The sequence below is a fragment of the Malania oleifera genome, chromosome 3 (assembly GCF_029873635.1).
Source record: "Malania oleifera isolate guangnan ecotype guangnan chromosome 3, ASM2987363v1, whole genome shotgun sequence".
NCBI classification, from domain to species: Eukaryota; Viridiplantae; Streptophyta; class Magnoliopsida; order Santalales; family Ximeniaceae; genus Malania; species Malania oleifera.
In genome coordinates this window covers 108,803,571-108,875,659 of record NC_080419.1, presented here as the reverse complement: position 1 = coordinate 108,875,659, position 72,089 = coordinate 108,803,571, and the positions used below count along the sequence as shown (strand labels likewise).

At 37.0% G+C, this 72,089-nt stretch overlaps 2 protein-coding genes across 6 annotated transcripts; one reads left to right on the top strand and one right to left on the bottom strand.

Annotated features, from left to right (window-relative positions):
* Positions 1–26,234: 26,234 nt before the first annotated feature.
* LOC131151833 (tRNA (guanine-N(7)-)-methyltransferase) lies at positions 26,235–33,030 on the top strand. 5 transcript variants are annotated; one of them, XM_058103264.1, is made up of 4 exons: positions 26,314–26,414; positions 26,619–26,713; positions 31,437–31,525; positions 32,051–33,030. In XM_058103264.1, exon 4 carries the CDS (start codon positions 32,066–32,068, stop codon positions 32,822–32,824), a length of 759 nt encoding a protein of 252 aa, XP_057959247.1. In that variant the 5' UTR covers positions 26,314–26,414; positions 26,619–26,713; positions 31,437–31,525; positions 32,051–32,065; the 3' UTR covers positions 32,825–33,030. The 5 variants fall into 5 exon arrangements, with proteins under 5 accessions (XP_057959248.1, XP_057959245.1, XP_057959247.1 ...); XM_058103263.1 differs by having other exon boundaries at positions 26,335–26,414; positions 31,442–31,525; XM_058103265.1 differs by lacking the exon at positions 31,437–31,525 and having other exon boundaries at positions 26,235–26,414.
* Positions 33,031–35,179: 2,149 nt separating this feature from the next.
* LOC131151832 (RNA-binding KH domain-containing protein PEPPER-like) lies at positions 35,180–56,146 on the bottom strand. Its single transcript, XM_058103261.1, has 6 exons — positions 55,672–56,146; positions 46,095–46,344; positions 42,687–42,835; positions 42,355–42,606; positions 36,128–36,322; positions 35,180–35,596 (listed from the first exon to the last, which is right to left on the bottom strand). The coding sequence occupies exons 1-6, from the start codon at positions 55,966–55,968 to the stop codon at positions 35,420–35,422; spliced, it is 1,320 nt and encodes a 439-aa protein (XP_057959244.1). The 5' UTR covers positions 55,969–56,146; the 3' UTR covers positions 35,180–35,419.
* Between the last annotated feature and the right edge of the window lie 15,943 nt (positions 56,147–72,089).

Sequence of the window (72,089 nt, the reverse complement as noted above, 5' to 3'; positions counted from 1 at the left end):
CTATGGAATTAAAATGGTTAGCTTTATTAAAAAGATAGCAAAATAGATCTTAGGTGAATCTCCAAAGGGAGATTCTCATACAACAAAGAAAGCTAGTGGTGGGATCAAGATGTCCAAAAGGGAGTAAAAATATAGAAAATTTTGAAAAATATAAAGAGGCAAGAAAGAGACAAAAAAAGGCCATTAATGAAGCTCAACAAGGAGCTTATGATAATTTATATACTGGACTAGGTACATAATAAGGGGAAAGAGAAATGTATAAACTAGCTAGAGCTAGGGAAAGAAACTGCAAAGATTTAGGTAATGTAAAAGGTATAAAGCATGAGAATGAAAATGTTTTGGTAAAAAAGAAGACATAAAAGAGAGATGGTGATGATACTCCAATAAGTTATTTAATGAAAACCAAATTGAAAGCTTAAACCTAGTAGTGACAAATGAAGAAAAGATAAAAAAATTGAGAATTTATTTGCAAAATTAGAGTCTCTAAAGTTAAGATGGCTATAAAAAAGATGAAATGTGGGAAATCCATAGGACCATATAACATCTGAATTGTAGCTTGGAAAGGTTTAGGAGATAAAGAATGTATATGTTTAACTAATCTATTTAACATTATTATAAAAACCAAGAAAATTTGAAGGAATGGAGGAAGAGCACACTAATACTTATATACAAAAACAATGGTGATATTCAAAATTGTAATAACTATTGCAAAACTAAACATATGAGTCATACAATGAAACTATGGGAAATGGTAATTGAACAAAGAAAATAGAATCGAGGGCCACAAAGAATCAATTTGGTTTTATGCCAAAGAGATCAACTACTAAAGCTATTTATCTTCTAAGAATATTAATGGAAAAGTTCAAGGAAAAGAAAAGCGAGTTGCATGTGGTTTTTATTGACCTAGAACAAGCATATGATAGAATACCTAGGGAATTTCTCTAGTAGATTTTAGAAAAGAAGACAGTACGCAGTGGATATATTAATGTTGTTAAAGATATATGATAGAGTTGCAACCGGTGTTAGAATTGTAGAAGGAAAGTCAAGATGATTCTTAATCGCAATAGGTGTGCATCAAGGTTCAACTTTAAGCTTTTATTTGTTTGCTCTAGTGATTGATGAATTCATTAAGAATATCCAAAATGTGATCCCTTGGTATGCTATTTGCAGGCGATATTGTTTTGCTAGATGAAAGTAGGAGCAGAGTAGAATCTAAGCTAGAACAATGGAGAACAACTTTAGAGTCTAGAAGTTTTGGGATAAGTAGAAATAAGACAGATATATGAAAGGTAAGTTCAGTCATGTTAGAAGGAATATTGATGATAAGATCAAACTTGATAATCAAGAATCAACAACACTAATAGATTTTGATATCTTGGATCTATTAAGCAAGCGGAAGGAAAAATTGAAGAGGATGCAATATATAGAGTTTTTTTTTCCAATTTTTGAAATGGTATGTAATACATAAAGTTAAAGCATATTGAGAAAATGGAGGAGCTTCTTGTCTGCTATATGATCATAGAAACCATCAAAATTAAAAGGAAAGTTCTATATGATGGCTATAAGACTAGTCATGCTATATGGATCAAAAAATTGGGCAACTACGAAATAGCATATTCAAAAAGTTAAAGTTGCCAAAATGTGAATACTACGGTGGATGAGTCATACAACATTAAAGGATAAATTAAGGAATGAACATGTTTGCCATAAATTATGTAAAGCACCAATAGAAGATAAGAATGAGGGGCAAGATAGATGGTTTGAGCATTTAAAACATATGCCAAGTAGGGCACTAGTGAGGAACAAGTTGGTTATCGTTAATGGTACTAGAAGAGGTAGGGGTAGAACTAAATTAACTTGGAATGAGGTAGTGAAGAAGGATTTAACAGCTCTTAAGTTAGTTGAATAAAACTCCCTCGATCATGTGAATTGGTAGAAAATGATTCACATAGCCGACCCTACATAGTGGGTCTTAAGGCCAGTTGTTGTTATTGTTGTTGTTGTTGTTATTGTAGTTGTTGTTAATAGATAAGAAACACAGCCCAATGCATTGCTATTTTTTTTTCATTTTCAAATCAAATATGACTTCTAATGACCAAAAGGGATCACAAAAGCACTATGGGGAAAAATTGTTTCTCACGTCATGCAAATGTCAAGAGTAATCTTCCATATCAGCCAAAAGAGGGCTACTCAATTGTAGATATTTCTTAGCTCCAATTGCAACGACAATGCAAATTTTGTTGATAGCCTCTTTTTCCATCATTTTCTTGTTACTAGAGGTTTCTTTGTAATGTGCTTGCTCTATTTGAAAATATTTTAAACAAGTACAGATGTATTTAGATCAAAATAAAAAATCGTACTCATGCTCATATATGAAAGTAACAGGAAGGTTCACAAATTCATAAAGAGAACACTTCATAATTATTTTAATAGATATTTCACTACCAAAAGACAGTGAACTTCTTGATTTCGCAAATTTATATAATGGAATTAAAAGCAACATGAGGTGGAGACAGAGAAAAATAAAATGGCAATGAAAATATCTATATTAAGCAATGTCTCAAGCGACCGCATAAATTTTTCTATAATATGAGTACACCATATCCATAAATGAAAACAATAGTTGTCTTTCAGGAGATTACATATTAGGCATATGAATTACGAATAAGACATTTACATCAAGGAATAGCAGGCTTTCTATCATATGCCTCCTTCGCTTCCAATAATTCAGGGCAATATCGATTTAAGAACTTCTACTTTTTCAGCAAATGTCCTATGCATATCTATGTGATTGATCATTTGGCTCCAACACTTTCAAAACCTATTTTCAAGAAGGCTACCCAGTCCACATCCTCAATGGAACAAGCATCCAACATATCAAGTGCATTCAACACCCATATACCTTCAGCTACCATTGGTGGAGACGCTTGATAGAACCATTTGGTGCAGCAATTAGAATTGAATCGACTGGCCAACTTGTAACTAATTGCCCCCAACAGATATTATCTTGCAGCATGACATGTTTACATTTCTTTACCTTAGAAGTCTTCATCGGTAGATCCATACGCACATAATCAAATAATGACTGATACTCCTCTTGGGACCAGTGACCTTTTTTCTTATTGGGCAATTTTATTCTAAGCCATTGATCCTTCACATGGAACTGGTGTTCACCAAGCACATCAGCCAACATTTTCCAATTTGATCCATGTTATTCATGGTAATTTTTTATAATTTCAAATCCTTCATGAGTCCCTACACAACTATCATCCCTTTCAAACAAAATATGGGCTCAATATATGCTCAGACAAGGCCTCCAAGGTAAGGCAGCCACTATTCCTTCCAAAATGATTGATTTTAGGATGAGACTTACAGTGCATAACCATGTCTAGACCTCCTTCACCCAAGCAATGTTCCTCTATATACCTTAAAAAGCCTCTTTAACCATTTCATCCTCTTCTTTGGAGAACCCTACCTTGTGCCAAGCCCTCTTTCTGTTCATCTGATGAAAGGAAAACCGCCACCCTACCTGAAAATTTACTCTCTTTTCTCATCGATTTAGAATTTTCATGATTTTTTGTAGTTTCGCCACTTATTTCAGTACTTGGCACTCCTTCAATACCATTTTTAACATACTTTGCCTTCTTCACCTTGTTTTAGCAGCCATCTTCCATTTCAATAGGATACACCACTCTTTCTTCTTCCCTGGTTTTGTTTTTCCTAAATGAATGTACACTAACTTCATTACTAACACACTCTTCATCTTTAGTTTTAGTGCTTCCATTCCCTAATTTCCTTGCCTTGTCATTCTCTGTCTCATCCTTTGTAAGGTCTAACTCTCTCTTCATACGAGTTCTCATTATTATCATCCATCGTTTTTGGTTTGTGAAGATCTCACACCCACCCCATACAAATAGTGCCTCCAAATTTTCAACGCTTAAACCACCGCTACCAATTCTAAATCATGTGTCAGATAATTCTTCTCGTACTCCTTGAGCTGCCGAGAAGCTTAAGCTATAACTTTCCCCTATTGCATCAGCACGCATTCAAGCCCTTTTTGAGACACATCACTATAGATTACAAAACTCCCCTCTCCCAAAGGGATTGTTAGTACCGGCGCAGTGATAAGTCACTACTTTAACTAAAAGCCATGTTCACATTCATCTGTCCATTCATATATAACATTCTTTCTGGTCAACTTTGTCAGAGGGCCTGGTAACTTAGAAAAACCCTATAGTGACCCAAAGAATAATAGCATTTTAAGTATTAAAGAGGGAGAGAAAATAGAAACAGAAACATAAGGAGGCCGTAGACTTCATCGACGAACGTGGACATTGCAATTTGGAGAAATATTAAATAATCATAATTTCATAATTTTTCCAAGCTTCGTCGACGAACACAAGGCTTCGTCGACGAGAAAATACTGAGAGACGGTTTGGGGTGCTCTGAATTTCGTCGACGAACACAGGGTCTCGTCGACGAATTTTGTAAAGGGCTCGTCAACGAAGTGACGTGACTCGTCAACGAACCTGGCCCTATAAAAGGCGGGAAACCGAGATATTTCTCATTTTCTCTTGCCGCTCTCTCTCTCCTCTCTCTCTCTCCTATGACTCTCTCTCCCTTCTCTCTTCATTTTCGGCCCCACCAGTCGTCGAATCGACGATCCAAAGCTACCACGACGCTCCTGGCGGAGTTCTCTACGCATCTACTCGAGCGGATCGTCGAGGAATCGGAGTTGGAAATCATCCCAAATTTAGGCTAAGGTCTTTTAGTCTTCTTTTGGCCTTGTGGTAGTTATAGGAAATGATACAGGTGGAAAAATACTGATGTTTAATTCTGACAAATATTGGTTTCAGGGTGTTTTGTAGGAGGCCCTATGGGTATCGAGTTAAAGTACAATAGGGGATTTTCAGAGATAAGGTAAGGGATATATGCTATGCTAGGAAATTTCTAAATATTATGTAGTGTATTTATTTACGAAAATTATGTGTTACAATATGGTGTGGCTTGAGTATATGTATGTAATATGGGAGTATGTTTTATGAATTATAGTTTCATGATTTTATGTATTTCAGTGCTATGATTATGTGAATTACAGTATCATGATTTTACGGATTTTATTACCATGATTATACGAATTACGGATACAATATTATGATTATGTAATTCCAGTATTATGATTTACAGAGTTTAAAGCATGTCATGTTTTCTATTACCATAACATACAGAGTATATAGACAGGGCATTTATAGATATATAGACAGTTATACAGAGGTAGCATCGAGATGCTACAGTTACAGTATTTACAGTACAGAAAGAAAGCGTTATGGTAATTTCGAAAACATGATGAAATTAGTGAAAGAGTATATATGAATATGTATATAGTATCAGACCCTGTTGGACCATACAGTTTACAAAGCACGGTACCGTAGCTACATGCAGTATACAGTTTACAAAGTGCAACCGCCTATTCAGATAATAGGCTGTAGGTAGATCGTATAGTACCCTTGACGTGGACAGGCTCCCCATCAGATATGGGTAGAGGTGGGCTAATCGATCGAGGGAGTATAGTGATTTACTTGGTCAGCCAGCCAGTGTAGATCCCGCCTACGGGCCGCACAACCCTGTCATGAGGGGTTAAATCATGACATACAGATATCCACAGGGGAAAGTTTACAGTTATTATTATGTATATTTTGACTTATAGAGACAAGGGAATTACTTATGTATGTTAGAAGTATTTTGAATATTAACTTAAATACAGATGTGTTAAATGACATGAAATTGGTAATGAATATCATGATTTATACTGTATTTATAGATCCAAATGTACATGATTATATGGAAACAGATTTTTATGATATGATGACTCATTTGCCACACACTAGTAATAGCATATATCGCCTTACTGAGCGTTGGCTCATCCCAGTTGATTTAACATTTTTCAGGTGATCCAGGTAGGCGAGCAGATCAGGCTCGCAGGTAGAGGGGCGTCTGTAGTGCCCTAATAGCAAAGTGAGTACAGTGGAGGGTTTTTGTATTTGCCCTAGCTAGTTGTGGGCATTTTTGGGGATTTAGTAACACATGTATATATTCTTTTGGGAAATATGATAACACTCTGGTATTGTACAGTATGGTATATCATTATGTATGGAAATGTTTATTTGTATTATGCTTCTCGCTACTTAGGATAATATTATGGTATCAGAGTATGGTAATTATTATAGTGGAAAAAAAAATTTATGTTAATTAAGCAGGTCGTTACAAACCCTCTACGAATCGGTGGTAATATCCTACCAAACCCAAGAAACCCCTAACCTCGTGGACATTTTTCGGCCTTTTCCAGTCCACTACTGCCTCTATCTTGCTTGGGTCCACATAAATACCACCCCCTAGATATCATGTGCCCAAGGAATGTGACTTGTTTCAACCAAAACTCACACTTCTTGAATTTGGCGTACAACCTCCTTTCTCTCAACAATTGAAGAGCTATCCTCAAATGATCCTCGTGCTTCTCAGGACTCTTTGAATATACCAGAATTTCATCAATAAATACCACCATAAACTGATTTAGATACTGTTCGAAGACCCTATTCATCAGGTCCATAAATGCAGCATGAGCATTAGTCAGTCTGAATGGCATAATAAAAAATTCATAATGATCATACCTAGTTTGGAACACAATCTTTGGAACATCCTATACCTTGACCTTCACTTGATGGTACCAGATCGAAGATCAATCTTAAAGAAAACTTGTATTCCCTAGAGCTGGTCAAATAGATCATCAATATGAGGTAGCGAGTACTTATTCTTAATTGTCACTTTATTTATTTCCCTCTATTCGATACACATCCTCATTGACCCATCTTTATTTTTCACAAAAAGAACTAATGCTCCCCAAGGTGACACACAAGGCCTGATAAATCCCTTCTCTAGTAATTTCTATAACTGTTCTATTAATTCCTTCAACTCTGCGGGAGCCATTATGTATGGAACCTTAGAGATCGACACTGTAAGAATTCGAACGATGATAAGTGGGTTTAATTAATTAAGAGAGGGGCAAATTGGGAATTTAGTAGGCTTTGTCGATGGAGCCAGAGTTCGTTAAAGTCCATGCGCTGCTCGTCAATGAAATTCAGAGGCTTGTTGACAAGGAGAAGCCGAGGGGTTTCGAAAAACTGGTATATCAGGTTCGTTGATGAGGTCCTCGTCTCATCGACAAGGACACCATTCATCGACGAGGGCGGCCGAGTTAAAGGAGCTATAAATATCAGTTTCCTTACTTCCAAGCTAAGAAATCTCATTTTCTCTCTCTATCTCTCTAGAAACTCTTCCTACTCTCCATCTCTCTAGATTTCTTCTCCGTTCGTCGTGAGAATCATTAATTCGAAGTTACCACGAGGATCGTGGAAGGATTCTCTACAAGTTCTACGGATCAAATTTTCAATTCGGGCATTTTTTGGGTTTTGGCTTAAAATCGAGGTAAGGCTCAGTTTTCAATAATGATTCAATGGTTTTGTAAAGAACAGTGTTGTGATTATTTTCTGTACTGTGGGTTGTAGGTTTTGGAACTCGCTTCGCTGTTTAGGGGCCTTGGAGTTTGGGATTTTCCATTTGGGGAAAAGGTAAGGGGATTCAACTTATATCGGTTATTTTTGAAATCGAACTTGGTGGAACTGTGATCCATGGTCTCGTGTGCATTTTGGTTACTCATTTGGGGGGGATCTAACGGGTAAAACTATGGGTTTTCATGATTACAGTTTTGGATTAAAAAGGGGTATTGGGTTGCATCCTTGGTTTTGTTGGAAAAATTGTATGTATATGATGATTTATTCTATGTAATAGGAATGGTCGTGCCTTGACTTTATTTAAACTGTATATGTTTGGAAAACCATGATTTTAGATTACCAAATGGGTGTGGTATGTTTGGTTATATAAGCATGCATAGTTATGTTTCATGGAATGCAATTGGAACTGGGTTATGAGTTGTTCCAAGTACTGAGAGTGTCCGGCTCTGTATCCTTGGGCGTATGAAATTGCTAGGACATGTTTGGAAAGAGTGTTCGGCTCTATATCCGAGGCCATGAGCCTTACCGGCTGATCACCGAAGGGTGTGGATTCACCAGTTTGTGCCGATACGATGTCATGGAAGTCTAAGACTAGCCATGTGCCGGTGGTGCCGAGTACTATGGGTCGGCGGGGCCGACACTGGGTATCGTGGGCTAGCTACGGGCCGAAGGGTGTGACGACACCGGGTTGCTTGATCATGTGTGTGTGTGCTTGTATGCACTGTTGTGAAACTAGTATTGGAACTGCATTTAACTGTGTATGTGTTGTGTATCATGATAACACTCGAATGCCACACACCGATATAACCTATATTCTTCCTGACTGATAGGTGTCTTACCCCTACTGTACGTATATATTTTCAGGTGCTTCGGGTAACCGGAGCTAGCTTCTTGGTGTAGGAGTGTAGTGATCGGTGGACCGCAGATAATGCGTGGGTAAGTGCTAGGACTTTTATGCTCGGGTTGTCATTTTAGGGTATGATTGATAACCGGGTTTATGTTTTGTGCTATGGAGCTTGTACTCCTATTGTATAGACTCTGGTATGGTACTGTATGTATGTATATAGAATGACCTTTTTTTCCACTGCGTATATTCTGTTGTATATGGATGTGTATAGGGTGCCTAGGAACCCCATGGGGTCGGACCCTCATCCATTGTCTTGTATTTTGGTTATATTTGTTTGATACATGGACATCTTAGATTACATTTTCACCCATGGCTCCCATTTTCGGGTTCGGGGCATGACAACTTGGTATCAGAGTTAGCCAAGTTGTTAGGTCTTGTAGACTTGGTTACATTTAGCTTTGAGTACATACTAGAGTATAGGATGTTGGATTTGGGTAAAGTTAGTTAAGGGTTGTTCCATTGCTAAACCGGGACTTGTTGGCGGTATTCCGTGTTTTTCCTGGAATGACGAATTCATTAAAAACAGGGTAAACAATTGATGACTTTTGTGTCGGTGTGGTGGGACAGACCTGGACCTGGCAAGGAGTAGTTAACATGATTAGGGATAGATAATTGTGTTAGCTGTACGTCTGTACGTGTTATAGGAGTCTTGATAGAACTCTACTATGTTGTAGCATGGAGCCCAAGGATAACGACCTGGGAAGTGGTTCCGAGGAGACTACGAGTGTCAAGTCTCTTACTATGCCTTGAGGATTGACGAGGCAGGTTTTGCGGGAGATTGGGCGAAGTGTCAGGAGACGCGAACGCTCTCCTACTTCTGCGGGTGCACCATTGAGAGGTTCACACACATGCATCCTTTGACATTCTCTAGTGGACATAACCTAACAATAGCTGAGGACTGGGAGGAGAAGACTGACAGGATTTTAGAGGTTTTACACTACACAAATAGGCAGTGAGTCCTCTATGCTACCTTCCAACTATCTAGGGAGGCGGGTCGATGGTGGACTGCAGTGAATCTGCTGGAGAAGCAGAGGGGTAGTCCTGAGGAGATGTCGTGGAGCCGTTTCAAAGAGGTGTTCTTTGACAAATACTTCCTGGCTTCTATACGTGATGCGAAGGCAGATGAGTTTTATGCTCTGACTTAGGGGAGTATGACGGTGCAGGGGTATGCGGCTCTATATATAGAGCTATCCTGGTTCGCGCCGTATTTGATCTCAACCAAGTATGAGAAGACTCAGAGATTTGAGAAGGGCTTAAGGAAGGACATCCGCAGATTGGTGGGTATGCTTCAGATCCGAAAGTTCTCAATTTTGGTGGATAAAGCCACTGTGATCAAGACAGGTATTCGAGAGGATGAGGTGGATCAGGAGCCAAAGAAGAGGCCAGTACCTTCTGGTTCTTAGTTTAGATCTTGTCAGGGATCGTGGAGGAGGAGGAATAGGGGCTCGGGTTACCATCAGAATACCGAGCATCAAAGTTCTCAAGCGAGCCAGTCAGGTGATCGTTGTACCAAGTGTCGTAGGTGGCATAGAGGTGAATGCCAGTTGTTTGGAGGTAACTGCTACAACTGTGGCCAGTCAAGTCACATGGCTTGGAATTGTCATACACCAAAGAGGGGTACGCCTTCTTCGAGTCAGAATCGGGGGAGTAATCAAGTATCCTAGAGGACCTATCAGGCGAACACAGCTCCGGCATGAGTGTATTCCCTTACTCCAGCGGATGCTGAGCATGCAGGTGACAGGTACTATGATGTTGCTTTTAAATAGAGCTACGATTTTATTTGATTCAGGTGCAACCCACTCCTTGATCTCTGTTAATTTTGTGAAACTGTGTGGGGTGGAGACCCAAGTCATGGATGAAGTATTGTATGTAGCCACACCATCTGGGAGTGTATCATTCTGTAGGAGGATGTTAGAAGACTGCCCAGTGGTAATCCAGGGGAAGCTGTTACTGATGAACCTTATAGTGTATGACATGTCAGGGTTTGATGTCATTTTGGGGATGGATTGGTTGTTCTCCAGTTATGTTGTGATCGATTGTCGCAGGAAGGTGGTAGTGTTCAGGACTCGTGGAGAGCAAGAGTATGAGTTTATAGGATCGTGTGTGTGTTCAACGCCACAAATTCTATCAGCACTGTAGGCGAGAAGATTACTATTGGACAGATGTTAGGGGTACCTAGCTTGTGTGAAGGAACCACTGCGGGATGAGTTAAGAATCGAAGATATTCGGGTAATCAGCAAGTTCCCAGACGTGTTTCCAGATGATTTACTTAGTTTTCCTCCGGATCGTGAGGTGGAGTTCGCGATAGAGTTGCTGCCTGGCAAGGAACCGATCTCTAAAGCTCCATGCTGAATGGCTCCAGCAGAACTTCTTGAGTTAACGGAGCAGTTGCAGGAATTACTGGATACGGGTTTCATTCGACCTAGTGTTTCGCCCTAGGGAGCTCCAGTATTATTTGTGAAGAAGAAGGACGGGTCGATGCATATGTGCATTGATTACCGTGAGATTAATAAGGTGAATGTGAAGAATCGCTATCCTTTACCTTGTATAGATGATTTCTTTGATCAGTTGCAGGGGACGCGGGTCTTTTCAAAGATTGACTTGCGGTCAGGATATCATCAGGTTAGGGTCAGATCTGAGGATGTAGTGAAGACTACTTTCCAAACCAGATACGGCCACTACGAATTCTTGGTCATGCCTTTTGGGTTGACAAATGCTCCAGCGGTATTCATGGATCTGATGAACAGGGTTTTCTATGAGTACCTAGACCGGTTCGTGGTGGTATTTATTGACGATATTCTGGTATACTCGAGTAGTTCCGAAGAGCACGAGAATCATCTGAGGTTAGTGTTACAGGTTCTGCGGGCGAAGAAGTTGTATGCTAAACTGAAGAAGTGTGAATTTTGGTTGGATCAGGCTGTATTCTTAGGCCATGTGGTGACTGGTGACGTATATCAGTTGATCTTAGCAAGATTGAGGCTGTGGTTGACTGGGTAAGACTGAAGAATGTGCAGGAGGTTCAGAGTTTTCTAGGATTGTGGGGTTATTATCATCAGTTCGTGGAAGGTTTCTCTAAACTTTCTGGGCCTTTAACTCGATTGACCAAAAAGGGAATGAAGTTTGAGTGGACCAGTGATTGCGAGCAGTGTTTTCAGGAGTTGAAGCACTGGCTGGTTACGGCTCCGGTTTTGACCATTCCTTCGAGGAATGGCAGATTTGTGATTTATAACGATGTGTCTCTGAAAGGTTTGGGATGTGTGCTTATGCAACAGGGTAAGGTAGTAGAGTATGCTTCTCGGCAACAAAAGGAATATGAGAAGAATTACCCTACGCATGATTTGGAGTTAGCTGCTGTTGTATATACACTAAAGATCTGGCGACACTATTTTTATGGTATGCAATGCGAGATTTTCACTGATCATAAAAGTCTCAAGAACTTTTTCACGCAGAAGGAGTTGAATATGAGGTAGATACGGTGGCTTGATTTGATTAAGGACTACGATTGCACCATCAGTTATCACCCAGGAAAAGCTAATGTAGCAGCTGATGCGTTGAGTCGAAAATCAGATCACGTGGCAGTATCTGCGGTTGTAGCTCAGCATCACATCAGACATGATCTGGAAAGCTCAAGTATAGAGTTTGTGCATGGCGATCATTAGGCTTTCCTTGCTAGTTTAATGGTCCAGCCAACTTTGTTTGAGCGTATATAGGCCGCGGAGTTGGCAGAGATTATAGAAAAGGTACAGTAGGGATTGGCTATAGAGTTCAACATCTCTGAGAGAGGTGTGCTGAGGTTTGGGACCAAGCTATGTGTGCCAAACGATAATGAAATTAGAAGGACGATTCTGGAGGAAGCGCATCGTTCTTTGTATACGGTACATCCTCGTAGCACAAAGATGTATCGTGACTTGTGCGAGACCTTCTAGTGGTCTGGTGTGAAGAGGCAGATTTCTCAGTTCGTGAAGTAGTGTCTAATGTGTTAGCAAGTGAAAGCTGAACATCAGAGGCCGGTAGGGTCGTTGCAGCCTTTGCCTATTCCGGTGTGGAAATGAGAGCATATTTCCATGGACTTTTTGACCGGATTATCGCCAGCTCTTCATGGGCAGAATGCTATCTGAGTGATCACGGATAGATTGATGAAATTTGCTCATTTCATACCAATGAAGGTTAGTTACCCTTTGAGTAGGTCAGCAGACCTATACGTGCATGAGATGATTAGGATGCATGAGGTACCGGTGTCCATTGTATCAGATCGAGACTCGAGATTTACTTCTCGATTTTGGTCAAGTTTGTAAGAAGCATTGGGGACAAAGCTTACTTTCAATACATCGTTCCACCCTCAGACTGATGGACAGTCGGAGAGGACCATGCAGATCTTGGAAGATATGTTGCAGGCTTGAGTGTTAGACTTTGGTGGTAGATAGATACAATTTATGCCACTGGTGGAATTCTCCTACAATAATAGCTTCCATGCTAGTATCGAGATGGCACTGTTCGAGGCTTTGTATGGTCGGAGGTGTCGATCTCCTTTGTATTGGGATAAGGTTGGTAAATGTAGGTGTTAGGACCTGAACTTGTGCAATAGACGTCTAAGAAGGTGGGTTTGATCTGGGAGAGGATTAAATTAGCTCAGAGTCGGAAAAAGAGTTATGCATATGTTCGTCGCCGTGAGTTAGAGTTCGAGGTGGGGGGTAAGGTATTTTTAGGATTGCTCTGATGAAAGGGTGATGAGATTTGGGAAGAAGGGCAAGTTGAGCCCGAGGTACATCGGACCATTTGAGGTTCTTGAGCTAGTGGGTCTAGTAGCCTACAGGATTGCACTACCCTCAGCACTCTCGAAGGTCCACGATGTGTTTCATGTATCCATGTTAAAGAGGTACGTATTGGATCATTCACATGTTATTAGCTATGAGGATGTGGAGATTGAGGATACTTTAGCATATGAGGAGACACCTATTTAGATTCTGGACCATAAAGTTCAAAAGCTTCATACCAAAGATATACCATTAGTGAAGGTATTGTGGCGGAATCACGAGATTGAGGAAGCTTCTTGGGAACTAGAAACGGAAATACGCCGAAAGTATCCGCGGTTGTTCTGAGTATGTGTACATTACTCTACTTTGGGTTGGGGATAGGTGGTTAGTCGTTGGGAGAGTATGTTATTGTGAACTCTGAGATAGTTTCTGTATGTAACCACGGTATTTCTCCGCCATAAGTGAGGGTATGTATCTATTGTGATGGGGCTGCGTTGTAGTAATCGCCAGTTTCTTTCTAGAATTGCGTATATGTATTTGCTTGTATGTTGAGTTTGTGAATGAGAGATAACAAATTTCAAGGACGAAATTTTTGTAAGAAGGGGAGGTTGTAAGAACCCGAATCGTGATAGGTGGGTTTAATTAATTAAGAGAAGGACAAATTGGGAATTTAGTAGGCTTTGTCGACGAAGCCAGAGTTCGTCGACGAAGTCCATGCGCTGCTCGTCGACGAAATTCAAAGGCTTGTCGAAGAGGAGAAGCCGAGGGGTTTCGGGAAATTAGTAATATCAAGTTCATCGACGAGGTCCTCGTCTCGTTGACGAGCTGTCTATATGGCCTCGTCGACGAGGACGCCCTTTGTCGATGAGGGCGGCCGAGTCAAAGGAGCTATAAATATCAGTTTCCTTACTTCTAAGGTAAGAAATCTCATTTTCTCTTTCTATCTCTCTAGAAACTCTTCCTACTCTCCATCTCTTTAGATTTCTTCGCCGTTTGTCGCAAGAATCGTTAATCCGAAGTTACCATGAGGATCATGGAAGGATTCTCTACAAGTTCTATGAATCGGATTTTCGGTTAGGACATTTTTTGGGTTTTGGCTCAAAATGGAGGTAAGGCTCGGTTTTCAATTCTGATCTGGTAGTTTTGTACAGAACAGTGTTGTGAGTATTTTCTGTACTATGGGTTGTAGGTTTTGGAACTCGGTTCACTGTTTAGGGGCCTTGGAGTTCGGGATTTGCCATTTTGGGAAAAGGTAAGGGGATTCAATTTATGTCGGTTATTCTTGAAATCGAACTCGGTGGAACTGTGATCCACGGTCCTATGTGCGTTTTGGTAACTCATTTAGGGGGGATCTAACGGGTAAAACTATGAGTTTTCATGATTATAATTTTGGGAAAAAGGGGGTGTTGGGTTGCATCCCTGGTTTTGTTGGAAAAATTGTATGTATATGATGATTTATACTGTGTAATAGGGATGGTTGTGCTTTGACTTTATTTAAACTGTATATGTTTGGAAAACCATTATTTTAGATTACCAAATGGGTGTGGTATGTTTGGTTATATGAGCATGCATAGTTGTGTTTTGTGGAATGTAATTGGAACTGGGTTCTGAGTTGTTCCAAGTACTGAGAGTGTCCGGCTCCATATCCGTGGGCGTATGAAATCGCTAGGCCATGTTTGGCAAGAGTGTCCGGCTCTATATCTGAGGGCATGAGCCTTATTAGTTGATCACCGAAGGGTGTGGATCCACCAGTTTGCCCTGGTACGATGCCATAGGAGTCTAATACTAGCCATGTGCCGGTGGCGCCAAGTACTGTGTGTTGGTCAGGCCGAAGGGTGTGATGACACCGAGTTGCTTGAACATGTGTGTGTGTGTGTGTGTGCTTGTATGCACTATTGTGAAACTAGTATTGGAACTGCATTTAACTATGTATGTGTTGTGTATCATGATAACACTCGAATGCCACACACCGATATAACTTGTATTCTTCCTTACTAATAGGTGTCTCACCCATACTGTACGTACATATTTTCAGGTCATTCGGGTAACCAGAGCTAGCTTCTTGGTGCAGGAGCGTAGTGGTCGGTGGACCGCGGATAGCGCGTGGGTAAGTGTTAGGACTTTTTTTCTCAGGTTGTCATTTTGGGGTATAATTGATGACCAGGTTTATGTTTTGTACTATGGAGCTTGGACTCCTATTGTATAGACTCTGGTATGGTACTGTATGTATATGTATAGAAATACCTTTTTCCGCTGCATATATTCTATTTCATATGAATGTGTATAGGGTGCCTGGGAACCCCACGGGGTCGAACCCTCATTCATTGTATTGTATCGATGGTATTTTGTATAATACAGGGATAGGTTAGGTTACTAATTCATCCTTAGGTCCAACTATCGGGTTCAGGGCGTGACAGGTGCTGTTCTTAGAGATAGGTCAATAGCAAACTCGACTTCACAATCGAGAGGCAACCCCTACAAATCCTCTGGAAGCACATCAGAAAAATGCCTCACTATCGAGAGATATCTTCCAACTTTAATTCCCCCTCTGGCGCTTCCTTCACACAGGCCAGGTACCCCTGGCATCCCTCCAGAAGTAGCCTCCTCACCTGAATAGCTGATAATATCTATGGTGAGAAGTGCACGCACGTCCCAACAAATTTGTACTCCTGCTCCCCTAGAGGTTTGAACACTACCTCTTTCTTGTAGTAGTCAATGCTAGCATAACTAGAAGTTAGCCAGTCCATCCCTAAAATCACCTCAAATCCATGCATGTCGAGGACCACCATATTAGTAGGTAAAGTCCTTCCCTAAATACTGATTGGACAATCTTTAAGTAATCTCTTACACACCATTATAGTTCCTATCGGGGTAGCCACTGATAAATCAACATCCAATCGCGGAGCTTCTATTCCATATAACTTGACAAACTCCTGAGCTATGAATGAATGTGTCCTTCCTAAATCAAACAACACAACAACTTTATATGACAAAATTAAAATAGTACCTGTTGCCACGTCACCGGCGTCCTCCGCATCTCCCGACGTAAGTGCATACACCCTCGCCTGAGCGATATTCCTCTAATGATTGCCTCTGGGTGCCTGATTGTTTCCCCGAAATTGTCTGGGAGTGGGTGCATTAATTGGTGGTGCCTGACAATCTCTCACAATGTGGTCGGACCAACCGCATTGAAAGCAAATAATTACTCCAACCTGGCATTTCCCTGTACGTCTCATGTTACGCCTAGGACAAGGTGGGCATAATGGATTACTCTATTCAATTCAGTTTCCCATTCCCTATCGCTGGCCATACTATTTCTTCTCCATTGACCTTGACTAGTACTTGTTTGAAAATCAAAAGGCGTAGGCCTTTTTCTCTAGCTTTGCAGCCTTCTGCCTCTCAACAGACTTGTCTCTGCCATGGTGGCTTTATCCACTAGTTCTGAGAGATCTCGCACCTGTAAAACCGCCATCTGCTTATATATCTTCAGTCCCAAGCCCTCTCGAACCTTTGTGCCTTTCTGGACTCATTTGGAATCATGTATGGGGCAAAGCGAGATAGTTCCATGAACTTGGCTGCATACTACTGCACAGTTAAGTGCCCCTGAGTTAAGAGCGGAAACTTCTCCGCTTTACCATCCCTAGTGGAGGCGGGGAAGTACTGATCATAGAAGATCTCCTTAAAGCGGTTCCAAGTCAATGTTGCGGGTACTAGCCTCTGCTCCTTCAATAGCTTCATCGCTAACCACCAACGCTCGACATCACCCGTCAACTTGAATATGGCATAGATAACTTTTTGCTCGTTAGTGCATCGTAGTACAGCTAGTATTTTATCAATCTCTTGTACCCAATTCTCTGCAATAATTGGGTCGGCACCACCTGAGAAAGGTGGGGGATTCATCCGGGTGAATTGCTCTATGGTGCAGCCCTTCTTAGCTGGTAGGCAATCCAGTTCCTTGGAATTCCGTGCAATTTCCGCCATAACCTGCTGAGCTACACTCCGCAGTACCTAATCAGAATCACTACCACCCATACTGGAAGCCTCCACATGACTACTACGTCCAGCGTTTGCATTGTTAGTCCCAAGATCCATCTTGAAAATAGGATAAAAAACAATCTTAAAATTCCAATATCTTAACGTGATTAGTACAATTATCTAACTAAGAAGACAGTTTAACATCCATATTCTCAACATAAGCCTTAACACAACTCAGACACAAAACCGTCGACGGTTTTTTTTATACCTTTGAAACCGTTGATGGAAAACCTGAGATCTTGAGAGCCTATTTTGAGAAAATCATCGACGGTTTGTACCTGCCACATAAAACCGTCAATGGTTTGGCCCAAAAATCCTTACTTAATCCTTTTCTTGTGTACACTTATCCAGTTCAAGGATCATGTAATGCCCCGACCCCCTAAGTGGGCCCGGAGTGCTACTAATCCATTCATTTACCTAATAATCCACATTCTAATATCATTTATGTAGCGGAAAACATAACTAAAATTTTTCAACAAATATAATACCATAGTTTTCTACATCCATCTACATTCTAACATACATCATACATCCACATGTATTCACATAAATACGTATCTCCAAAACATAACCTACACTTTCAGCATTCACAAACACCAGTATGTTTCAGAACCATCTGTTTCTCAGAAGATTTAAAACATAAAACATAAAATATTTACATCCCAAATTATTATCAAAATTATACCATTTTCCTCAAAAGTGCTATAACAGCTCAAGCTCTCTAAGCTCGATCTCGTGGAGGTCTTGAAAAAAATTAGTTCATATTCGGGTGAGACACATCTCAGTAAGGGAAGAAACAATATATTAAAACAGTGTGTGGCAAACATGAGTTTATATATAACATATTATTCATCATTTGCAAATCATTAAGATAATTCCTGAAATCATTTTCTGATCCTATTCAAACACATGTAAGGTATTTTACCCATGAGATTACTTAAGGATAAAGGTGATTACCCATCCATACAAGTAGCACCCCTCTACTTTGATACTTAGGAAACCCAAAAGTCACAACTAAATCATTCCAAGGCACTCACCTTACTCAGTAAGCCCTCAAGTGATAACTTAATCTCGTACTCACACAGTTCATACAAAAGTTTACCGGTGAAGGCTCCCAAGAATAAGGAAATCTACCCGCTCATACAAGTAGTTTCCCTCTACCCTAACACATTATGCAACCTACTGCTACACTTGATACAACCAGGGCACTTGCCTTTCTCAGCAAGCCCTCGGGCGAAGAGTTTGCCTCGCCCAAACGTAACATATTCTACTAGCATAAATACCATAATACCTTATTTTGTTTGCCATTATTCTGCATCTCTCAACTGTTCATGTTTCTATATTTGACTTTTCATTTCATTTCACTTTACGTGAATTTTTCCTATTTTACATTATTCACATTTCATATTTCATTTCCATTTTATTCATTTCAATTTTCATTTCATTTTATTTCATATCCAGCATCTTTCAGTTGTTTTACTCAGCATTTTTCAGCAGTCATACATTTACCCAACATTTTTCAGCTGTTTTACCCAACATTTTTCAGCTGTCATACATTTACCCAACATCTTTCAGTTGTTTTACGTAACATTTTTCAGTTGTTTTACATGGTTGCATTAACACTCACATGCAACATATATCATATAACATTTTCATACTTAGTTCATTTCCTGAATATCATGCATCTCATACATATATCATATTTCCACACAGCATTCCTTTTTACTCATGTCACACGATTTAGCAGTAAAATTCATACATTGCCTGAAAATAAGTCAACCCACATTTAACATTCAAATACTAGAAAAATACCTTTAATTTCTTACATAATTATTCTAAAAAAATATTTCACTTTCTTTAGTTCAATTTCACATATACGTATCTAATAAACAGTCCTAAATTTGGAAAAACATAATTTAAATGGTTGGTATTTTAAACTCATATCGAAATATATACACGTATTTATAACACAATTCATTTTTCATTAAATTCATAAAAAAATTATGGTTTAATATATATTTTCCCCTTTACCTGATTTTTTGCACTATGCCAACAAGGACTCCGAAAAGATGCCTGTGGCGCTCACCCAGACCCTGAAATTAAAAATTTTAGTTCCATTAAATTAACCCTAAATAAAATATTATTTTAATATTTCCTAAGCCTATGAATTCCAAATCATTAATTATACCCTCAAATATAGTCTATTTACCAAATTTCTCAAATCCCACTCTCACTTTGGAGTGGAGTCTAGAAAACCTCAATTGAAAAATTACTCTAGGCAAAATGGCGACGATTGCGACTAGGACACCGTGGTGGTACCTGATCGTCGATTTAACGATAGATTTAAAGCAAAATTGAGAAATTAGGAAAAAAAATTGCCTTACCCCAAGAATAGTGCCTAAACCGCTTCCACAACAAATCCGCTCTAGTAGAAATGTCGACGGCTGAACTAGGAATCTAATGACATCCTCCATCTCTGTCGTCCATGTGCATGTCCTGCCCTTCTCACTCCCAAAAAGGATGGCACTTGGAGGATGTGCATTGATAGTAGAGCTATCAACAAGATCATCGTCAAGTAGCGATTTCCCATACCTAGACTTGATGACATGCTTGATCAGAAGGTGGGATCCAAAATATTTTCCAAGATAGATCTTAAAAGTGGATACCATCAGATTAGAATCTGACCAAGGGATGAGTGGGAAACTGCTTTCAAGACAAAGGATGGGTTATATGAGTGGTTAGTGATGCCCTTCAGCTTAACTAAAGCACCAAGCACTTTCATGAGAGTTATGACTCAATTTGTAAGACCTTTCATTGGGCACTTCCTAATAGTCTACTTTGATAATATCTTGATCTATAGTCAAACTAGGGAGGATAACCTTCTCCACTTAAGGAGTGTCTTTGAGGTCCTACAAGAACAGAAATTGTATGCAAACCTAAAGAAGTGTGTCTTTATGATGACACAAGTAATTTTCTTAGGGTTTTTAGTCTCTGACAAAGGAGTTTCTGTTGACCCCAAAAAGGTCAAAGTCATCAGGGATTGGCCCACTCCCAAAAACATTCATAAGATAAGGAGTTTTCATGGGTTAGCCACATTCTATAGAAGGTTCATTAGAAACTTCAGCAGTATCATGGCTCCCATTACAAACTCTCTCAAGAAAGGTGAATTTTCATGGTCAAAATCGGCAACCAAAGCTTTTTTGGATATTAAGGATATGGCGACTAGAGCACCAGTATTATGTCTCCCCGATTTTCAAAAACTATTTGAGGTTGCATTTGATGCATCGGGAGTTGGCATAGGAGGAGTGCTTAGTCAAGAAGGTCACCCAATTGCTTTCTTCAGTGAGAAGTTGAATGAGGCAAAATAGAGATATTCAACTTATGACAAAGAGTTTTATGTTGTAGTGCAGTCATTGTGACATTGGAGACATTACCTCCTTCCCTAGGAGTTTGTCTTATACTTTGACCACCAGGCCCTTTGGTATTTTCATACTTAAAGGAAGTTGGGGCATAAACACATAAAATGGGTCGAGTACATACAACAGTTCACCTTTGTGCTCAAATGTCGAGCTGGTGTTGAGAACAAAGCAACTGATGCTTTAAGTCGAGTCGTAGCCACATTGCAGACACTTCATATTAAGGTTATTGGCTTCGAAAGCATCAAGCATGAATACCCTCAGTGTCATGACTTTTCTAATATATTCTCTGATCTGCTTCAGGGTACTTCTATTACTCACCCCAATTTTGTCATTCATGATGGGGTCCTCTTCAAGGGAACGAGACTGTGCATCCCATCCACGTCTCTACGTGACCAGTTGATTGAAGAGTTACATGCGGGGGGCATTGCAGGTCATTTTGGTAGGGACAAGATAACTGTTATGGTAGAAGATAGGTTTTATTGGCCTAGTATCAAGAGGGATGTTGCCAGAATTGTTTCCCACTATCGCACATGTCAGCCAGCTAAGGGCAGGAAACAAAACACTGGGTTATACACTCCATTGCCAGTACCACACGTACCTCGGCAAGACATTAGCATGGACTTTGTGCTAGGACTCCCTAGGACTGTGAGGGGAAATGATTCAGTATTTGTTGTTGTGGATAGATTTTCCAAGATGTCACATTTTATTCCATGCAACAAAACACATGATAAATCTAAAATTGCCACCATATTTTTTCGAGAGGTAGTGAGACTTCATGGTCTTCCTAAGATTATTGTTTCTGATAGAGATGTTAAATTTGTAAACTACTTCTAGAAAATTTTGTGGGCAATGCTAGGTACCAAGCTCAAGTTCTCAAGTGCATACCATCCCCAGACCAATGGAAAAACTGAAGTGGTAAATCAGAGCCTTGGTGACCTATTGCGTTGCTTGGTTGGAGAGCATATCACCACTTGAGATTTATGTCTTCTTATGGTAAAGTTTGCATTCAATAGCTTAGTGAATAGGACCACAAGACTTAAGCCCTTTTTAGGTCGTCATTGGTTATAGTCCCAAGAAGGCTATATACCTCATTCCATTGCCACTAGAGTCTAGAGTTAGTGAGTCAGCTGATACTTTTGCAAAACACATACATGACTTACACTCTGAGATCATACTAAAAATTAATTTGATTAGTGAGCATTATAAATCTATGGATGACATACATCGTAGGTTGCAGGAATTTTCAAAAGGTGATATGGTCATGGTTCAAATTCATTTCGAACGAATTCCTTCAGGAGGGGTAAATAAGCTCTAATACGTACATGTTAGATATTCCTCTTGATAATGGCATAAGCAATGTATTTAATGTTGAGGATCTAATCCCTTTTCTTGAAGCCAATTTTTTTTTTCAGAGCCTAGCCATACTAACCCTGCAGGTAATCTTTCCCCATTTATAGACACATATGCTACTAAAAAGCCAAAATTGCCTTTGCCACCACCATTAATTCAACCCAAGAAACCTGAGCAAATTGAAAATATTTTGGATGATAAAACAACACACACACGGGTTGGATCATATAAAAAAAATTCTTGGTCAAATGGAAAGGCAAGCCCCTATCAGAACGAAGTTGGATCTTAAAGGAAAAAGTTCTACGCCTCAACCCAAAACTATACACTGAGTATTTTCAACAAAATTCTTCGGGGCAGAATTCTTCTCGGCCAAGGGGAGATGATGGGGATCAACAATCCCCAAACATAACATTCGTTGAGATGGTGTCACGTCGATACATTCGTTGGGATAAAGGCAACTTCGCACCTTTACAAAAAAATGCATAACTTCATCTACAAAGGCCCAAATAACCTGATTCCAATTGGGCTGGAAAGAATACTCCCATACATTTCTTTGGGTATAGGGAAACACATGAAATTCAAATTGTTCATGAGTTGGTAACCAAATAACAGTAGTCATTTGTCCAGAAAATTCTGCATCACATGGGCAGCTGTACACCTTCACCAAATATGCCATAACTTTCTCTAAAAAAAATCCAAATGGAGTGGTTCAAAGTGTGTTGCAAAGAATACTTCTATATCTTTAATGTAGGTAAGCAAATTCGAAGTATTAAACTTCTGGAAGGCCGAAGAATGAGACTATTTGTTTTGAAATTTCTACATTTTTGACTTTTTAGTTTCACTTTATCGTTTTCTATTCAAAGTTTTGTTATATTTTATTTACCTATGGTTGGAGGGTTGTTCCAACATCTCTATATATAGTTGGGCATGTAAGTTATTAGGGAGATCAAGTATTTTGAATTGAATCAAGAGTTATTGTCTTATGCTTAAGCTTTAAGCTTGTTCCCTCTTTATGAGTGAGTGGTAAGAGACCACATCCCTTCTCCTTTGGAGATTGAGTGGTGAGAGGCCATGAAATTATCATTCTCCATTCTCCATCTTACCATTCTAGTAGTTGTTGTGTGAGATTATTGCTTCAACAATCAAGCGGATCAATCACAACCCCAAGTAGCGCCGAGAATCATCATTCGGGATATCGAGTAAGGTTCGAGTGTGTTGTGTTTATCATTCCGAATAATTTCAGTAAGCTTACTTCAAACACTTCCAAAATACACCCTAGATAGTTAATATAATATTCATATTCCAATAGCTTTTTTCAAAAAAATCCATTGCATGTATTTGAACAATCTCTGCAGACAAAATCTTCAAAGCCAAGAAGATTTTCACACTTGAATGCTTGATTGTGTCTTATTCTAAGGATATATAATTGACATGTTTAGGCTTAATTTTAAGGCTTGAACCTATCATCTTTTAAGTGATTATCTTATCCTACTTGATTAGGTCCTTAAGGACAAGTCTATGTGAATCTTATAACTTTTTGAATTTTCCACAACTTGTAGTTTTCGCATATAATTTATATTATTCATTGCAATTAATTAAATTTTCATCTTAAAGTGTATCTGGTGTGTGCACATTTGTGAGAGAGTCTTTGGTAGGATTAGGGTTCCTAGAATTGTCCTACATCATAGTGAATAGTGAGATGGAATCTTTGATTTCCAATAAAACATGGAAATTGGTATATTTACCACCCAATTGTAAAATCATATGGTACATCCTTAAAAAGAAACTTAAAGCGGATGGGTCAATAGACAAGTATAAAAATCATCTTGTAGCCAAATACTTTAAACAAAAAGAAGACCTTGATGTTTTTGATACATTTCTTCAATTTTTAAGAGTACATACATTAGATTATTAATTGTAAATCTTGTAATTTATAATCTACAAATTCATCAAATGGATGTAAAAACTACTTTTTACATGAGACCTAGATGAAGAAATTTTGGACCAATCCGAAAGCTTTATAAAGTCTAGCTAATAAAATAAAGTGTGTAAGTTAAATAAGCCGCTTTATAACTTAAAATAAGCTCCAAAACAGTGTCATAAAAAGTTTTGTTCCGTTATGATTGAGAATGAATATAGAACAAATAAGTCTAACAAGTGTATCTATTCCAAATTTAGAAAAACTCACATGTTATTATAAGTCTCTATGTAGATGACTTGCTAATTTATCTTTCAAATTTGCATACCATAAATAAAACAAAAAAATAAATAAATATGCCTACAATAAATGTAAACATGTTTTTACTTCTTTTGATTTAAGTAATCATTTATTTCCAATTGAGAGTGAAAATGAAGTGATTGATCAAAAGAAATACAATAGCATTACCAGTAGCCTAAGATATGCAGTTGACTTAACTAGACCTAATATTATGTATGCAATAGGAGTACTTAGAAGATTTTCTATCAAGCGTGGTAGTGAACGTTAAAACGCTCTTAAGTGTATAATGAAATATTTAGTTAATACCAAAAGTTATAACTTTTTTTTTTTCACTTAGTATCCTACAGTATTTGAAAGTTTTTATGATGCTGACTAAAATACTTCTCAAGTGATTCCCTTTCTACCATTGGTTATATTTTTTACTTTAAGTGGTGGTTCTATTTGTTGGATATGTTATATGAAATTCTATTTTGGAAAAAAGTTAATATGACATATCTTAATTAATTATGATAGCATTGCTGCAATTGGTAGAATGAATAACTATCATTATAATAGTAAATTTAGATTCATAAGAAGGAAACATAATGCTAAGAGATTATATTTAAGTAGTAGCATCAATAGTGTGAACTATACAAGATTTATGAGAATTTTACAAAATCCATTAATTAAGGCCTTAGCAAGAGAAAAGGTCTAAAATACATAAAAAGGATGGGATTGAAGCTAATAAAATCAAGAACCACGTATAAAGATACCCAACCCAAAGACTAGAGATCATATACTTGGATTCAATGGGAAGAACGAAGCATATAGTGTCGTAGGAATGCACTATTATCTTAAACTCATCCTTATGGTGTAAATGCATTATCATATAGCAGGGTGAGGTTGAGTTTTTAAAACTCTTAATGATAATTTGTATCTTTTATAAGTGTTAAGAGTTACATAAGTATCCTTGACATATTTTACCTATGTGAGTATAAAAGTGAGATCATTCACTATGAGAATTAGGCTTATTCTCAAATATACTCATGAAACTAGGATTAACACAAGATTGAAACATGATGACGGTTAAAAAAACTCATGACAATATCTGGATCATTATTTGTGTGTAGTAATGCTTATTTTCCATAAGCAGTCATAGTTTAAGTTTAAAGCCATTACTGATTCTAGAGAAAAAATTATTGTTCCCCAAGTAAAATTTCAATTTAGAGCACATCTTTGTTACTCTCTGCACGCATGTTGCATCCATAATATTAAAATGAGGGGGGAATTATTAGTGTATTTTAATATATATATATATATATATATATATATATATATATATATAGTGAATGTATCTTGGGATAGGGCATGTTCTTTAAATTTAGAGATGTATATACATTTAGTTATGTCTTTAAATCATGTAGTTCACAAATCCATAAGTCATTTTTATGAATTCACCTTGATTTTGGATTTTGTGAATCAAATATTCTTATAATTAATCTCACAAATTAGTAATTTTCGGTGACCAATATACTCAATCTATTTATTGAAAAATTTAAAACAAAATAGTTCACATTTTTATTTACTATTAATCAAGAAAAATAATTTTAAAATAAAAATTATTATAACAAATTAATGAATAACATTTTTATTTTATATACCATTAATTGTGCCTTCAACTTCCATATTATTATTTTTAAACTAATAATAGAGAAAACTGTTATTTTTTGAGTTATTGGAGAGTTACTAATAAATTTTAGATATTTATAATTAAAATTATTTTATTAAACTATTTACTTATTTCATGATTTTAAATATTAAAATTAAAAAACAATTTGTAAAAAAAATTGTTTCCTAAATTTCGATAAAAAAGAATGAAAATTCAATTTTATTTGTTTGGTCTAAATTGATTTATTCTTTCAGATCATGAATTTTGTTACTATAAATGTTTCAAATATTTGATTTGAGTTTAATATAAATTTAAATAAAATTTTATATAATTTCATACTATATTTTTTAAATATTTAACGCAAATTCAAATCTAATATTACTCAAAAGTGTTTGTGGTTTGAAATATTAAAGCAAATGTCATATCATATAATCTATTTTAATAATTTTTATCTGAAATTTGCCGAGTCCAAAGACTCCAAACACACAAAGGTTTTAGTAAGGGACGTCGTTTTGGTAAGTCTGATGTATGCAACTTCCATTTTCCAAGGCAGAAATCTCCGATTCGCCTCTGTTGCATGCCCCAAAACCCATACTAAAGCTGAAAAACCCTACTGCAGTCCAGGATCCATATTTCATTTGATTTTGCGCTTTTCTGTAACAGCTTCCTCTTTGATTACACCATTAATTTGCATTTGGTGAACCTCTATTTTTCAACAGCTTGGTGGGTTTTTGATCTTTTCTGCTTTCATCGGAAAACGGTGTACTTCTAAATCACTCTAATTCGTCGCCGACGCCGTCGACGCCGCCGCTAGGTACAGAGTCTGAACCATTTATCCTCCTGCCATTTCATTGTATGCAAAGACCCTTTTTTCCTACTTCTGCAGTGGTCGATTTGTTATAGTTAAATAAGATGCTCATCAAGTGTTCGAATTAATTCCTCTTAAGTGGCTTTGGGATGCTGTGCTTTTTTTTAACTGCTGGGTTTGTTTCCACTTTGCGTTGCTTCCTGTGTATGCATATTAAGCCTCCCCTGTGCTTCCCATCCGCGATTGTTGATGTTAAATTATGATTTTGCAGTTTGTAACCACAAGTCCACAACCCATTCACTTGTTCTCCATTTATGCTAACGTGTTTCCTGTTTTTCTTTACTCTGTTTTTGGATGATTTATGGCTTAGTACTGTACATAGAGTACATGTTTGGCTTTGCCTCAGATGAAGAGAAGCTTAACATTGCTATGTGCTGATGGTGCATGTTAATCAATTTTCATGATATGTTAGTACTTACTAGGAGTTTTTGTGTTTTTAAAAATTATGAAAACTGATACACCCAAAATTGATAGGAATGCTCATAGGGTTTGACAGTTATAAGACAAACATTTGATGTCTCATGTAACCACCCTTAAGTTACCTATAACCCTCTAAGCTTAATGGTACGGTTACAAGAGAGTTACTATTGATATCTTGCATAGCCTCCCTTAAGTTACCTATAATCCCCCTAAGTTTAATGGTACGGTTACAAGAAAGCTGCTATTGATGTCTTGCATAACCTCCTTTAAGTTATCTATAATCACCCTAAGCTTAATGGTAAGGTTACAAGATAGCTACGATTGATATCTTGCATAACCTCCCTTAAGTTACCTATAACCCCCTAAGCATAATGACACACTCATAAATGTGAAGCTGAAGGAGGGTTTGCCTCCACCGCTATAAAAAGGGATCCTAAGAGGAGGTAAGGCATCTCAATCATACTTACTCTTTCTCCTGTTGCAATTCAAAGTTTCTCATTAGTCCCTTACTTAGGCGTCAGAGTGGTCCCCCGGGGTACACCCCGGGGTCCTCCAAGTCATTCTTATTTGATCTTTTTTAGGTGGTCGTGATCGAGGAAACATTCGTGAAGGTCGTTCGATTTGGATGGACAATAGACTCTTGAGAGAGTGATGGAGAGAGAAGGGGGCCGGTGTTCAAAGTGATCTATAAAATTATTGTGGACTTTGAATGAAAAAATTGAACTTCCCGTTGATTTATAATGTTAATACTAAGCCATAGGTGAAATGTGTACAAGTTTTACAACTTTCAGTACGTGTACTCTACCTCAAAAAAAAAACGGAAGAAAAGAACTATGGGTACAGAATTAAATTAATCAGCTGTGCAAACCATCTTTAAGAATCTGCTGCTGTGCAGACTTTTGAACCTCTTCAAAAATGAGCACTGCACTGTTAAGAGGACGGGCCTTGGATCAACGGTAAGATTGCACCTTTATGACTGGTGGTCACGGGTTCTAGTCCAAGGACATAGTCTCTCTGCATAAAAGCAGAAGTAAGGCTGCGTACATTATGATGACCCTCTCCCTACGCTCAAAGTAGGGAGCCTTGTGGCCTGGGGGACTGCCAATATATCGGCGAACTTCCCGCTACATTTTGTTCATTGGCAGAACTACTGTTGGGGTCAATTGATCCCACTGAATTTTCAAAAAGAATAAATATAGGTTTTAAGTTAAATTTAGTATTTTTTTTCCTAAATTGGCCTCTTAGACAATGCAAAAAAGGAAAAAGAAGTGAGTTTTTTTGCAGTTTTGTGGTGATTTTGTTTGCAACAGAATGCACCTATCTTTAGAGGGAAGAATATGACATGTTCTTTGCTCTGGGATAGGATTCGTTACATGGCTTCTCTTTGATCTTTTGCAATTGGTTGCTTTAAATGGGGTTTGTTTTTTGGATTTACAATGAAACTGGCAGACTTTGTTTTTGGTTGTAAGTTCTTCTTTTTTGTTTTCTTTTCTTCATAGGAGAATTTCTTGTTCTTTTTATTTTTTAATATTTCTTTAATAAAATCTCTTTTTTTTTAAAAAAAAAAAGGGGGCAAAAGACATTGACCTCCCCCAAGGTTTGGCAAAAAAACGTGGACATTCCCTTTGGTTTCAATAATCCTACTGACCTCCTTCAACATTTGATTTTTAGGACATTTGTTACCCTCTATTAATTTAGCATCAAGCCCAGGAAGAGGGTATAATGTCTCAAAAATCAAGTGTCAAGGGAGGTTTGTGAAAATTTTGAAAACTTATAGAAAATCTGTGTCTTTTTGTGAAACCTCACAGAAGGTTTGTAGGATTTGTGAAATGTTAGGGGAGGTCAGCGACTTTTGTTCCCCACCATCCCCACCACCCAACCCAAAAATAAAAAGCAGGGTCAATTCTGTACTTCCCATAAAAATTGGAAAATGCCCTTGTCAAGCTAAATCCTTACCCCTGCAAAGTAACAATTTAGTACATACATTGAGAATGATGTATTTGATGCCATTAGTGATGATGCTATTATTGAACACTTCAGAGTATGTAGGGCCATCAAGGGCAGTATAAATGAACACCTATTCAATCAGCGCATCATTATTAGTTTAAGTGATCGGATTAATGTAGCCATGTTTCATACTCTTATATGTTTTTTGAATACTTTGAATTATTATTATTATTATTATTTTTGAATTCTTTTATATGCGAAGGTGTTTGTAGTATGGAACAAGTAAATGATTGCACTGAATAAAATTTCTGGCTACACCATTGGGCTTGTCCTAAATTATTGAATTCTTTTATTGTTTTATCCCTTTATTTTAGTTCAAATGCACCAAGGAAGTATGCGAAGAAATGTTTTCCCATAAAATGATGCCTTAAAAAACCATTCATCCTTTATATGTTGACATGTCATGATCATGGCTCAAACAACATCAATTTTCCCCAACAGTTTGTCTTATCCCTGTATAGGTCCTGTAGGTCAGTGATTCACCATGTGGCCGATGGTCATGGATTCAGAATTTGCGTTGCATATACAGGTTTTTGATTAATTTTGTGGAATTAGTACGCTCTGCATTTTTAAAAAGATTGATACTAGTGAACAACAAAAAAGAGACTGACTGCACTGAGAAAACCCATTTCTAAAGGGTATGCACTTTTCTTTCATGCCAAGAAAACCAAGTCTTAACAGTTGGGACTTGGGACCCATTAAATTTAAATGTCTCCACCCCGACCCCCACATCGTAGTGATTCCTTCAGATAAGAGGTTGCCTTATTCCCCATTGGCCCCTCCTATTTCTGTAATGAATACATAGGCCTTTCAGTCATTGAAGTTCTTTAAAATACCAAGGAGAACCAAGCTTAGGGGTGTAAAAATTAAAAAAGAACAAGCAAGTCAAGAAGTAGTTTATTTTCATACCAATGATTATCTAATATTTGGACTTTGGCTCCATTTTTCAAATCTTATTTTCAATGCTTTTTGTTGAATGATAATTAGATTTGGGTTTTAATACTTTCCCATTACAACTTTGTAGGTTTGAACCTAAAGAGATTTCTGCTCTTTCCTGTTCTCTTCATATCTTGATGAAATCATGTTTCCCTATACTCTATGACCCTTTAAGTAGACTTCCTAGGCCATTTATATTTTGTTGTACCAAATCCAATATACCATGCACACCCTTTGCACTTCGTTTTGTGGTAATTGAGTCCCCATTCCCTGGTATTTTTTCTTCCTTTTAGATGATGTGCGTACCGCATTAAGGAATAGAAGAAAGGTAGTAGACTTGCTACCAAATGTCCTCAAATGCTCTTGGTTAGGGATGTTGCTACCTAGTTACCATAAAGATACAGGGTGCAACCTTAGTGCTTGACTAGATCCAAGCAAGGCTACTTCAAGTGAGCTCCTCCTGCGCCCTATCCCATGGTATCTTTTAGTTTTTTCTTCATATGTTATGCATTTCACATTAAGGAGTAGGAAGGTTGTAGTTAGTTTTGGCTAACAATGTTGAGAAAGGTACCCTTTGCTAGGCCCAGTTGCCAAGCAAGGTGACATCAAGTAGGCTTTCTTAGTTGGATGTCTTGGCTCAAGTTCTAGGCAGCCAAGATGCTTCCCTCACAAACACTTCTGCTTATTTCCTGATCTTACCTTTTTATCTTATTTCCTATTTTTTCCTTTTTAACTTATTTCCTTTTTTTAACCTTGTGATCCCTTATTAAAACCATTTTCATATATATGAGCTTGAGGGTTGTTCTTGTCAAAGCAAGCACCTAGAACAATGCTTAGCACCTCAGGCATTTCTTTTGGAACTGTTTGCTAATGAATTTCTAATTAGATCAGCATTATTTTCACATAAGTGGCCTTTCCCCTCTCAAAACACAAAAGGGTGGGGGTGTTTTGAGAGTAGTTCGTGACAACCCATGTTGAGTGTGACCAAAGGAAAGTCCATATTAATTATTTACTTGGTAACTAATGCTAAGAAGGGCCTAGATGGACAATCTTTGAACTATGGGCCCTACCTTTTGGCTTTCTACACCCGTTCGTGGGGAGAGCACCTACCACTCCTTCAAGTGGATGAGCTGTAATGTGACCTTACCAACGATAGTCGTAGGTAGCTGGATTTATCTTTGAGTAGTGCTCCTTGAGGAAGTGAAAATGCTTTTGCCTTGAAGGTTTATTTGCATTTTTGACAATGTGGCTTTTGTTTTCCATTGATAAGTTATATTTTCCTTTGATCTTGATCCTTATGGTGCAGTTCAGTGAGACCTGCTGCATGAATAACCTCCAATTGAAGCAGATGATTTTATGATGGATGAAAGTAGGAGTGTTTTGTAGATTGCTTGGGTAATTTTTCCGATTCTTATTCTTAGTTTAAATACTTGCATGTCTTATCGTAAAACCAACTTATTTTCTAATGTTGTTTCTTGTCCTTTTCCAAAGCCCATGATTTTCAAGTATCTCTGACTTTTCATCAATGATACTTGGAGATTTTATAGCAATAAATGCAATGATGTTAAGAAGTTATTAGCTTGGACTAGATGCTCCTTTGTGAATGCATGGATGAAAAATCACTCTTGGCAATTTTTTTGTTTTGTTTTGTTTACTTATGATGATGCAGCTTTCTAGGCATTGCTATTTTGTTCTTTGACCTGTCAGAAAATTATGTCATGTCAGTCTGATGCATCCTATATCCATCTACTAATCTTTGCTCATCCTCTTGGTTTTATTCTTCCAGCAAGTTTCATCCCTATGTGTTTTGAAGATATGATAGTTGTTGAATAGGGATTTTTTTTTTCTTCGTTATGCACCTTGTATTCTCTTAATATGAGCATAATATCCTGAAAATTCCAACTTGTTCCTATTATACAGCTTGTAGGAGAAAACATGTTGGAGAACAAGGGAAGCATGACTATTAGCAAGTCAACTGGCCTTCCTCGTAAGCGTTTCTATCGAGCCCGGGCGCATAGCAACCCCTTAAGTGACTCCCATTTCCCTGTTCCACTATCCCCTTGTCATGTTGACTATTCCCTTCATTATCCTGAACTATTTCAATTATCTGATCAGCCTGGTGCTTCCAAAAAGATTGAGTTTGCTGACATTGGTTGTGGTTTTGGAGGGCTTTTAATAAGTCTTTCAACCCTTTTCCCTAACAATCTAATGATTGGAATGGAACTTAGGGATAAGGTGACTGAGTACGTTAAGGAACGGATCTTGGCTTTGAGAGTGGCAAATCCAGGTCAATACCAGAACATTTCAGTAGTTCGGACCAATTCCATGAAATACATTCCAAATTATTTCGAGAAAGGACAGCTTTCCAAGATGTTTTTCCTGTTTCCTGATCCCCACTTCAAAGAGAAGAATCATCGCCGTCGTGTGATCAGCTCACACTTGCTAGATGAGTATGCTTATGCTTTGAGAGTTGGTGGCATTATATATACAATTACAGATGTGGAAGAACTAGGAGAATGGATGAAGGCATGTTTAGAAGGTCACCCCTTGTTTGAAGCCCTAACAGAGGAAGAGCTTGAAGCTGACCCAGTTGTCAAGCTCTTGAGCAGTGCAACTGAGGAAGGACAGAAGGTTGCTAGGAATGGTGGGGAGACTTTCCAAGCTGTTTATAGACGTATTCTGCCATCTCTCTGACTCACAACAACAGAAAGCTTCAAGGTCCACCTTATTTTTCTTTGACTGCCATTGATCCATCTTAAAATCCCCGTTTACATTTCATTTTGTGTGTTTCTCTTAAGCTGTTCTTTTAACTATCCAAATCTATTTTCTTTTAATATCTTTTCCTATATTGTGGATCTTTAATTTTACCTAATACAATCATTTTTCTACTTGTATGGCCATTAATCTTCCATCTGTTTTGCCTTCATTCGTTCTCACCAGTGTTCTTCCTTTTTCCATTTTGTTCCATGGCCCACTCTAGTTGCACAATTCTTGTCCTCAATATTTCATTTCTTATATCCATATGATTAAAACATGGAAGACTGAAAACTAGGACTAGGCATGGTTGGATTAATTGAATCATATTCCTTGAACCGTTGATCGAACTAAAGTTTCAGTTTGTTAGAAAATGCAAAAACCAAAACCCGACTGTTTCAAATGATTAACCGACATCCGGTTAACTTGTTTTAGGCTAATATTCAATGATTAACCAAATCAAATCATTGGATTCAATTTAAAGTTTTAAGGTCACTATTCTTCTATTGTAATTGATCTTATGTCATATAAATTTATAAATTTAAATTAACATCCCATAAGCTTCCACCTTTGAATTGAATATAAATGAAATCCATAATCCATGTTTCAATTCTTGAAAAATAACATAGAAGTAACTAACCCAAGTTCAAAATTTTTGAATTTTTTTATTAAATATAAAATATTATATAATATATACTTGCATGTATTTAAAACATATCGTTTTCTTTCAAATAACTGCATTTACTGTATGAGCGAAACCAAAATAGACCATTGAGTGAAAAGCTAAAAAAACCTCCATACCAAAACTGAATCAGGAAAATGGTTAACTGATTGTTTTGTTCGGTTAGATTTGATTTTGCGACTGTTTGATTTTTCAGTTTTTCGGTTCTTACCCACCCCTAATGAAAGCAAGGCTGAGTATGCATGTAGTAATGAGTGTGCATTGGTTAGAAGCTCCTAAATGAGCTTTATAATGGGTAAACAGTGCCTAGGCCAATAAACATCTTGAAGGTTCATGGTCATTGCATTCTCTGGTGTTTATTCTCGTGATTACTCTTTGTAGAAATTGTGTTTGCTTAGTCCAATGCATGGCTCGCGGAGGCTCCTCCTTGCTCACCCATCAGGCTGCCGGCTTGATAAGTGGAGAGCTGTTTAACTAAATGAATTTCCTTAGTGATGCAAAAAGTTGGGAACAGTAAGATCCTGCATTATTTAATAAACGTGCATTTATTTTATGCATACTCAATGGGGTTCTGAACATCTTTACTCCATAATTGGGACCTTGAAATTTAAAACTTGAATTTATGTGAGTTTGGGTAAAATGCATGGTAAAATTTGTCAAAATTCACCAGAAAGCCACTCCCAGGCACTTGTAATTTTCTGTCGGAGCTGATATTTACTCCAACCAAAACAGTCTTGAGAATTGAGACCTAGGCCACCACCATTAGTGAAACAAAACGGATGTTTGTTTTAAGAGTGTATTTGCTTCGTCCACCTAACCCAAAAAAAAAAGGGTTAAATGTAATGAGACTGAATATTTCGGACAGGCTAAGGGACGCTTCTTAATCCATTTATGTTAGCTAATCGAAGTTTTGTCGAGTTCACTCTTGTACCTGAAATAAGTCCAGCATAAGACAGCCACTATAACTGATTCCCGAAGGTCTGTTGCAATAATTCTTAAAAACCCTATGGCCGAACTGGGAAATATTAGAGAGAGAGAGAGTATTAAAGAAAGCAAATTTAAGAAAAAGGAGGATGTAAGAAGTCATAAACCTTCAATAAAAAGATACAGATGTTCTCCTGATATTTGATTTCTGAAAAATTTACACCCTAAAGTGACTTTTTACCCAATATAAAATCTGTCTCCGACAATCAAGAGAGGCAGACCTCAAAGGTGGTTTGTGTCTTGACAAACCTGGAGAGTTTTACCGATAATTTTTCTCAATCAATTTTAATTATATACTGAAAACAGATTTCATTTTAGCAGTGATATAGAGGAAACAAAATAAAAAATTTCCACTTCATCCCTAATTCATCCATTATGCCAAAGGGCGCCTAAGAGTAAACCCCAACAAGAACCGAGTTAGTTTATTGAGATGATGACCCCGTCATTAGATAGTATGTACGTTGGTGCAGCTGTCCACCACCTGCATTGCGACCGCTAAAGCCTCTCAATCACCTCACCTGAAACTGTCGCTATATATAGCATAATCTATACCCATTCAATTCCCAAAGTGCACCATTCATTCATTCAAAATGTAAATTCTGCGAAACAAGGGTACATAAAAGCATGAATGATCAAAAGCAGGCCACCACAATATCATTCATTGTTTAAAAAAAGGAGAAGTGAAATGAGGCAGGAGGCCCAGGCTCCATCTATGTCCTCTCGTATTACATCTGGAATCCATCTGAGAGTAAGCACAGTCCAATTCCTAAATTTTTCTCCTCTTACTGGTACAACTTGATATTGATGACACATTGTTCTAAATAGAATTTCAACAAAGAAATGATCACATAGGTTATTAAATTGCCAACTCAGAACCTATAGCTGCTGTACCCTCCTACACCAGAAGATCCGTACCCTCCTAGAGATTGAGATGAAAAAGATGAGGGGAAGGTCGTGTCCGCCAAGTGTGAGTAGGATGAACCATATCCACTGTCCATCTTGCTGTAGATGCTTGAGGCTGGCTCCTTGTGAGTGCTAATGAACTCCTGCAAACAATAAACCACCAAACATCAGAAAAGGCCGAAGACAAAAACGTTAAATATAAACATATACATTGCTCTTCACTTAAGATTATTTTCGATGAACTTATATTTCACTCAAAAGATTATTTTTTATGAAATATGATTTCTTGCAGGCACTGTAAACACCCTGAAATGCCACATTAGTAAGTCATCTTACCTACCCACATTGAAAAGTAATAATTTTTATAGACAAATCACAAGCAATGGTTGTATGAAAAATAAAAGCGGATCAATTAATTTCCCTTCAAGCATGGCAAAAATGCAAGCAAAAAAATTGACGGATTAGAAGCAGGTAGGGCAGATACTCCCAGCCTTCCACACCATGTCATGGCGCACGCCCGCACGCGCACACGCACACCCACACACACACACACACATACATACATACACACACACATACCCTCCTGGAACCAAAATCTGTAATTACAACCCAGAGTAGCTTGTCCCATCTTCTAAAGTTCATTAACTAAGACAATAAAAATTGGATACAGTTACCTGAATAAGCTGCTGAGCTGTCTGAACCTGGGAAGACGTGCCCTTAATTTCCACAGTTATCTCATCCGGCAAGCCCCCGCTCTCTTGCACCTTCAGAATAGCTCCACTAGTAGTGCGAATGTAGGAAATATTTGCTCCATTGATTCCAATGATGTCCTCCGCATATGATAGAGGTACTTGCATTGTTTGTGTTATCTACAGTTTTTAAAAAATCTTTTTAAAGAATTTGACAGAGGAAAAATAAGAAACAACAATGGCAATCATAATAACTACAACGAATAACTGTAAGCCAGATATTTCAGGTTAAGCCATAACATTTGGGTTTGTAAATATCAACTAGAGTAGCTATTCCTTAATAATTAATTCCTTAATCATTAATGGGCTAAATTAAAATAGAAAGTAGTCGGTAATAGAGAAAGGATTTATGTTTGGAAGGGACCAGAAACCTGCTTAACAATATACGCCCAGCTTTGAAGAAAATTAAAATTCCCACAAATTAGGCATGTTGGTTTCTAGTAAATCATATTGACATGTCTGTCTTGACATACTTTGCTAGAATAACCAATATAAACAGTAAACTATTTAAATGGTTCTACTGACTCATGGGTTCTTTGCACAGAAGCAACAATTAATCCAACAGCTATCACAATGCAAACTTTTTCGACACCCATGAAATACTGAGAAACAGCTGAAAAACCTGAAGCATTCTCAGTTTGAAAATTTGACATCGCCATAGCTGGCTGAAAATTCATTCCAATGCAAAAGGCTAGATAGATAAAATGATCCATATTAATGACTTAGTTTACACCAACCAATCTTTCAGACCGGAGGCTGTCACAATAACAGGCAAAGGCCCACCTCACTTTTTCATCTATAATGGCATTGAATGAGAGACTTGTCAAATTTCACCATGTAGGCATGTAATCATGGAAGAATAATCACTCTTGACATATTCTTCAACTCTAGCACATTCTAAACCATGTATCTTGATGTGTCTCAGCTCTCATGTGTGGGAATAGTTCAGGGGATGCATCCTTTTGTTTCTTAATAGTTCAGGGGACCATTTGGTTCACAGAGCCAAATATATTCCCATGGAAGGACATTCCCAGGAATCACATTCCTGACATTCTCAAGAACCCGATGCTTGGCTTCACAAAATTATTTTTGTGTAGTTCACACTGTAAAGATTCCCAAGAATGTACACAAGATACCCATGTCAATGTTTGGTCAAGCATTTCAACAAGATTACCACTATTTTTTTAAAATGGTACAAACAATATACAAAGAATAATTATATTTTTAGCAAAAAAAACTTATTAAGAATATGTAGCAAATTAAATGTCCTAAAATTTTCAACCAATTAACTGATGTAATGGTGGGCAATACGATTCCAAATTTTCAACTATTATGCTATATTATCATACCAAAATAATATCATTTTTATTTTTTTTCTTGATTTCTTTTTTTGATATAATAATTTATTAGTATAAATATAATGCAATAATACAATATTATGAGCTGGCTAAAATAATGAGGGGTCTAGGGGCTATTTAGTTCAAGAAGTTCAATTCCATGGGAATGGGATTCGCATAAAACTTGGCATGGGATGTGATTCCCATATATTGTGGGAACCTTTCATTCCTTGGGAATGTGAGACTCCTGCCACTTTCACCATCTCTCCCCATTTCTTCTTCCCCTTGGTAGGCTTTCCTTCGTTTCTTTTTGACAACTTAATCACCTGCAGATTAAAACTGTTAAGCCACTCAACATGAGAATTCATTTTCTACCATGTCCTTCCCCAATGTCCGGGAAGTATAAATCCATGAAGCTATTGACTTCTCCCCAACCACCCCCTCCCAGGATCAAAATTCCTGACTTCCTGATGCCTCATCCGCCCCACCTTTACATTATTAAAGCCTTTGCAATCTCGACCATTAACATGATCATGAACCATATTGGCCTCCATCTGCATTTTCTACTTCTCTAGTACCTTTGCCAGACCTTAATCCTCCTGTGAGAAGGAATTCTCTTCAGTGTGCAACCCTTCAACGGGGCACTTGGGATACTAGAGGGGGAAAAAAGAGAAAATACACACACACAAAAAAATAAACAAACTCACAATCACCACTCAAAATGTTGTCCCTTTCTGGACAAGGAACAATTATAAAGCCATGGAAATTTCTTCTCTGGATGTGCTCTCTGCCTGCTACCCACAGTGCGGATCTGTCCTTTGCAACATTGTCCTCTACTACATGTTTTTCAATATGTAATAATTGTTGGACCTTCATCTGGACGCCCTCTTTTCTTGCATACTGGGCATCCGAGTTGGGTTTGCAGACATATGGGCCTTCACAAACATAATCTGGTCCCAAAACCCAAATTTAGAGCAACGGCAAGGTCTCTTAAAGATACCATCCAGGCCCACTTCAGTATTACCATCAATCAGGCCTTTACTACAGGAATTTGGTCAAAGTCCAAAACAATTGTTAAACATCCCAGCCCACTCCACCCCATCTTCCTTGTGTGATCATCCTTGATTGAAACCCTAGTTGCGTTAGTTTCGATTGCCATACCTTTTGTACACAGATGTTTGGCTGCTGGTGAATCACAAGCAAGCTTCTCAACCAGCATTGCACCCCCCACAAGCACAATGATCACACATATAACTTGTTCTCCCCCCACCCTCCCCCAAAAATCATCAACTTGCTCCACAATTAAAAATACTCCAAAACCCTTTACGTTTCCTAAAATGTATGTGTTTTAAATATTTAAATGTTTTCAGGCACTTACACAACTTTTTTACCACTCAGAATTTGCTCTCTTTCTAACAGCTCCTATTCCATAGGGGGGGCCAAAAAAAATTTGCAACAATCTCGATCAGCTTCTTTTCAATGGATCTGTTTTAGAAGTTCCTTCTGCCCCCCCTCCCCCCGGGGTGGGGCTAAGCCTAGATCCATCAGGTATAAAAGCTGATAACTGCTTATCTTTCCAGCCCAAGCCTAATTCCAAAACCGTCTCAAAACTTAATTGCTTGAATTGCCATCCAATATGTGAGGCTACCTAATCACCCACCAACATCCCCACCCCAAGCTTCCAAATGCCAGTGACATACCTTTCTAAAATCACTCCGCATCCCCCAAAGAGAGATCCTTACTCATCAATTTTGATCCAGATTATGCTCAAGCACAAATAAGGACTCACCCTTTTCCACTCTATTCCATCCCAGAACGAAGGTTTTCCCTTTGACTTGACCTGATTTTTTGCAGTCCCCGTCCCTCATGGTCTACAACATCCATAAAGACAAGACAAACAAATGACAAACTTAGGGAGAGGAGATGGGGAGGTTTTGCATAAGTCATCGCACTATTTCCCTTCCGTGTTGTATTGTACTATCACAAGTACTTATTGTTACAGCTATCGAACTGATGAAACCTTTTGCAACAATCTTTAAGGTGAAAATAGCAATCTCCACAAGCACTTATTGAGCATTCAGTATTATCATCAGCAAAATCACATCCTCATCATACATTTCTATATAGGGGCTAAAGGAGTTCTTTAGAAACAGATTCCTAATTTGTATAGTTTATGAGCTGGTAGGCCTTGGGGCATGGGTAAAGTTTCTCCATGGCAATTAGCAAACAGATTCAAGTCACAGAAACAGCTTCTCCAAATGCAGGTTGCAGTTATTGTGATATAACAGCCACCATACTATTTTGGAAGCTACAAAATGTCACAGCAACAAAGTCATGCATTGGATTGTTGATTACTTTATTCAGATCCCTACGTACACTCCTATGTGCTGTCATGGACTCCATTGATTATTTCATCTTATGTTTTCTCCCCATTTTCAATCATTTTCGTTAAAGCAATTCTTGCGACTACAGATCTCTACCACCACCAGAGAATCTCATAAACTACCAGAGGCCCCTTCACACACCCTATTATTTGATCCTTAAAATTTCTATTAAGTGTACAGCATCAAACTGGTGTCAAAGCTGACGCAGCCACAATTTCACAAGTATTATGGGAAAACTGAACAATCAGCAGAAGGCTAAACTTCAGGTTCAAAGTCTTGAAAATTTGATAAAACAGAACAATAGGCAGCAATCCAGCAGGAACAAGCATTAAAAAAAACATTAAATGACATGTCTACCATTAATCAGGATCTATAAAGAGACTATAAACCGAGGACCCTGACCGAATATAAACCCCCGGGCCGAATAAGAACTTGGTGAAGAAGAAAATGTTGCAAAGGGATGCATGCAGGTTGCAAAGATTGATGTAAAAGGTTTTCCTGATTTGATAGTTGCTGTAGAGCAGTGCTCCAACCAGTAGGGCAAGTCAAAAGATTGTAACCGCTGTTACTACAGACGAATTAGAGAAAAAGCTTACTCAACGAACTATGTTGAGGTAAATACAAAGAAGGGTCACCCACTCATCCCCCCTCCCAATAGTTTTATGGGATAAGATGAATAACGTACAACAATATACACTAAATAATTTTCATGACAAACACTTTAGAGAGAAATTTAATACATAAATCATGCAATCTACTGCAGAAGAACGGAGGAAGATCCCTTCTTGTTCTAACCTTAGATCAAATAGTAAGTCAAAGTAACAAAAAGAAGAATATTTGGTACGGAGAACTGTTTAATTATATTTACTCAGTAAAAAGAATCTGTCGCCTACCTATTTTCAGGCCTGGAAGCACAAGGAATAAGTTGGTGGAACCAAAAAGAAGGCTGATGATTTACAGAGTTTTGAGAGCATCCTAAGAATATGTATGTCCTTGGGAGATAGACAAGGACATCTAAAGTCAAATAATTAATATGATTTGATCCACAAAACAAGGGGCGCAAAGTAAGAGACATCTTTTTAGGAAACAAAAATTAATGACTTAATCAATTATAACATGAAGCACACGAAGCAATGCCTCAATAATTCCCATATGTAAACCCATATGGACCTAATCCCACAATATTAAACCATATAGTTCCAAATAAAGTGAAATTCGGGTTGTGCACAAACCATTGAACCGTTACGCACATGACTCTAATATGTAAGAAATTGGCATTTTTTAAGTGGGGAAGCATGTCAATGTTCCACAGGAGCAATTTTATAATATACAAATGGCTGTTTGGATGTTCTAGAAAATTATATTGATTTAGAGATAAAATTGCTTCCATATTTCGTGTTAGATATTTTATAAATTTATTTAATTCCTGCATAATGTGCAATATCTTAATTCCTTACAACTGCATCAAGGCACACACAACCATGCACGTGCATGCACACATATGCATATTACTATATTAGATTGTTCTGCAAAAAACTTTAATCAAGCGAATGCTAAAAGAAATTTTTACTGCCAGGAAGACTCCAAATCTTGAAGTTTCTAGGATTACATGTAAAATGTAAAAATGAGAACACCCCTGCTTCACTCCCAAAAGAAATAGGGTGCGGCTCGCCAGCAGAAAAGGGAGGAGAAACCCTCTTACCTCAAAAGCATGAACAATTATGTGTTTTCCAATATTTTAAAAGGTTCCAAGAGGTTTTCCTTGAGGCTCACCTCAAGACCAAGGCTTGCCTAAAACACCATATGGATCAATCTTAAATACCGAAACCCAAGAAGTCCAATGCATTATGTAATGAGGCTTATGTATTTGTTAAAAGGCAAAATTTTTGCTCTTTAGTTGAGGTTAATGCATTTTGGGATGAATTTCAAATTAGACTTGGCTAGAAAATTTAACTGCATGTTTGTAGGAAATAAAATTTCATTATGAGATTGTTTATAAAACTAGTATATCTTGAAAACAATATGAAAATTGTGATGTTATAGCAATCTCTTGGCATAATTTACGAAAAAAATTCAAGCTAATATTTTTTTTAAATGGCCAACAAGTAGTTTACATATTATATTTTATTCCTTTTTATAAATAAAAAAAAGAATAAACTTGTTAGATTACATTTTTTTAAGTATGATTTTTCTTATTTATTTATTTATTTTTAAAAAATATAAGTGCAAGTATAAGGATTTTTTTTTTTTTCAAAAAAAGTGTTGATTGATTGATTCCTCAACACCTTATGGCTTGTGCATTAACTCATGCAGGTTAAAAACTTAAAATGTCATGCCTTATGCCTTCACATTTTAAAAAATTGATGTTTACAGCAATATCAACAATGAATCTTTTCGCCATGAACTCCAAATGAATTAGACAAAAGCAAACCTGAGTAATGACAGGAGCAGCAGTCCGCCCAAGTCCAGAAGATCGTAATGCAAGTCCAGGATCTTTTCCATAGAGTGAGAGTCCAGAATGCGAGAGCTTAGAATCCAATTGAGTTTCGCGTTCAAAAATTAATGGATCACGCCTCAATGAAAGGGAATAATCAGTTTGAGGGCCAGGAGCAGAAGTAGGAGCATTCTGAAGCAGGGACTGGCTCTCTACTTTGTTGCGATCCTGTGTGATCGTTGCATTGTACTGGCAAAGTGGCAATGGCTTATGTATTAGAAGAATAGGTGCGCACGCACACACATCGACAAATTTATAACTGAACTTACATTTTTCTCGAATATAGGAATAACACTGCGATCAACTAAGAATTTCCTCAAGTGTCCCAATACTGCTTCTAATCCTTTTAAAACGCTGGAAGATTCACCATGTATCTCTACAATTCTCTCATCTGAACTAGCATAGGATGGCAGTTCATCTGCACACCAAAAAAAATGTGATCATCAGATTTCTGTTTGAAATTAAAATATTAGGAAAAAATTTGGAATCATACACAGACAAAATAAGTTGACAAACACACCAAGCAGGGAAACTAATCCAGTCCTGGGATTGAAATCTAAGGACCTGTACTAACAATTAGGGCACAATTTACTAGCACAGCCAATTTTATTGGTGCTTTGAAATGTCCAAGATCAATGTTTTAGTCAGGAAGTGTTTATACATAACATAACTTAAATAAGCTTAAAGTGGGAGAAAAACCTCTCCTGGGTAGATTCATGCTAAAGTTAGTCTCTGATTGTAAGCACAAATTGGGAAATTTAAAACAGTATGGCCAACACCACCACCACACGCCTAACCTCCCAGCACTGAAGCCCTTTACAAAACCGAAGATACCAAAACACTCTGGCTGAGGTGTAAAGCCAACCAAATCATACACCAATGTATGTCCACCAATAGAGCATAAGTTGAGGTAGTAATTTTCAAAACCACACCCTTATATGAAAGAATAATTTTCCAATGAAAGATAGGATAAGTGCAATTTCAGAAGAGAGATAAGACATCCACCTCTGAAAGGAAAGAGCAAAAAAGAAAAGAAATGAAACACTCAAAAACTGAAGCCCCCACATTACGTTGAATGTGAGCAAGATCTACTTCTAAAAACAACTTTGGCCCACAGCAATTGCAGAGGCATAAGCTAACCCACTAAAACCTGGCATTTCTCTACAATCACTAAAACGAAATCACTACGAGCATAGAACAATGCCATAATTATTTGGCCTCTTCACCCCTTCCAAAGCCTCCAAAAAATTTCATTAACAAATGCTCCAACATCACCAAGCAAACTTACTGCCCCTCAGAAATGCCAAACAAGCAATTTGGAATAGATCAAACAACAAAATGTTGAAGACAAACATGGGACCTGTTAAAGGACGTATGAAAGCATTAGGAACCAGTTCTTTATTATCGTCATCTATGATAAATCATTAGTGTTAACCCTCTATTTTCTATAAGCATCTCTTTATTGAAGATTGACCAAGCAGGCTGGTGTTGGACGGCCATGATTGGAGCCCCATCAAGGAAAGCTTTGCTCAGTGGTTAGGAGGCCTTTTGAAGAAAGAAGTTGAGAAAACAGTGATGGAGATGTGTAGGGAGAGAACCCCTGGCCCAGACATTTTTAATTCTAAAGAAAAAGAAATTTATTACCAGAAAAGAGAAGAATTTACAAGGGGGTGGAGCATAAGAGGTCCTCCTGAAATAAAGAAACAAAAAACAAGTAAACCCTAGTCCTGACAATTTTACAATGTTTTATCCAGAGAATTGGGAGATCTTGCATGACGATATATTATGAGGAATACCATATAAATGGGCTGGTGGGTAAACCTGTGAACTCACCTACTTCACCCTCATCTTTGAGAAATAGAGAACTATGAGGGTGAGCTAGCCTTTAAAAGACATATCTAAGCTCTCATCTAAGAATTTGAGGGATATCCTGGGAACACAATGACCATGGCTCAATCTACTTTCTTTAAAGACAGGAAAATTTAGACGCTGTGTGGAAAAAGTGGATTACAGGATTCCTGAGCTTGAAGTATAGTTCACTTATTGTCAACGGTCAGCCTAGGGAGTGTTTTAGAGCTCCTAAGGGGATTAGACAAAAAAATCCGCATTTTTAATTACCTGGTGGCTGATATTCTGAGCAGGATGTTCTTGCATACTTAGGAGTTGGGGATGACAAAGGGTCTTTCCATTGGCAGAGAGGAGGTGGTCTCTCATCTCCAGTTCACAGATGATACTAAGCTACTCCTTAAGGATGGTATTGTGAATTCTAAAAGGCAATCATTATGCAGAAATTTTTCAAAAGGATCTCAGTATTAGAGATCAACTTCTCCAGCAGTGGAGTGACGAGTTTTCATGTATATGGCAGGGCTTTTAGAAAAAGGCCCTGGCGGGTTGTGCTTCCTTGGTGTGGCCAGTCTCCTCATCTTGGTCTCATGCTGGGTGGCAACACTTATTTGAGAGCGTTCTGGGATCCTATGGCTGAGAGGGTTGGTAGAAGGTTGGACAGTGGAAAAAAAGATCGTTAGAATCGGGATCCTACATAGGATTGTTGCTGGGGTCCACAGGGCCGGCTCATAGGATCAGATAATGGATCATAAGATTCTATTTCCGATATAAAATAAATCAAAATATCATGTATTGGGCATTGTATGATAACTCCCATAAAAATTTTTCTTTCAATAATTTGACCCTAAAAAAAAATTGAACAGTCTAAATTGCAAAGTGCTCTACAAAAGGCAGATAGTTGCTAGCTTGTTTATTTGATAATTGTAAGTAAAAAGAGAAGCAGAATGAAGAGAAAAGGAAGAAGACATTGCTAATCTTAATTCAATCAGACCATAAGAAGAAAAGTTGGGAAGAGAAGGAAGAGGGAAAAAGGAAGAAAAATAAAAGCTTTTTGCAGAATTTATTATTAGTCAAAAAGAAAAGAAGAAAAACAAAAAAAAAATAGAAGTCATATGCTCTCTGATTTGGGAAAAAAATAGGCCTCGGTCTTGTTGATAATAAGAGAAAAGAGAAGGAAGAAAGTCAAAAACCACAAAGATAATGCAAAACTGCAACAAGCTTGCAACTTTAAGCTCTGATCTGGACTGTACAACTCTCTGCAGTAGAGTAAGGTTCACCCCTTCTAACAGGCATTGCTGACCATGCAAGATGTGAATAATTCTCTTCTTTACCGAAATAAATGCCAATCTAATTTTTTTTAAGTCAAATTTCATGCGTATATCATCCAGAACATCTTGCATGCTTTAAAAATTCTCACAATTAGCAATTAGTCAGCAAGTTATATTTTACCCGTTATTTTTAAAATATCATTATTAAATAGTGACAAAAAGGCAGTAAACTGAAAGAACAAAACACAAACAAAGAAAAATCTCAAAACCCATATTTATAGTGGCTCAGCCTCAAGACATCCATAAACCTGTACTCCTATGTTCTAAATAATAACAAAAGATTTGGAAATTTATGTCATTCATCATTCCCTTAAAGTGCTCATCTGCACAGCTACAATATGGTAGTCATCAAGAAAAGGAACACTATTTCATAGATTTATAAATATATTATGAGATAGAGGAGCTAAGAAGAGACAAAAAGGGCATAGTTGAAAGACTTAAACTTGTATGCTAATATAATTCCAATATTATTTGTTCACAAAAAATATGGAACAGGGGGCACACCTTCAGACAAAACACGAACAGAGGCACTGGAGATCTCCTGTATCGCTTTAATAGTAGACCCTTGTTTTCCGATCAGATTAATGGCTTGCGAAGATGCCACCAATAATCTCATTGAACAAAATGCAGCTGCTGAACCTGCACCATCACCCTCACTAGGAGAGAGACCAGCAACACGTTTGAATACTCTAAGTGCAGCATCCATTGCAGGGGATAGTTGTGCTTCTGTCTCTTCTTTCCCAGATATAAGAACCTGTGGGGAATGCAAGACAATGAAACTGGAACAGGTGAGCCATCGCATAAATAAAATATGGCTTTATAGTAAGGCATACAAGGCCATTATTGACATCCTCCATGTAAAATGAAGAAAATTATTGGTCTCGCAGTGAAACAAAAGAAAATAATTTTATTGAGGAATAGAGAGCCAGAAATTTTTTTTAAAACATTTTGAACCTTGCTCCGTTATGTAAAATGAGGAAAATGTGTAGTCCTGCAACTGAGCTTGAAAACATAATATAATTTCGGAATTGAAAATTAGAAAGAAGTCTTTTAGAATTTTTTTTTCACTAGTCTGATTCAAACAGACAAGTAAAAACACACTGACAAGCATGTTAAAACAAACATAAATGTTTGTCACTGAAAGCTATTATAGTTTCCAAAGAACAATAAGTTTCAAGTACCCATGTAGTCAAAGCTACCTTTAACCCTTCATAAACTGAAGAATAAATTACTTTCATTTTACACTATATGACATTTCATCCCAGTGATAAACAAATCGAAGCAAAATTATCATTTCAAAAGTTGGTAAAACTTTCCATGGTACCAAAATCAACATTGATCATATATCTGAGTAGTACAGCCATAAATGTGTAATTCATAAAATAAAATTATGTATGACATGCAACTGCTAGTGCCCACAGTCCATGAACATGGATGTGAGCACGAAATTTTTTACAGAATACAGGTTGAATACTAAAACTCACCAAATCTAAATGCAAAGACACTGAGAGTTCAACAATGATAAAAATACAAGTCATACAATGATTTCTGTGACAATAAGAAAGCCGAGCTGTGCATGAACCCAGTGAAACCAACCCACCTACCTTAAATCACACTAAAACCACCCAAAAAATGAGCAGTTCAGGAAGTAGTCAGTTTAGAAGCAAACCACACAACCAATTTGGTTCAGTTGGAGTGTTAGCTGATTAGAAACCGATCATAACTCAAAACTGACTGACATATATAAAACAACTCAACCACCATTTCTCAGTTACTACTGATTTAGATGATTCGGTCTCATAATTAGACATCTTGACCTAGTTCATCTATTCTCAGTCACCAGATGCCGTTTCTCCCCCATCTCTGCTCAACATCCCTTTCTCAGCAAATGCAAACCGACAACAATTGCAACACACAATGTCAGCATCTCAAGGTATTTGAGATTAATTGTTTGTTTAAGATTGAGATGACTCAAGATATTTGATAAAACAATTTGGCTTGGAGTGTTACAATTCAATTCAAATTGGGCTTTGGTTGCAGATGTGATGATTGGGTTTCGACAGTGAAGTTAGAAGAAGCTAACTTGCAATTTGTTCTGCAAGTTGCAGTCGAACATGCATCTACACAGTAGTCACCTCTAGGAAGAGGCATCCATTATATCATGGACTACAGTACCTATCACACTCCAAGTGCTACTTATAAATTCCAGTACAAGAAATTTCAACTTCAACAGAAAATACACCACATACCTTCAAACATACAAAAAAACAATTTAATGCATGACAGGTCTCCTTCAACGTGGAAAACAGCATAACCTCATGCTCTTCCACTAAACATAGTAAAGAGAGTTAATCATTGATAATCTTGTAAAAGAGACAAATAAGGACAAAACCTAAAAGCAAAATGTCAATAAAAAAATTAAAAGGGAGTGTTTAGATGGTTTTCTTCAATCCCAAAATATTTTATCCACAGAAAATGAGATTACCTTTTTGAGTTCAGCTTCCTTTATTTTTTCTCTCTCTCTTTTTGATAAACAATGAAATTTATGAAGGGAAGAAAGAAATTATAGAGGGCAAATCATCCTCAAAAGGAAAAAACAAACAAACAAACAAACAAGGAACAAAAAGGCTAAAATAAAAAACAACACAAGACCAATGAAGCAAAATTCTGAAACCCCTCTACACGTCACTTAGGGAAATTCTCTGGGCAGACCACAAAAACTGAAGCAAGAAAAACCACCTTGCTCAAATTATACTAGCAGGAATATTTGAGCCTTATTATATTATTGTATTAAGCTCCAACCAAATACGTCAAATTAAAACAAAAAGCACATTCCAAAAAGCCTTTTGTCCTTATGCTTTCCAAACAACAAAAAAGTTAAGCCAAAGGAGGCAAACTCTCCAGAGGAGGAGGAGAAAGATCCAATGCTGCCAAAAAGCACAGAACAAATTGTTCCAAAGTACCCCAAAAATAATAACAATGCAAAAATAGACGCAAGTGCATCTTCCCACTTCAATAGCGGGTGCACATCAAGAGAAAATGAAAGGGCACAAAGAAAATGAATCAAATGAGTAAAGAATAATTTTCAATAAAATTTCACAATAGCATCCAAGGCTCAACTCTTTCCATGCCCCAAAAGAACAATGAAAAGAACCCAATGCATTCAACAAAAGAATCAAATCATTTGCCTTGTTCTCAAATTCCAAAAGACATGCTCCCATGAGGGGAAAAAATCTGATATAGGAACAATATAGAGATTAAACAATTCAAATGTTGATCTGAAGAGCATCCCCCAATCCAATGATCCTCTTAGAAGCACTCTCTCTCCCCATGCAACCCTACACCTCACAAGGGTAAAAAGGGAAGAAAATTTTGAGAAATAAATTCCAAGGAGCCTCCCACAAGTGACATTTCCTCAGAGGATCTAGCATATCTAGCATCCAAACCATTTAGCCAAATCCTCCCTCTTTCCTAGGCTCAAACCACTTAACCACCAGCCAACTAACACGATCTCGTCCACCATCAACCCACCCTAGACCACAAAGAATCCCACAGTAAAACGTGAAAGAAGAGAGAAAAGCTAGAATCAACACAACTGGAACCCTTAATGTGAACCCCTTCTCACACCACCAAATCCATCCAAACCCCTAGAAACATTCTTAAGCACCAGGTCCCACAAAGGGGTGGTAGTTGTAGGCTTCCCACCTAAAAGTACAAAAAAATACACAAGGGGCAACTTAAACCCCCACACATGCCACAATAGCATCATGGGAAAGAGCACCTAAATCCAGATTAATACCTGCAATCCCACTCTTATACAAATTTATTTTCAAAGCACCATCATCTTTTTGAAAATCTACAAGATAGTTAACGAGCTAAGAAAACTAACAATATCTTGAGACAAAAAAAGGATCGTATTGTTTGCAAATAGTAAATGCAATCCAGACAAGCTCTCAGACCCCACCTATTCAATTCAATAAATTCTCATCCAACATTCTACCCTCAATAATCATTTTGCTTAAAACATCAACCAATAGCAAGAAGAGAAATGGGGGCCAAATTTTTGGGTTCCCCATTCACAATCACAGAGAACTATCTGGAAATCATTTCCTCCATCTCATCCTAATATCCCTTCCCCCCACAAGGAAATTTATCAAGCTATCAATGAAAGCAGTGGCGATAAAAAATCAGTTTCTGATAGTTTTTCATTGGCTTTCTTTCAAGCTAGCTAAGAACTTCCCAAGCAGACCATTATCAACATTTGTACTGACTTCTTTACGGTAAAGGTGGATTTGTGAGTCATCTGAGCTACATGTTTATAATGCTGCTCCCCAAGAAAACTGGGGCTTTGATTTTCACACTCTTAGTCTTAGAGGTAGTATTGACAGGATTCTATTCAAAGTCCTTGCTATAAAGCTTAAAAAGGCAATTTCAGAGGTAACTTGCTAACACCAATATGTTTTGTACCAGGATCATTAATGCAGCTCTTGTAGCTAGTGAAGTTGTGGGTGTCTATAGTAAGGATATAAAGAGTAAGATGGTTTGCAAGCTTGACATGGAGAAGGATTTTGATCATCTGAAATGGAGTTTCCTCCTTCATATCCTCATAAAAATGGCTTTTGGGAGTTGTGGTGCAGGTATATCCAACAATGCATTTCAACCCTTCCTTTTCAAACTTTTAGTGCTTGTCAACGGCTACCCGTCAAAATTTTTTTGCACAACTAGAGGTTTGAAGCAAGAGATCCCCTTCCCCCTTGTTTATCTCGGTAATGGGAATTTCTATTATTAAGACCGCTTTCAAAGGAGCCTTCCTCAGAGATCTTAGCATTGGAATGAAGAAGAAATGGAAGCCTCGCATCTCCTTTTCCAGACGATACCGTTATTTTTTGTGGAAAAGACCCTCCCTCATATAATCCTTAATCTTAGGTGCATTCTTCTTGGGTTTGAAGTAGTCTCCAAATTGATAGTGAACTTAAGAAAAAAGTTCACTCATTCTACTCAGGGGCAAAACTAAGGGGCCTCTCCTTGCAGGCTTCTTGGAATGCAATGAAGGAGTTTTTCCAATCACTGACCTCCTCAAAGATCTTAGCATTGGAATAAAAGGGAGGAAATGGAAGTCTCCCAATCTCCTTCTTTGTAAACAATATCATTATTTTTTATGAAAATCAATCTCAGCATGTCCTCAATCTTAGGTTCATGGTTCAAGGGTTTGAAGCAATCTCTAAGTTGAAGGTGAACTTGGGAAAAAGTGAGCCCATTGAGGACAAAACTGAGGGGCTTCTCCTTGTGAGTCTCTCGAGATGCAACCTAGGGGCTTTTCCAATCACCAACCTCGACCTTCCTCTTGGTGTGGTGTGAAATTCAAAGACAAAAGCGTTTGCGACCCCATCATTGAACGATTTGAGAGGAAATTGGCTGGTTCAAAGAATAATTATACATCTATAGGTGAGAGACTCGCCCTTAAAAAGATCAGATTCGATCTATCAGATGTCCCTCCTACTTATGCCTTGCTCAATTGCCAAAATGTCAGAAGGAATTCAAAGGAGATTCCTTTGGGAGCTGTTCAGGGGAAGAATTCAAATATCATCTTGTCAAATGGGGGTTGGAAAAGAGCCTTTAAGATATGGAGGTACAGGACTCAAATCCCTATATACATTCAACAAAACCGTCCTAGAAAATGAATGAGATTCATGAAGAAGGACAATCTTTAGAGAGAAATCATTGCTTCAAAATTTGATCACGACTAAAGCCAGCAAAGGAGTGTATGGAGTCGGAGAATTCTCCATCGGAAATTGGTTGGGAGAATTTTTTTTCCCTTTCTATCAGCTTCCACATGGGCAATGGTGATATTATTTTCTGCTAGAATGATACTTGGTGTGATCAATCACCCCTTAGCACCAAATTCCCTCTATATTCAGTTTGGCTCATGACTGCAAACCAAGGGATTTTTTTGGCATATTCCCTAAATTAGAAATTCTTTGAATCAAGAAATTGAGTATATTTTTTTATTGCTTACGCAAAATCCATTATGGAACACCACTAGCGATCCCAAATGGATCCTACACAAAGACAGTGGGTCTACAATCAGATTCTTTTACAGGAAACTCACCCCCACAGCAGGAAATAGAAAGAACTTTTCGTGGAAGCTCATCAGAAAAACAGCAGCCCACACAAAAGTTGCTTCCTTTGCGTGGAAGGCACTCTTGGAAAACTTCTTACGACACATAACCTTCAGAAAAGAGGGCTGCCCCTAAAGGGTTGAAAGTTGAAGCTATTGATGGCATCCTCTTAAATTGCACCTGGGCCAAAACCCTTTGGACTTCGCCACATCCTTCTTCAAACAACAGTGGTAGAAAGAGAGTTATGATCACAAAAGATATCCACTCTAGCAAAGTGAGAATGGAAAGCAGAAACCTTTTCTTATGAGGAGGGAAAGAAAAAGGTTCAGCCACACCTTTAAAAGTTATTAAAGACCTTTGGGGACTACTATTATTACCAGGTGGCATTATAAGTTTGCTTTTGGTTGATTCACTTGTAATTTTTGCTTTTGGTTGATTCACTTGTAATTCTTGATTTTTTTAACTCCATGTTGTGCAGGTAATCACACTGATATTTGTATTTCGACAGCATCCCCTCGATACCCTTTAATGAAACTTTCTTTGCAGGAAAAAAAAGAGAGTTCCTTTAGGCATGTATGAGTGTATCCATGCACTTTGAATGAATATATAGTCAAAAAAAGGATGCCTTCAATCTCTCATCCCATAATTATAAACCCCTCCAACCAAGTTCTATCTAATGATCGCATAGGCTTTCATAATTTTTCACATTCAATTACATATCTGGGTGACAGGGTGCACCCCTTTCACACTTCTTGTGCCAAACCACATTCAATAATTTGCTTGTCAATACTTAAAAAACTAAAGATGCAACACCTACTTCTTGTTACCTATAATCCAGCTCAGCATGATTTTGTTCAAGCACATACTATGGATGATGTGAAATGATTGTTCTTCTCTGTTCCAGCTTAACCTTGAAGAGATCATCGACTTCTATGATCAATGTAATTAATTGGAGGAAATAGAGATGAAGAGGTACTCTGCCCTTTCTATTTGTAAAGGCAGAGTAAAGATCACAAAAGTGATCCACAAGAAAGCATGCGCAAGAAATAGTCATTCTTAGTTTCTTACCATGCACAAAAAGCAGCAGTGCATATCTGTGCCAAAACTGCTTTTATGCTACACAAGGCTATTCCTTGCAGATACACTGCCAGGTCATGGTATTATAACAACAATTCATACAAACAGCATGTCTATGATATTAAACTTTTCATACAAAATATTTTAAAATGGAAAATGATGGCACAGAAAAACAGTAAAAATTAAATTAACCAAATAATTATGAAAATCATGCTGCACAGCCAAAATAAGAATGTACCCAGAATCTTATCTCATAAAAACTGAAACATTAAGAATGCTTCTATGCGATCTTATTTCCAAGTAAAGCAATTAAAATCTCTACAAAACGATAGGGGATTCTTCCACTTTAATGCACGCTTTTTATTCCCCTACATAAGTTTGTAAAAATAATTGTTGACTAGCAAAAATAATGGCATTATGGCAATATAGGAAAATATTGCATATTCCATGCATTGAAAAATATTTATATCCCAGTATTAGCACATAACTACTCAATAAATAAATATCTCATAACTGATATTCAAATAAATATCTCATAACTAACTGATATACACCTTTATCTCCATAAAATTATAGTTAAATAGCAAAGCATGGAACTGTAAGAAAAGGAATGACTCAGACGAAGCTTGTTGCGTCCATTTCAGAGTGTTCTTCAGAACAAAATATCACGTGAATTACAATACTATGGCTCTGCATGAAAAAACATTCCTTGTCCAATGCAAATGGTGATACTTTATAAAAGATCAGGACATAAAATATAGAAAATTTTATACAGGCTTGCCTTAAAGAAAATACTACATATCTCATAACACATAAGTACCTATATTCTCCTCAACCCACTCCTTATAACTACCTATATTCTTTCTTAAAGTATCTGAGTTTAGCCTCTCATTGATTCAAAAAAAGGTCAGCCTCTCAAGTTAGTTATAAAGCAAACATGACTACCTTTCTTATGCTTGGAATTTTCTAATTTAAATATGGTTAATATTGTATTTTTACTCAAGCATATCCTCTAAATGAATGTTTCGCTCCCTCTCTTCCTCAAAGAGACTTATCTCAAGCCATCAAAGCACACGGCACGCATATCATTATCGGTTCCAGCATGACTTCTCTTAACTTCTCTTTTGGTTATATTGTAATAAATTCTTCTTTATTATTTTTATTTTTTGTGCAACTTCATTTTAATATTTGGACTACTTCGAGAAAATATTGAGTTTTCCATTATAAATCATATTTATAAAATCATATATTTATTAGTACTCATATTTGCCCAGCAAGTATTTGCGCAATGGTAAGCAGGAGCAGATCTGCATAGTGCTGAGTGTGGCCTATAGTCCCACTCAAATGGTCAAAGAGTCCTTCATGAATGTGTGTGGATGCGTATGAATCTAAGCAATCATTTTTTTAAAGAATTGCACTTGAACCCACTCAAGTTGCCTACGTGGGGTTAAAATCCAAATAAATATAATTGAGGCATCTTTCAAAATTTTAAGAAATAAAAGAATCTATTGAGATTTTGAGGGTTTGTGCTAAGATTGAAATTTAAAATAATAATAATTATTATAATAATAATAAAGCGACAGCCTTTGCCATTCCTGGAGGAAATGACTACCTTTGCAACCCTATCTAACTAGATTACACATTATGCATAAAGACCCCACTGGTTAGATGTCCTTGGTTCACCATGGAAGATAAGGTGTTACATTAAACAGTAAGGCTGGCATATCCAAGCTGAAGGTAAAATGTTCAAGTCACAAAAATAGTCTCAAACACGGTGGTAAGTCACCGTACACCCCCTCCCAGAACCCTGATGGCATGGGAGCCTTGGGCACTAGGTGTTACATTTTTACATTTTTTTTCTTTTATATTTGCACATAAATATACAATAATTCATGAGTAACCAATAGATACATAAAAAAATCAATTAAATTATAAAACATACGAAAGTATAAAATGTAAATAAACAATTTATTTCATATAAACTAAATAAATAAAATATATTACTTGTGCATTGCATGCAATCTATAGCTAATTCTGCAGAATGCACATAACAGAAATCACAGATGATGCATTTACACTTTCTATTATAAAATGATAGCCCTACATATCCAAGTATTTGCTTCTAGACAAAATGAAAGTGCTTACAAACAAATCCCAAAAACCCATGAACAATGATACATATGTACTGAAGTAAATCAGGCAATTTGACAAAACGCAAACAGAATCATTATAAACAGATAACAATGAAGGGGAAAACAAAAATTACTAATGGATAAAACTTTACTTTTGGCTGTAGAGGAGAATATATATATATATATATATATATATATATGAGCAAAGAAATGGTTTCTATCAGCCAATGTTGACTGGTTCCATAACTCATGAGATGAAAATAGGAAAAAAGGGGCAGAGAGAAGTGGATAGAAAATGGTTTAGAGAGAGAGAGAGAAAGAGAGAGAACTACTTTTTCTCCATCAAATAGGATAGAAATGGAGAAAATGTAAAAAGACTTGAACTCCCTCAGACAAGTTTAAAAAATATTTTTTTCTCTTATTAAATCAAGCGATGGGAAGACCTCTTGTCTTCTCTTGTATGAGTTTCTCACTTTTTCTTTCACTTCGCTTGCCATGAAATGAACTCCTAAGATATAAACCACTTTATATGCGGTAACCAAAAGTCAGACAAGTGACAACTGACTTCAGATGATAACAATAGCAAAAAAAATAAAAACCCTAAGCTACTTGAAAACATTTTTTCTTCCTTTTAGAAGCAAAAAATTGCAGCTACAACTACAGAAACAATAACATCGGAACAGAATAAGTAATAATCAGTAAATGCATAAAATAATATGTATAAATCCGAAGAAGGTAAGAGAAGGGACCGACGATGCGATCGGGAGTGCCGATTGGGGCGTCGAGGATGCGAATGCGAGCGCGAGTATCGTCGCACATCTTCTTAACGAGCTCGCCCTTGCGTCCTATGATGCTCCCGACCTTTAGAACGGGCACTATCAACCTGAACACGTTGTCTCCCGGCCATCCCGGCCACTTCGGCCCCGTCGAAGATGGTTTCCCCGACGCCGCATCTGCCGCAGAAGCCGTAACCTGCGTTTGAGATTCCGTCGCCTCCACCACGGGCTCCACCGGGGAGGACTCTTCGGCCGACGGAGAAGAGGAAGCCATTAAATTCCCCCTGTGCGAGAGCGAGAGAGAGTACAGAGCCCAGAGCAGAAGAAGGGTAGGGCTGAGGAAAGCAAAGAAGAGAGAGGGTTTTGGGCGTCGGGTCTACTACTTAATGAAGTCTTGAGGTATCACTTCTTAGACGGTTGCATGCGAAAAGCCGTTCTGATGCCCTTGGGCCGGGCTGGCCGAGCCGGTACCGGTCGTATAAGGCCTTTTGGGTTAGCCGCTCAGGCCAGCCTCCCTAAGCAAGTTAATCATATGCTTTTAAACCCAAAAAAACAAATCTTAATCATAATAAATGATATGAGTATGTTTTATGTGATGTGGTACTAAATATTTAGTGTTATTTTTTAATGGAAATATGTACAAGATTATGGAGAATAGTATTTTTGTTTAAAGTAAGTTATATAGTTTGTGTTTCACATATTTAACACAATCTATTTGCATGTTTTTAGACAAAAAAACACTTAATTGCTTCGACCATATGTGTCCCGATAAAATGGTGTCACGTAAGCTTTATGTAAAGTCACGATACTTTTTTGGCACCATTTTCTCGAATGAGGATATATGCCCTTAGGGCATAATATTTCTTTTAAATGAATTATAATCTGCCTTTTTTTGTATCTTCGATATTTACAATCTATCATATAAATTATCATACATTTTGAGTACTATTTTTTAAATCTATGTATATCAAGTACATAAATGTGTATTTTTAAAATTTTTATCTCACTGCCAACTGTCATTAGTCATGCCTCTTCCTCTAAATTAATTTTAAACCATTGACTACATATTTAATGAAAACTGGTCATGATATTCCAAAGCAATAAGAGGTGTTGCTAATAGACACTACTTGAAGTTTAAAGACTAAAGTTTTACTAAATCACTAAAACTTTACCTTAGAGAAAATAATTGCTTCTTTTGTCATAAACAAAGTGCATTTTCAAGGAGTATATGAAGCACACAGAAGTAGTGCACGCAAATTTTCTTATTCAAATATCAATCTATTTAAATACATGTCTGGTTTAGGGAAATCTTTGAGGATTCTCATAATCGTGAGATATAAATCCTTGATGCCTACACTCAAATTTTTTTTGAGAATTCTTGGTGGGCATATGAGATTTATTTGAATACATCTTCTATTATTCCTTACCATGTGATTCCCCATACCAAATGTCTAACATATGTAATTTTATCTAATTTGACTTAGCCATGCCCAAAAATGTTTCTCTTATGTCCTAAAAAATAAGGGTATTTTGGTCCATGAAATAATTTGCCCTATTTGTGCTTTTGTATATAGTATAAATGTAAGTGTGTCTATAAACAATTTCGATGTACTTCTAATGTTTGAACTTTATTAGCAAATTCTTCCCCAGTTGACTACACAGTACATTTCCTCGATGCCATTTAAGGTAAGAGGTTCTAACAAATTTACTATGACCAAGTTATAAAAGACAGGGAATTTAATTCTTCACACGCAAAGATACAATCTTTTGTTGAAAATGTGTCATTTATTATTATTTTTAAGTATTGTTTAGTACAGGTTTGTTGTATATTGATGGAAATAATTACAACTAAGTCTTAAGTTCCCATTTCGTGGTCTTGCCTATATGACCTTTTTTTCCCTTGCATACAAAGCACATTTAAAGAAGTTCGTCTCAATCCTCTAATATATAGATTTCTTTTTACTTATTTTGTTTATAATATCAAAACTTTTATTTGGTTAGTAACATCAACAATTTGTTATAGAGTAGAAGGCCACTTTTATCCGTGGATGTTCGTGCTATTAACAGAGTTAAAGACACATTTCTATGTACCTTTTCTTGCATTATTTAACTTGGAATTTGTTGAAAAATTTGGTTTTGCTTGGACATGATGGGAGCTTTCTTATTGACTTCTTTTAGAAACTTCGAAATGTGTAAGGATTGCTAAGAGAATGTGAGGGTATTATTTTGAATGTTTTTAGGGGCATTTAGTTGGAAAGAAACTCTTATTTAGGGAAGATTCTTTGAGTTTTCATTTTTACTTCTCTATATTATCGCTTCTCTATTTTATTTTATTTTTTTTCTCCTAAAGATGGATTTCTTGTTAGCTCTGTATTTTTTTCTCTTCCTCAAAAGATTTTTTCAAATAAAAAAACTATGAGGCATCCTCTAACAATGGACAAATCCTCTTATTACCTTAATCTTTTTCTAATCTTTTATATCTATTCCACTCAAAATTTTTTTGTTATATATAGCAATGTGCCAAACCATGGCAATGCATGTCTCTTATCTTCTCCAAGCACTATTCCTAAGGTTATATTTGGTACGTGGAATGTTTATTCTCAAAAATAAAATGGTCATAGTATACGAAATAAATAAATTCCAAAATAAAATAATTTATCATTGTAAAGCAACTTAATGACAATACAAACAAAAAAATTATGAATCCTCCTATATATTGGTTGAGGGCACAGCTGGCGTAGGCGTGGGATTAGTCTGGCGCGTAAGCCTAGGACACCCGGTGTATCAAAAAAAAATTATGAATCCATAAGATGGAATAGACAAAGAATGCTTATTTCCAAAATTCAATGTTAGAAAGAAGAAGGCAATTTAAATTCAAAAAGCATGCAAATAGTAAAAAAAAAAATAAGGGTAAAAGCAAGAGTTGCTTAGTTTTGAATAAGGGATCAAATCTCTGATAGTTCACATATTTAATAAAAGAAGGCAACCAAAATGAGGATCACGCACATGGACGTGTACATGAGTTTCACACATCCAACATGGAGTATGAGCATACAAAATGCAAACAAAGAAGCCATCTTTCTAACACACATGATTTTTCCTAAAGAAAATTAATCCCAAATATAAGTTCACTCAAAATGGTAGCAAAACATCAACGCACAAAACCCCAAAACAAAAAAAGAAACTCTAAGCATGCAGTTACCCTATATAAACATATTAATAGTAGCAATTCATAGTGAAAACGACAATGAACAAGCTTACCTCCTAGGTTGAGTATGCAAAAACTCAAAGGTACTTTTAGTTTTTGTTCTCCAACCCTTTGCTCCTCATTCTTCCATTGTCTTCTCTAATATCTCCTCCAAATGAGGATTGATAGGTAGCACAACACTTGGTGCAACTTGATGCTCTCTCTCCTCCCTCCTTGTTATCCTTTCATCTTTCCAATGAAAGGAAACATTTGCTCTTGTCCTATTTTTTTTTTCTTTATTGGGATATGGTTGTATGTGATCATTAAAAAAATACACCATATTGAGCCGCCAAGTGGCCATAGGATTTCTTATTTAATTACCTATACGTCGTACTGCTTATAGTTTAGGATTCTCAACTTTGGTAAATTGCACTTACCATCCCAATATTTGTGAAACGTACAAACTATTGATGAGGCATAAAAAAATAAAACGTAAGTATGAGTTTGCTCATGCTTGTTGGCTATTATATATATATATTTTTTTTGTGCACTTTGTTATGAAATATAGGTGGATGTCCCCCATGTCAACTATGAACATACTCTATATATCTATACTAATTCATGTCCCATGTGAACCTGCCCCATATGTTTGTACTTATAAAGTGTATGTCACCCCATCTTTCACCCCTTTGATTTCCCCCTTAATAAATGCTCAACTATCCATATTGCCCTATAAAAGGGCACCCTCCCCTTCTCATTTGGGACACATTTGATGTTTTTATGTAAGTAGACATATAGTGAGGATAAGAGAAAATGAGAGATAAAGTGAAGAAGGGATAAAGAGGAGATAGCGATATCTTGTACAAGGCCGGTTTCATATCCTATTGTAATTCCTTCCGTGATAGTAAATTTTTGATCCTATCCATCCGTAGAGTAGGCATAGCCAAACCATATAAAATTTTTGTCTCATCTCTATTTATTTTCCGCATTTTTATAACACACTTCTTCAAATGGAATCATTTTATTTATTTGGATGATTACAACAACAATAATAAAACCAAGCCTTATGTCCCATTAGGTGGGTTGACTACATGAAGCCTTTTCCGTCAATTTATGCGACCATGGACAATTTCCTTCAACAAATTCTGGATATTAAATCCTTGCTCACTATCTCATTCTACATTATTTTATGCTTACCCCTACCCCTTATATTGTCTATTACAAACTAATTCATTTTTCCTCACTAGTGTACTATGTGAATACGTTATAAATGGCCCAACCATAGTGTACTATGTGAATACATTATAAATGGCCCAACCATTGGAGTGGTCCTCTCTTATTAGTCAATAAAGATTCATATCATAATAATCTGACATGTTTTATATTAGTTGTCAATTACCTAATACAACCCTCCTCTTTTACCCAAGTTTGGGACCGATTGCATGTGAAAATATTAGTGCATTAAGTGCGTCACAAATTTGTTCACTTCTAGATTTTTTTTTTTTTGTAGCAGATCACTTTAATATTTATTGTGTGCTTATTCAAACTTTATATTTTTTTTTAAATCTAATTTTTTTTTTATTAATATTGGCAATATTGTTTGTTTTCCCATACCAAAAAATGTAAGTGCTTTTAAATTCTAACATGATACACAACTATCCTGATTGCATCTATAATTCTCTAAATCTTTGGTAGCATAGTGGATCTTGTAATTTTGAGTAATAACATTAACTCTAAAGCATGTGCCTCCATCATTAAAACTATGTCATGGAAGGAATTTTATCCTATATAAATTTATGGGATACCTTTTTATTGAATGAGACAAATTCCTACTGGGGCACCTAAGTTTTTTTCCTGGGTTGGAATGTATTGGCGATCTATTTTTGGCATCAAAAAATTGGTGTGCCAAGTAGGGAAGATATGCTTTCTAGAATAACCACACCAGTCACGTTGTGAATAGGGACTAAAGCTTGATTACGAGGAAATTTGGATCTTTTCTTGAAATTGAATTTTGAGTAAGGAGTTGGTGTCGACACAAAATATTTGAAGAAAAGTGGCTTTGAGAAATTTGCCTCACTAACCAAACCAATAAAGGCTTGCCTATTTCAATTGAACTATTGGGATCACAACCTTGAAGTTTTAATAAGTTGAATATTGGAACCACCAACTATTGCTTTCGTATGAGGAGTCTTCACTTAATAGTCATAGACATCTAATAATTTTTTTTGCAAAGTTTGATTGAAGCAATACCATCTTGGAAAATTCAAGAGCCCGGCAGAATGCGGTATAAACATTTGTCTTTTATTTCATTCTTTTTCATTCTATGGGATCCAACATAGTGTGATGCCTATTGTGTATTTGCTAAAATTTCTTCAGAGAGAACCTTTAATTCTTATGTATGTGCAGACAAAACTAGTCAGTTAACTTACACAGTTTTGAATGACTACACACACTGAGCAATGTAATATCCATTTGATGCACATTTCTTACATAACACATGCTTTTGCCAAATACCTAAAACTAGGCATAACAATAAGATAAAACAAGCTCTAAGAGTTTGCCCTATGGAGCCATGATGATCTAGGTGTGATGACCAAGAAAAAAAATAAAATAAAAAATGTGAATTAGGTAGACACTTAGGAAAATTAGAAGCCTTACTACCAGTTCAACATCCTTAAACCATCCACATTCATTATATTAGATTCGTCTATATCAATTGATGTTGTGTTCTTGCTAAATGAGTGGATACATGGTTAAATTTTTTAGTTTCTCTAAATAAATCAACATATTGAGAAAGATAGATAACCAACCACTGCATCTATTAGATTCACCTATGCTAAACAATTGACTTTTCGAATGTGTGTACTATTTGACAACTAAACTAGCTTGCCGAGTACTAGTTGAGTGTCCTTAACTGAATAAAAATACTTGGGTCCACCTAAATAATAATAATAATAATAATAATAATAAACACATGTAACAATTTCAAATTATTGCTATTGCAAATGGAGATTGTCATATGAGATTAATTACCTAACGATCATAAAAGTGGATATAATAATATATGTGTAACTAATTGAGTGTACATGAAAAATTTATGCATGCAAAAAAAAAACTTCAAAGCATAAGCCCCACTAATATTGTAACATATCTTAAAATGTACACACTAGCGACTTACTATATGTCTCACTCACACTTAATTATATCAATTGATTTGCCAATGAATGTACATGTGATGAAATAGTATGTAAGTAGTTGTTATGACCAACAATCTTATATCAATAGGCAAGGGCAAAGGCAGATGGTCATGAAAAATATATATTACAAAATAGAAAATGAAAATATAAAGCTATTGATAAATACAAATTATTGAAAAACCATTCTAACGATATTGTGAGAATGCCGTGACCTAGAGTTGTGAAGATTAAGCCCAAAAGGGCCAAGTACAAAGGCTAAAAGGTCTTACCTAAAGAAATTTGTCGAAATGGCTAGGTACAAAGGGTCAAATAAGTCCACATGGTAGGATGGCAAGATAGAAAAAGCTAAATAGGCTCATTTAACTACTTCTAAAAAGCAAAAACCATTTTTATGGTAGTCTTCCAATGTGACAACTTTGATAATGAAAAAATTGCCCTAAATTATTATTCATTCCAAATTTTAAATTCCCATTGTGTCATTAAAAAAATTACCTCACAAACTAAATGTGTCCCTAGGATTTGAACGTTCACTTTCCTTTTTTCATTCATGGTATCTACAGTTATGATTGTTTCCACTTACCACCTAATTGAATGGTTTGTTTTTGCCCACTCCAAAGGGTGAAATCCTAGATATACTTGTGATATGAGATAATATCACTATCATTCCCTGAATTATTGGCTTTGGTGGAGGGATGCTATTGTGGCATTGTTGTTCACCCAACGAAGATTCCAACCGTGCCTTCTTCAATAACATTTCGTCTTTCCCACCACTTTATTTTTAATTTCATTATTAGAAATTACAAAGTCTCCCATGTTTCTAAATTGAATTATAAAAATTAACACCATTTATTCACTATTTATGTCTTATTTGATAACCTTTCAATCTGTCCACCACCATGTTTTGAATTTCAATGCAGGAAGCCGCAAAGTCCCCCATTTATTCACTATTTCATTTCAATAAGCTCTATAGTCCTATGTCAAGGCTTATATATACACCCTTATTTTCACATGCATTCAAAAACCTCCCGCACACTCCCCTCCTCACTGTTGTATCCATCATTTTGTTTAGCATCATAAGCTTTAAGAAAAACGATCAAAGCATTTTTTTGCCTTTTCACAAGAGGATCCACACCGGATGAAGTGTATTGTTAGACATTGATGGCTTCATCCAATGCAACTTGGACTGTGACCATACGAGAGTCGGGCTTCAACTTGGCAGGATAGACAACACATAAAGTGTTTGCAAGGCTAAGGGTGAGAGTTGGTGTTGCTCACCAATTTATATAATGGCATGGGAGGGATGTGCTCGTGGAGAGAAGAAAATAGAAAAGCAATAATATAAAGAGCAAGACAATTTTGTATCCATTACTATTGACAAATCAAGGAAATTTTAAGGTTTTGAAGGGTCGTATTTGAGGGACAAATTGTCTTATATATTGGAGAATTGATATTGGTTTTGATTAATTGTATATTGGTTTGTTTGAATAAATATCAATGATAGGATGAAGATGAAGAAACCAATGCGCAAAGAAATTTAAAATATAAAAAGAAAGTGATTGCATATGTTATAAATTCTTGATTTGCATATCTTTATGCGTACTTTACTTTTTTGTAGACTCCATTATCATTCTTTGCACAAGTAGTTGATTTGAAGAGCAAATTAACTAGAGAAGAGGATGCATTTTTTGCTTAATTATTTTTATGAAAATAACTATTTATTTATTTTTGGACAATTGAGATTATGTACAAATTTGAAGATCATGTAACTGATTTTTATGTGATAAAAATTGATAAACTTATTAGAAAATCTAACATGACAAGTATAAAATGTATTAAAACAAGTATACATATAAATTCGAATAAGCTCATCAAATTTGGGTCCTATCTAATTATAAATAGAGTTAGATCAAAATAGTAGAATAACACTATTTGTTCTAAATTTTGGGTCAGTTTTAGAAACTCTAACTTTGGCAATTTTTTTTTTTTTTTTTTTTTTTGTGCTCCTTACATGGATTGAATGGTTTCCAAACTAAGTTTGGACCAACCAATCGAACCCAATCCCAGTCATGTTCACCAATCCGATTTACGAGCCATAATTGAAAATCTTACAAACAAAAATCAGGATCAACTTAACCCAAATTATCGGAGCAGGTCTAATGGACAAGTCAAGTTGAAGAAATATTCTAACATGTGACCAATTGCATTTAACCTTACAACCCTATGAGAAAGTGATTGCAAATTTATAGATAATTTGAATTGGAGGACTTAATAAGTAAATGAATAATAACCTATATAAATGTGCCATATAAACAAAATTGACACTTCCATGTTAAAAGTTTTAGAATCTGTTAGGAACTTGTGAGCATCCAAAAGAAAATGACACTAAGAAATTTATGTGGTTCGGTCAAGAACGACCTATGTCCACGGAGCACACACCAACTATTCAATAACTCACCGAAAAATGTTACAATTCTCTCTCTCTCTCTCTCTCTCTCTCTCTCTCTCTCTCTTCCTCCCTTCTTCCTCACAGCTCTCTCTGCACTCCCTGTGCTCTCTTTGCACTGTGTTATTGTGTTGTATATTATCACTTTCCACAGCCTCTTTATACAGGCTTGGATTTTACATTATAATTGAATGTGAATCAATACAAATTAATCACAAATTGGAAGTTTATAATCAAGAGATAAATGGAGAATAAATTCACACGTTTTCTAACTCAGCTCAACGTGTCTCCAGCTGTGTTTCTGGCTCCATCTCTAACAATCTCCCACTTGGAGACAGAGACACCTCCTCAACCAGAGTATCATGAATAAATGATGTGCTCATAATATGTGTCTTCAAGCATGAAGAACAACTGAAGTTGAACACAACTTCAACTTCTCTGTAGTCGCCACCTTCCTGTCTGCTCGATTTCTGCGAACTAATCTGATGGCTGTCATCTTCACAACTGGTGTAAAAATGCTTGTGTAGTCAATCCCTTCCCTATGTTCGAAGTCTTTGACTACCAACAGAGACTTGTACCTTCTGGAGCCGTCATGCTCCTCTTCGATTTTGTACACCCACTTGTTATGAAGGCCTTTGGGCAACTTCCACGTTTTGTTGGAGGTGAGGGATTTCATCTCATCCTTCATCGCAAGCTCCCACTTGTTCGTATATGCCGCCTGACATGCTTCATCATAGCATTCAAGCTCTCCTCCATCTGTAGGAAGTAAGTAATCAATATACCTTCCGTCTGGTATATGGGACCGAGTAGATCTCCTAAGCTTCGAACCTAGAGTAGGAGACGGTGGTGCGACAATCTGCTTCACTGGTTCCTCCACCTGAGGATTCTCGGTATTCTGTTGATGTGTCCTAACACATTCATAGGTGTCTATCAGGAAACTAACCCTCTTCTGTTTCCTGACTATACAATCCTCACACATGTCAACCTGCATTGACTGTAGACCACTCAATTTTTCCTTTGAGTGCATCACCCTGAGTCTCTTCTCGCTCATGTGACCAAGTCGTTGGTGTCAGATGTTGCTGTCGTCATTTCCTACAGCAATTGAAATAGACATGGAGGCATTGGAGGTTAGAAAAAGTGTTCTGCTTTTCTTACCTCACACAATCATTAGTACACCCTTTGAGACTTTCCATTCATCACCAATGAATTTCGTCGTGTATCCCTCATCTGCCAACTAACCTACTGAGATCAAATTCTTTCTCAGGTCTGGAATATACCTGACATCCTTCAGCTTCCATACTGACCCGTTTATATTGATCTTCACAACTCCCTTGCCGATTACGTCGCAAGGTTGATCGTTGCCAAGGTACACCTTACTAAAATTACCTGGTGTGTACTCCTCTAGGCAATTTCTGCAGCATGTGGCATGAAATGAGGCTCCGGAGTCTATGACCCAAGACTCCTGCTTGCTCTCCGAAAAGCATATCAACATCTTATCATTCTAAGAAGCAATATTTGCTTCTGTCTTTGCCCTCGTCTCGAATTCTTTCTTCTAACTCTTGCACTGGTTCCTGTAATGACCAGTCTTTCCACAGTTCCAACACTCAATAACTTTAGTGCTCTAGGAACCTGTGTCCTGAGTACCTCTGGGATTTTCATATTGAGACCGCCTGGGCCTAGATCTACCGCGGTTGTTTGATCGTCCATGCATGTTTCCTCTGCCTTGATTATCCATGTTCAAGGCTGAACTCGAACTGGAGCTATGGTTCGGCTGCATTCTTATTTCCTCCGTCAAAATCATGCTGACGACCTCATCGTATACAAGTTTCGATTTTCCTGCGGAGCTACTGATGGCAATGATGACACCACTCCAATTTTCAGGCAACTGACTGAAAATCAGTAGAGCCCGAATCTCATTATCAAACGTTATCCCGACTGAGGCGAGTTGATCAGACAACTCATTGAAGTTATTCAGATGCCTGCTGAAACTCTCACATGCAGATATGCTCATCATAAATAGTCTTTTCATGAGATGTACCTTGTTTACCGCTAAAGGCTGCTCGTACATATTTGAGAGCACATCCATCAAAGACTTGGTGGATGTTATATGCTTGATATTGAAAGCCACAGATTTCGACAACGTCATTTTGATGGCTCCAAAGGCTTTTCGATCAAGCAACTCCCACTTGTCCTTGTTCATGGATGTTGGCTTACCCTTCAATGGTAAGTGCAATTCCTTCCCAAACAAATAGTCTTCTATCTGCATCTTCTAGAAACCGAAATTGTTCCCGTTAAACATTTCGATTTTTGAGCTCTTTTCATTTGACATCTCGATTTGCTAATCTAGAGATGGAATTAGCTCAAATGGATAGCATGAATGGATCCAGAATGATCGAAAACCCTAGAAATGGTTCGAGTTGCTCGAAAAACGGACCCAAAACAACCCCGAAAAGCTCAGTCAAACTTGATCAAACTGATGGCGTGGCACTGCTGACGGGTCAGTGGGGGTCCACTTGCTGACGTGGCGGTGCGGTCCATCTACTGATGTGGCGCTGGCATGGGACCCACTGGATGACGTGGCAGTGGCCTGCTGACGTGGCTCTCGCTGGCGTGTCAGCTGACGTGGCCGGTTCTGAGGCGTGGGTCGGATTCGATTCATGGATCGAATCTCAGGTTCACCCAGGACTGAGAGTTTTTCGGGTCGGGCGGGTAGATAACCGGGTCGGATTGAGGCGGTTGGGCGAGGAAGACGCGTGCGGCACATCGCCGGCGTGGAGAGGGGTCTTGTTGCGGCGAGACGCATGGGGGCGCGTGCAGGCTTTTCTGAACTCCATTCGAGCTCCGACGGACACCCTTCTCTTCATCTCAGAGAGGTGAATATGATGGTGGCCTCAAAACACACTTTCGATCTACTAGACATAACTCTGAATTTTGGGATCACTTCCGATCTAGATTTTTTGCTCCAATCGGGCTCTGATACCACTTGTTAGGACCCTGTGAGCATCCAAAAGAAAATGACACAAAGAAATTTACGTGGTTCGGTCAAGAACGACCTACGTCCACGGAGCACACACAAACTATTCAATAACTCGCCGGAAAATGTTACAATTCTCTCTCTCTCTCTCTTCCTCCCTTCTTCCTCACAGCTCTCTCTGCACTCTCTGTGCTCTCTCTGCACTGTGCTATGCTGTGCTATTGTGTTGTATATTATCACTTTCCACAACCTCTTTATATAGGCTTGGATTTTACATTATAATTGAATGCGAATCAATACAAATTAATCACAAATTGGAAGTTTATAATCAAGAGATAAATGGAGAATAAATTCACACGTTTTCTAACTCAGCTCAATGTGTCTCCAGCTGTGTTTCTGGCTCCATCTCTAACAAAATCTAACCTTAAATGGAGGTAGAGAGGGGAATAGGATATGAGGTGGACTGCCTTCCTTTGTGTAGCCCATGTCCAATTTGCTATCAATCAACCAAAAAAACTATATATAATTTATACTTTGGATATAAATTACTTTCAAAAAAATTAATAATATTGCTTTTTATATTTTTATGGGAGGATTAGGGCCTAGACAACACAATAGGAGATAGTTCGTCTCCCATCTTGTATCCACCTCCAACAAAAAAGTCCCAAATGTTAACTCGAGTCTTTCTATCCCTTGTTTGTTTCTCCTTTTATTTTACTCCATATTTGACACTTGTTTTAACTTCGCACTTTGAAATGTAATTATAAAATTATAAAATAATATACACAAGCATATTTTTAATTATATTAAAAATAATATTGTAATGAACCAAAAAATAATATTGTGATTCTATCTTAACTTCCCTAGTTTACTTATTATTTAATCTATTTCACTGTTTGTACATTTAATATTCTTTTTATGCATCAAAATAATCATATTAAATCTAAGGAATATTTAGAAATAATTGGGAAAACAATGCAACAATAGTTCTTATTGTTTATTTTTTTACTTCGATTTAATGATTATATGATGTTCTTTTGGCATCTTCACACATGGACACACACACATCAATTACGCCTGAAAAAAAATGATTACTTTTTTTATTCATTGTTTTGTTTTTCTTATAATTTTTATTTTGATACAATACATGCTACCTTCAAAATAGTAGTAGTTATAAATCTTCTAGGGGGAATAAATTTCTCAATAATAATTATAAAGTTATTATTAATGTCCGTCCAGTCTCACATCGTCTCTGTGAACAGTTTCAAAGTCAGTATAAAATCCTCTTAACTCTCTCTCCTTAACACTTAGGTTTTGGGGATGAATTCTCTAACATGGTATCAGAGCTGAGCCTTGGGCTGCTTAGCTCCTCCGTGGGCTGGACTTCTCCTCGCCTTATTTCCCCCCATGGGCTCTCGTCGCCTCATTTCCCCCATGAGCTCGAGGGGGAGTATTAATGTCTGTCCAGTCCATCATCTTTGTGAGCAGTTCCAAAACTAATATAAGATCCTCTTAGCTCTCTCTCCTTAACACATAGGTTTTGAGGATGAGTTCTCTAACATGGTATTAGAGCTGGGTCTTGGGCTTCTTAGCTCCTTCGCGGGCTGGACTTCTCCTCACCTCATTTCCCCCCATGGGCTCTCGTCGTCTCATTTCCCCTATGGGCTCAATGGGGAGTATTAATGTCCGTCCAGTCCCACGTCTCTATGAGTAGTTCCAAAGCTTGTATAAGATCCTCTTAGCACTTTCTCCTTAACACCTAGGTTTTGAGGATGAGTTCTCTAACATGGTATCAGAGTTGGGCCTTGGGCTACTTAACTCCTCCATGGCTCGCCTCATTTCCCCAATGGGCTCATGTCGCCTCATTTCCCCCATAGGCTCAACGGGGAGTATTAATGTCCGTCCAGTTCCATATCGTCTCTGTGAGCAGTTCCAAAGCCAATATAAGATCCTCTTAACTTTTTCTCCTTAACACCTAGGTTTTGAGGATGAGTTCTCTAACACTTATCATTGTCATATCTATTATTGAGTTACAATCCATCTAAAAATTATTTAAACTTATTGGTGTTATCCTTAAAACTAACCCGTGAACAATTTTTTTCAAATAAGGGGAGTAATAGCAAAAGAATAACTTTAGCCATATCATAGAATATGTTATGGACAATGAACAACCTTCATTTGATGGTTGAGTAGTTAATTGTATATAATTAGCACAAAGACATGAAGATATTAAAATGATTTCATTTACTTATTCGTTTTCATATTTTATATAGTCTCATTGTACGCATCAATGTCTACATTGTAAAATTGGCACTAGCTGGATCAAAATCTTTTCAAAATTTGCAAGAATTCAATGACTTTGATACTAGCCATAAAATAGTTTAAAACTTATTTCCTCACATAGTTCTTTGATTAAATGGAAAAAAATAGTGTATAAATCCATCTTTTCTTTTGAGCTTAGAGAATATGCTTTTAAATTAAAGATTAGTAAAATAAAATATTTTATGTGCAACGCATGTGTTTCCACTAGTTTGGTAAAATGACAAAACAAAAAAGTACAAAAATACCAAATAAGCCTACTTTGAAGAAAGACCAAGTACAAAAGGCTTAGTAGATTCATTCAAAAAAAATGGCCCAAGTACTAAAGACTAAAATTAACCTTGTAAAATAGATTTTGGGTGTAGGCCACCTTCGCCACTAAGATAAAAGGTTGTAACCTTAGGAAATTTGTATGAAAGAGGAATCTATCTTGATCATAAGACTCGATGTGGAAACATTGGCAAATAGCCTTGATGAGCGAGTCACCATTAATCTAAGACAAAAAATTGCAACTTAGGAAATACCCATGAAAAAGAAGGGCATCTCAGTTAGAGGATTTAAGGTGATAACACTAAAAAATGACCTTGACGAACAAGCATTCACTATCACTGAGATAGAAATGAGCAATATTGGAAAAAATCTTCCTCGACCAATAATTTGGTGAGTACCTCAATCCAAACATCTCAGGTGCTTACAAGATTGAAGAACAAAAAAAATCCATTGGTCACCTGATCCAAGAATATGAGGAGCACCTCATTCTAAGCATTTGAGGTGGAAGATTAAAGAATAAAAGGCCCAATGGCCACTTCAGTTTAATAATTTAGAGAGTAAATTGGTGCAAGCATTTGAGCTACAAGGTCAGAGACAAAATAAAGGGCACAATGGCCACCCTGCTCTAAGACCAAAAATTTGGGGACCACCTCTACGCAAGCATCCAAAATGCAGGATTGAAGAATAAAGAGGCCCAATGGCTACCTTGGTCCTAGAATCCAGCAGTACCTTGGTCAAGCATCATAGATGCAAACATTGAATAATAAAGAGGCCTAATGGCTATCTTGCTCTGAGATCTAGGAAGCACCTCATTCCAAGCATTTGAGCAGCAAGATTGAAGAACAAAGAGGTCTATGGTTGCCTCGGTCCAAGAATCTATGGAGCAACCCAGCCCAAGCAATTGAGGTGCAAATCCAAGGTCTACCTCAATTCAAGCTTATGAAATTACAACTAATCATCCCAAAGTGTAAAAAATACCATGAAAAATGAATGGATCCTTCATTTATGAACTAAGCTATGAAAAACAAGTTCACAAACTTGAAAGTACCTTTTCAAGTTTTAAGAGTGGGGGACATTTGACTAAGAAAGTCTCCTATAATGGGAGACATTTAAGTTGAGAGGAACTCGCCTATAAAAGAGATATCAAGTTTAAGGTTGAAGATACTTTATAAGACGGGATAATTAGAATCCTTCATTCTAATTATGACTATTGTATTGCCAAAAAAGCCTTTGAAAGTCAACGAGTCTCCCAATCTTTTTTTTTTTTTCCTAATTTGTTTTCAATTACAGTTTGTATGAGGAAAGATTGAGATGGATTGAGGTGACTTTAATTCTCTTTTTCCTTTAATTTATCCTTTTTAAAAGTTAAAGTTGGGTATAACGCATTTGGTAAATAATTTTTAAAAGGTCAACTTTTATTTTATTTTTTTTTGGAAAACTTCTAAAAAAAGTTACAAATTCGAAGATTTTAAATGTTAGTTGAATTTTTCACGAACAAAATATTCTTTGTAAAACATGTATATTTATGTGGATGACTATCTAGATAATAGGTTACAACCTTTGGTATGCCCACATAATGGTTCATTATGTAGTTAACCTTTGGGATGCCAATGTATTTGCCTATATAAGGGCATGCTTTACAATAAAATGAGATAATAAGATGATTGACAACATCTAGTTTTTGAAGAACTAGACTGTTGAATTTCCATAACTCCAAAATTTTTTTCCTTTTTGTAATTTCATTTACAACACGTTATCAGTACAATCAAGTCTCTGATGGTATAACAAGTTTAGTTGGTATTATTCTAAGGTAAGAATCCTGTTTCTTTTAACATTTGTTAGCTATATAACTTTAGTTTTTTGTCAAACTATATTTATATGTTAACTATATCTATTATCTTGAGTACGTGTCCTTAAATATTTTTATGTTGGGATATATGTGAGAATAACTTTTCCATTTAATATTTACCTAACTTTGAATTTTTTATTTGTTTTCAAAGTAACT

Excerpts from the sequence above, each read along its gene's own strand:
- LOC131151833 (XM_058103265.1), top strand. The coding sequence starts at position 32,066 with ATGTTGGAGAACAAGGGAAGCATGACTATTAGCAAGTCAACTGGCCTT.
- LOC131151832 (XM_058103261.1), bottom strand. The coding sequence starts at position 55,968 with ATGGCTTCCTCTTCTCCGTCGGCCGAAGAGTCCTCCCCGGTGGAGCCC. Across the intron at positions 36,323-42,354 it reads CTGCTCCTGTCATTACTCAG|ATAACACAAACAATGCAAGT; the intron begins GTTTGCTTTTGT and ends TAAAAACTGTAG. Across the intron at positions 35,597-36,127 it reads CAGCTCAGCAGCTTATTCAG|GAGTTCATTAGCACTCACAA; the intron begins GTAACTGTATCC and ends TATTGTTTGCAG.